Source organism: Psittacula echo (assembly GCF_963264785.1).
Source record: "Psittacula echo genome assembly, chromosome: 1".
NCBI classification, from domain to species: domain Eukaryota; kingdom Metazoa; phylum Chordata; class Aves; order Psittaciformes; family Psittacidae; genus Psittacula; species Psittacula echo.
Genome location: NC_137735.1, coordinates 83,553,928 through 83,617,502, shown reverse-complemented (window position 1 = coordinate 83,617,502; position 63,575 = coordinate 83,553,928). Strand labels below are relative to the sequence as shown.

Below are 63,575 nucleotides of genomic sequence, written 5' to 3'. Positions count from 1 at the left end.
TCCTTTTTCTCTGGACTAAACAACCTCAGTTCCCTCAGCCACTCCTGGTCAGACTTGTTCTCCAGATGCTTCACCAGCTTTGTTGCTTTGCTTTGGATGCCCTCCAGCAACTCAGTATCTCTCTTGTGAGGGGCCCAGAACTGAACATAGGATTCAAGGTGCAGCCTCACCAGTGCCGAGTACAGGGGGATGATCACTGCCCTAGCCCTGCTGGCCACACTGTTTCTGGTGCAGACCAGGATCTTATTGGCCTTGTTCGTTCTTCTCAGTAGATAGATGATCTTGGGAATATACATGTGTTTACAGTATTGTTTTCTTTTTTTCTTGGAACCACCTGGCGTACTTCTGATTTACATGTTTTCTTACGAAAAAGGGTCAATGGAACACTCAGTGCACAGATCAGTTTTGGGAATTTTTCTTGCAAGAAAACATGTTTTCCTGTTAATTCATTTCTCATGTTGCTTTACTGCAACAGTTTTGCTGTTGGGGGGCACCTACACTCAAAAGTTCTGGAGGAGAGGGTTTAAACAAACAAATGTCAGCAATGTCTTCCGGTTTCTAAGAAGGCAGCTTGGACTGTGGTTCTGAAATTCATGACATCTGCGTATCCTATGGCTGCAGAAGTACAACAGCCACTCTTGCATGAGTAATTTATTTCATAAATTTGAATAGCTCACATATGCAAACTGTGAATTTTTAAAGGTTGGAATGTTTGTCACCTTATCTTAAGCCCAGGATTGCTAGGTAACAGATTTTCTTTGGAAAGGAGACTTTGCCCTTATGTGCTTCACAGAATGCTTCTAAGGATGAAAGATTGACCTTTGATGCCAAAGGATGACCTTTGTTCATTGGCTGTGGTTGCTTGTTGTGGCTAAGATGATGTAACAGTTGAAGGATTCTGACCCTTTTTCTCCTTCCCCCAGTAGTGCATGTTTATGTCCTTGCTTCCTCTCGTCTGTCCTCACCTAACCTCATAATAAAACAGATGGTTCAGGGTGCTAGGCTGACAGGTTGAAGAGCAGCTGCATTGCACTGTCTTTTGAGATAAGCAGGATGAGGTAGACATTTCTGCTTCCCTTTACTGTGTTTGAAAATTATTGCGAGGTCAGGATGTGCTGGTTATGTGATATTGTAAAAACTGATCTCTGACCCTTACCCACATGGCTCTCTGCTTCCTATACCCTTCTGTGTGAACTGGAAGATCCAGCAAGGAAAGAGGCTTTTGGAGTAGCCACCTTGTCAGATTAGATTTTCTTCAGCTAAACTCTGTTACAGAGGACTCTTGCCAAGTTGAAATGACTCTTTATGAAACTAGGTGTCCAATAAGGGTATCTCTTTGTATCTTAAGTCTACGCGAGCATCATACAAATTGGAGGTCAGGGCAGGGTATGGGAATGGTTGAAACTGAATTGCATCTTATTTCACACACACTGCAATTGAAACAGGGCAAAAGCAGTTCTGTGCAGAAGCTTCCTAAATAAATTTCAGTCTGTGGGAGAACACTTTCTTGAAGTGTTATGTGGCAAATGTGTGCACACCACGTATGAATCATAACCATCTAACACCAGTATTATTTCTCAGCCTCCTCTAAACTGCTTATGATTTCTGAGATGCAGATAAAAATGCTAAGAAAATTTTGGTTTGTCTTTGCTGAAGGTCCTGATACCTTAATTCCGTCTTGCAAGGAGACTGGGTACCCTCGTGATAAATACCAAATAATGCCTGTGGTATTGTTTGCAAGTGCTAGCAATTTTTTATAATAAGGAATCTATTTTCTTTGTCTCTTTTTAGTCAGCTGCTTCTCTTCAAGTCAGCCACACTGAAGATGCAGAAATGAAAGACGAGCAGAATGGAGTTGAAGATAAATCAGAAGTTGACACAGAAGCATAAAAACAAACCCTTTCCATTAGTTTTGTAAATGAAAGAATTTCCAGTGAATTAGACCTTTATTTTTCTACCTGGTTGGACAGTGGCTTCAGGGGAGCAGAGGCTGAAGCCACCATGCCACAGTCAATTACAGCTTTATATGTCTGTTGAAGCTGAGTGGCATCATAAATCTGGTTTAATCCTAGGGACTTTATTTATTCAATCAGCCTGTGTTACTGTTTGGGTTCTGTCTGGATTTACTCTGCTTGGTTTATTTGCATTTTGCCATTGGTGTTTGTCTTTTTCTGGTTCCAGTTTAATTCCAGGTTCTGCTTCCTAAATTCATTTCCCAATTTCTTTCAAGTAACCAGCTTTTTCCAGGAGTCCTCATGTGAAACTGGAGAACAAATTGGCGCTCCCAGTTCTTCTGCCTTGGGATTGCCCCCTTACTTCCCTGTTCGGTATGGAGTCTCTTCCGCTAAGCGTTGTAACCTTTCTTGTATGCCTCATGTTTGCAAATTGCTGAAGGTGAAGACTGTGAAGTCACAGCTTAAGTAATAAAGCTCCAATTAAACTCAAGAAAACAGAACTTTTTGTGGGTTTTCATTGGAATTTGCGTAGAGTTAAGAGAATTTATTGTCCTTCGGTCATCTGGTGTTTTCTCATCCATACAGCTGTACAATAGCCACAGTATCACATATCTCAAGTGATCTTCTCCTCACTTCTTTCATCTTCCGGTGATGATGTGGGATTGAATGGGAAAATTCAGTCCGTAAACAATTGGCTACGAGACTGGTGCTTTAGGCAGGGCTTTGGGTTCTTTGATAACGGCTGGTTTTATAAGGCTCCAGTCTGGATGATGGCACGTGGGAAAGGTTTAACTCACAGAGGCAAAAGGATGCTGGGGCATGAATTAGCAGGGCTCATTTGGAGAGCTTTAAACTAGATTCGAAGGGGGATGGGGTTGTAACTGGGCTTGCCCCAGTGGGGCAGCACTCTAGGATTGATGAAGACCGGGAGGCCTCCTATAATGCTAGGGTGAAATTGGTGAGCTCAGCTCCCTCCTTGAAATGCCTGTACACCAATGCGTGCAGCATGGGAAATAAGCAGGAGGAGTTGGAGACCTGTGTTAAGTCAGGAAATTATGATCTGGTGGCAATTACAGAGACGTGGTGGGACAGCTCACATGACTGGAATATACTCATGGAGGGCTATGTCCTTTTCAGGAAAGACAGGCCAGCCAGGCGGGGTGGTGGGGTTGCTCTTTATGTGGGAGAGCAGCTGCAACGTACTGAGCTCTGTCCAGGAACAGGGGATGAGCCAGTTGAGAGTCTGGGTGAGAATTAAGGGGCAGGCTGGCAGGGGTGATACTGTTGTGGGTGTCTGTTACAGGCCACCAGACCAGGGTGAGGAAGTTGATGAGGCCTTCTACAGGCAGCTGAGAGCGGCCTCACAGTCACAGGACGTGGTTGTCGTGGGGGATTTTAATTTCCCTGATGTTTGCTGGAAGGACTACACAGCAACCCAGCCACAGTCCAGGAGGTTCCTCCAGTGTATGGATGATAACTTCCTCATGCAAATGGTGGATCAGCCAACCAGGAGAGGAGCGCTGCTGGATCTCATCCTCACTAACAAGGAGGGTCTGGTCGAAGCAGTAAGGGTTGAGGGCTGCCTTGGTTGCAGCGACCACGAGATGGTGGAATTCAGGATCTTGTGTGGTAGGACCAGTACAATAGCAAGTAGAATTGAAACCCTGGACTTCAGCAGGGCAAACTTTGGCCTTTTCAAGCAATTGCTAGGGGAAGTCCCATCGGCAAGGCTGCTTGAAGGTAAAGGGGCCCAAGATAGTTGGTTGGCATTCAAGAATTGCTTATTCCAAGCTCAAGAGCTGAGCATCCCAACACGTAGGAAGTCAAGGAAGAGGGCCAGGAGACCTGCGTGGCTAAATAAGGAACTGCTGGGTATGCTCAAGTGGAAGAGCAGAGTTTATAGGTCATGGAAGGAGGGGCTGGCCACTCGGGAGGAATATAAGGCTGCTGCTAGAGGATGTAGGAAGGCAGCTAGGATGGCTAAGGCCTCCTTAGAATTAAATCTGGCCAGAGGGGTCAAAGACAACAGAAAGAGCTTTTTCAAATACATAGCTGATAAAACTAACACCAGAGGCAAGGTTGGCCCACTGGTGAATGGGATGGGTGCCCTGGTGACAGAAGATACAGAGATGGCAGAGTTATTGAATGCCTTCTTTGTCTCAGTCTACTCTGCCGGAGGCAGTCCTGAAGAACCCTGTACTCCTGAGACCTCAGATGAAGTCAGGTCACTGGAGCGGTTTGCCTTAGTCCATGAGGAATGGGTTAGGGACCAGTTGAGCAATCTGGACATCCATAAATCCATGGGTCCAGATGGGATGCACCCGCGGGTGCTGAGGGAACTGGCGGAAGTCATTGCTAGACCACTCTCCATCATCTTTACCAAGTCTTGGGAAACGGGAGAGGTGCCTGAGGACTGGAGGAAAGCAAATGTCACTCCAGTCTTCAAAAAGGGCAAGAAGGAGGACCCGGGTAACTATAGACCGGTCAGCCTCACCTCCATCCCTGGGAAAGTGATGGAACACCTTATCCTTGATGCCATCTTAAGGCATGTCAAGGATAAGAGGGTTATGAGGGGCAGTCAACATGGCTTTACCAAGGGGAAGTCATGCTTGACCAACCTCCTAGCCTTTTATGAGGAAATAACATTGTGGATGGATGATGGCAGAGCGGTGGATGTGGTCTACCTTGACTTCAGCAAAGCATTTGACACAGTCTCCCACAGCATCCTCATAGCTAAACTGAGGAAGTGTGGCCTGGATGATCAGGTAGTGAGGTGGACTGCGAACTGGCTGAAGGAGAGAAGCCAGAGAGTTGTAGTCTATGGGGCGGAGTCCAGTTGGAGGCCTGTATCTAGTGGGGTGCCTCAAGGGTCAGTACTGGGACCAGTATTATTTAATATATTCATCAATGATTTAGATGAGGGAATTGAGTGTACTGTCAGCAAGTTTGCTGATGACACTAAGCTGGGAGGAGTGGCTGACACGCCAGAAGGCTGTGCTGCCATCCAGAGAGACCTGGACAGGCTGGAGAGTTGGGCAGGGAGAAACTTGATGAAATATAACAAGGGAAAGTGTAGAGTCCTGCATCTGGGCAGGAACAACCCCAGGTTCCAGTATAGGTTGGGGAACGACCTGTTAGAGAGTAGTGTAGGGGAGAGGGACCTGGGGGTCCTAGTGGACAGCAGGATGACCATGAGCCAACACTGTGCCCTTGTGGCCATGAAGGCCAATGGCATCCTGGGGTGTATTAGAAGGGAGGTGGTCAGTAGGTCGAGAGAGGTCCTCCTTCCCCTCCACTCGGCCCTGGTGAGACCGCATCTGGAATATTGTGTCCAGTTCTGGGCCCCTCAGTTCAAGAAGGACAGGGACCTGCTGGAGAGAGTCCAGCGCAGGGCAACTAAGATGATTAAGGGAGTGGAGCATCTCCCTTATGAGGAAAGGCTGAGGGAGCTGGGTCTCTATAGTTTGGAGAAGAGGAGACTGCGGGGGGACCTTATTAGTGTATATAAATATATAAAGGGGGAGTGTCATGAGGATGGAGCCAGGCTCTTCTCAATGGCAAACTATGATAAGACAAGGGGTAATGGGTATAAACTGGAACACAAGAGGTTCCACTTAAACTTGAGAAGAAACTTCTTCTCAGTGAGGGTGACAGAACACTGGAACAGGCTGCCCAGGGAGGTTGTGGAGTCTCCTTCTCTGGAGACATTCAAAACCTGCCTGGACACATTCCTATGTAACCTCATCTAGGTGTTCCTGCTCTGGCAGGGGGATTGGACTAGATGATCTTTTGAGGTCCCTTCCAATCTCTAACATACTGTGATACTGTGATACTGTGAGTATCTGAGTATTTTTCTACGTTGCTCGTTCACTGCCATAGAAAATTCCAATAATAATAACGGTATTTACCCATATATTTGCAAAAGGAAAAACCTATTGCGGAAAATTGTACAAAAAGTAAATCTGTAATCTATGCATAGATCTTATTTTCTGTTCCTATTGCTTTCTTCCTCTTTACCTTCCACATGGTAAAACTGGACCAGGGAAAAAAAACATGTCTTTATACCGACTGGCTTTGAAGAGAAAATAGGAGATAATAGTGTAACACATTACAGATACTTGTAATGAACTACAAACTTCTGAGTGATTTGAATGTCTGCTTGACCCCATCTCGCAAGAAAGCTATTACTTGATATTCTGCTTCTTTCTGTAGTACATTTTGTGTCTTGTTTGGGGGCTGGTGTGCTTTTGGATTTTGTGGGGACTTTCTGTTGAAGTTGGGTTTTCTTTCTTTGTCTGCAGGCTTGGAACATAGTACTTAAACTCACCTTCTCTGTTTATGCTGCTATGTAGTGTTAAACTTGGCATCTCCACTGTCCTGAGACCCTGTAGCAGCAGGAGCAATTTTTTTGCCTGCTCTGCAGGAGGAAGGTAGATAAATCTGTTCCTCTCAGGTACAAAAATGGGTTTGGTGGGGGTTTTTTTGGTTTTGGTGGGTTTGTTTTGTTTCTGGTTGGTTAGTTGGTTTTGGTTTGGTTTGTTTTTTAGTGAGAAAGATGTCTTTGCATGGGATGGTCTGGAATTGTGTATCACTGGGAGTATCCCTGTTTTAACATGAATGACATCTGAAATACTTAAGTTTGAAATGCTGGTCTCCTTTGCTGAGAGAAGTACTGCATAAGCACTTATTCATGGTTTTTTTATGGGCCAGGGTTTGCCTGGACCTGACCCTGCAAGAGCACCGGCTTGGGCCAGGCAGTTGTATAACTGAACTGTCACCAAACTGTTAAGGTCTCCTTGACATGCTGTCCTGCCCCATGCCCAAAAGAAGACCTTTTCACCAAATGCTGGTGGGTTTGGAGCTAGCTTAGGGAGCTGTGAACTGTGCTGCTCTCTGCAGGGTGTAGCAATGCCTGAAGCTTCAGAGCCGTGGGTGAGGGATGGAAGAGTCAGTTTATCTTGTTAGGTTATCACATTTCAGGAAATGCTGATTTGATTTGCTTAGCAAAGCCTTACTGTTGCCAGGTAGTGCAGGTGGGCTTTATGAGTTCAGGAGCAGCTGAAAGAAGGTTCCATACTGTCTTGAGGAATGGGGCCTGTTGCCAGCTGTTGATGGCACACTACTGGTTTTTAAGTGAGGTCATGCATATAAAGTTCAAATACAAACCAACTTCTGTGTCCTTATAAGAAAATGCTTAAACAATTACAGGACTTTGTTAACCACATCCATCTGTCTCTTTACAAATTCTTCACCTTGTGTAGTGTTGCTGTAATAGTTGTACAATATTATTAAGGTAACAGAAGTGTCCTGTTTCACTCTCAGCTGTGGAAGTGGGAAGACCTGATCTTTGTCCAACCTACAACAGTAGACTGTGCCCTTAGATCTGACCAGGAACTAAACACCTGCTTTGCAGAAGGCAGTAGTGACATAGTTCCACTGCTACAGGAGCTGGATCAAGCAAAAGCGCAGCTAGGTCTCCCGGCTGTGGGGCTGCTAAGCCTGCGGCCTTGTAGGCCGTCACCCTGTCCGCTGTTCCCACGTGGCAGGCGGGCACCGGGGCAAGCAGTCGGGCACTCGCTCTGCCGGAGGGCTCACAGCGCAAAGGCAAAAAGTACGCTTCCATGCTCCGGCTATGGGGCCGGGCGGGCTTTACTGCTCGTTCCGGCCTCTGCCGCTACCGACGGGCCCGGCTGCAGCCCGCCATGCCCCGCCCAGACCTCGCGTTGCGCCTGCGCGCCTTGGTTGCGTTATTGACCGCCGTTCACCACGGCACCGTTGCTCACCGCGTTCCGCAGGCAGGCCGGCGGGCGGCTCCGGCGGGATGCGTTCGGTCAGCTATGTGCAGCGTGTGGCGCTCGACTTCGGCGGCAGCCTGTTCCCGCGAGCCATCTGCCTGGGGGACGCCGACAACGACACGGTCCGCAGGCGGGAATGGAGCCGGGGGGAGCCTGGGCGGGCTCTGCGTGGCTGCGGGAGGTGGTGCTTCCGCAGGCGGTCGCTGGGAGCGGTCTGGAGGGTACCTCGCAGGGGGAGGTGCGCTTGATCGGCCTGTCGAGCACCCCGGCCTTCCACCCTGGGGAAGGGTTGGAGCTTGATGAATGTCTGAGCAATGGAGATGCAGGGTTTGCATCCAGCGGCCCCCAGAGGTCCTTTGCAAGCTGACTGTCCCAGTGATTCTGGGTTGCAGCTGGTCAGTGCTTCCATCGCCGTTAGACCTGCTGGGCACCCTCGGCGTGGGCCCTTGGTGGTGTGTGGCTGTAGAGAGTTTAAGTTTCGGTCCCAAAACCTCTCCTGTTGCAGTGGCAGGGATGTAGAGCTGTGTGGAAATGCTTTGCTGCTGCACAGTGGATCACAAAAAGGGTAGAGCTGAGTTTCAGTGTTTCTTGATCTGTGCTGGACGATCGTATATTGAGAGTGTTGCTGTCAGCCCCCCCAAATGCTTCTTTCTCATGGGTCTGATTTGTCTGTGACTAGGAAGAGTTAGCTTCACCAGGTAGATGTAAGCTGTCGTTTCTTCTCTTCAACAATCATATCTTATTACTGCCCTATTCTGTTATCCTGAAAAGTGTCATGGCTAGCAAAGCAGTAGATGATAAAACACATTTTCCCATGAGAAATAGAATTATGTGAGGTAATGCATGCAGGGAGTTATTGAAGTGCGTGCAATTTAAGTACACAGGGGCATGATGCAGAAGATGGGATGGTAAGAGTGGGCTTGTCAGCAGGGGTAGTTGGATATTTTAATTCTTTAATAATTTTTAATATCTTTATTAAATATTTAATAATTTTTAAAGTCTTCTTTAAAGAAATAATCACCATTCTGAAAGACCTTTACCCCTTTGTCAATGAAATGGAACATCTGCTGTAAATCTATTGTAAATGTTCTTGCAGCCTCTTTCTTGTTGGTCACATTTTCCTTCTTGCCGTAATCTTCCTCGGGCGATGCAAGAAAGATCAAGTCTGTCTAGACTGACAGATAGAAAATGTGATGATGATGATGATGACTAGCAGAGCAGGATGTTAAAACAGTGAAGAAACAATGGCTAGAGAAGCAGTAGATAATGGGATGTTGCTCTGAGGAGCTGCTCTCCAGCTCTTTCATCTGCAAAAGGAAAATTAATTGCTGGGTGGTTTTTTTACCCTTGACCTTTCCTATTGGCTTGAAGCTGTTTCTAAGTCTTGTTTTGCTTTGCTGCTTCTTCCTACAGAGTGATTTTTATATACAAATTCTGTAATCATTGCTGTGTGAGAATATTACTGTAATTGTGAATTTCTTTCTACTAACCCAATTCTTTTGTGCAGCTGAATGAGCTAGTGGTGGGAGACACCAACGGGAAGCTGTATGTTTACAAGAATGACGACAGCAAACCCTGGGCTGTGCGATCTTGCCAAGGAATGGTCAGTTCTATACAAAATTTTTAATGGTTGTGCCTTTTGGTGTATGTGCAGCCAGGTGTCCTTGACCATCCTCGTGGCCCTCCTCTGGACTTGCTCCAACAGTTCCATGACCTTTTTATGTTGAGGACACCAGAACTGTACGCAATACTCCAAGTGAGGTCTCATGAGAGTAGAGGGGCAGGATCACCTCTTTTGACCTGCTGGTCACACTCCTTTTGGTGTAGCCATATGCAAGACCCTGCTTTTGCCTACAGCTAGCCCCCTGGGCTAAAAGTGATGAGCAAAGAACTGAACACAGGAATTGGGCTTCTGTCCCACCTTGTCTCTGTTCCTGTGCACTATGGATTTGGTTCCGGGGCTCTGGGTGGTTGAGTGGCAGATCTGTTTCTCCCTGACTTTGCTCTTTTGTCCTTGAAAAAGGCTGTTTTGAGTTCAAGAGAGGGTTATGAGAGAGGAGGAAATAGAGCAGAAGCTTATCCCAAAGCACTGTTTGAGTTCCCTTCTCTCATGTATTGCCGCCTTTTCTCTTTCAGCTCACATGTGTTGGTGTGGGAGATATATGCAACAAAGGAAAGGTGAGAGCAGCCAAACTCTTCCCAGCTGTGTTTGTAGGGCATGTGGGAGGTGCTTAGGATTGTGTCATATCTTGAATGTGGAGAAGGACAGGTTGCAGGTGCTTTTTCTCCAGGTTTGCTCATAGTTTTAGCGCTACAGTTTTAAAACTGTCCTATTTACATATAGCCTCTATCTTTCTATGAGCCATAGGCAGGTTTTTGTGAGCAGGGAAATCCATCCTGTCTTCAGAAAGCACTATTCATTTCCACATCCCCCTGTGTGAACGCCACAAGGCTTTGGTCGTTTGAAGATTGCTCCTTTTCCGTAGTGACTTTTGCCCTGCTCTGTGCTGGTCCCTGGTGTGGGTTATGGCCCTTCTGCCACTTGGCTGTGTGCATTTAAGGTCATCTAAACAAGACTGAGCCACTGAATAGTCTAGTCTCCCAAGCAAATTCCACTGGGTCTAATATGACTCCTTTTTCTGGATTGCTGTTTCTGGGGGTTAAGCCAGGACCACTGACTCCAAAAGTCCCAGTTTAGGCACCTTGCCTAATACCTAATATACTGTAGCTATGTGTGCTCCAGTGGGGAGCAGAGCTGAAGTGAGCCTTGGGAAAGCCACACGTTTGGGGATTGCATGCATACATCAGCCTGATAATCCTGGTCTGACAAGGATGAGCAAGAAGTTTGGACCCTGCAGTATCTAAGTAGTTTGCTGACCAAAAACCTTCTCCTGTTCCCTCTGTAGCAATCACTGATCTTGATGGATCTACCCTTGTATCTTCCCTCACCCTGCTGAGAAAGATCTTCCGCAGTTTCTAAAATAGGAAAAATCAAAAGGTTTTTCTCTTCCCTCGTAGAATCTTGTGGTGGCAGTGAGTGCAGAAGGCTGGTTTCATCTTTTTGACCTGACTTCTCCAACTTCAAAACACCCAGATGCTTCAGGCCACCATGAGTTGACAGCCACAGAAGAGCAGAAGCCAGTGTTCAAGCAGCACATTCCTGCCAACACCAAGGTCATGCTGATTAATGACATTGGTGAGCCAGGAAGGTGGTGTGGGAGTGCAGGGTGAGGGAGTCTGGGGGAAGACAGAGAAAATGTGTGGGACACACAGAAGGAAATTACTGTCTTGCTGACATGAGTGCTCTAACAAGCTACAGCTGACTCATGGAGGGAAGAAGCAAAAACTTCAGGACTTTTCCTGACGTGCAAGTTCTCATTACAGGATTCAGATATTCAGAGATGCTACATGATGGAAACCAGCACAGTGGTTTATGAATGCTGGGGCTCTTGGGGCTATGAAAGCCTGAGAGACCCCATCTATCTCCTTGTATTCCCTTTCAGATGGAGATGGGAAGTGCGAGTTGGTGGTGGGCTACACTGACAGAGTGGTACGTGCCTTCCGCTGGGAGGACTTGTCAGAGAATTCAGACCATGTATCTGGGCAGCTGCTCCTGTTGAAGAAATGGCTGCTAGAAGGTCAGGTAAGGAAACGGGGTGCTCAGAGCAGAACTTGTCATATAGTCTTCAAGAGGTGGCTGTCTCAAGGGAAGAAGCACAAGATCTCAGTCCTGTGAGCAAAGCAATTGTCATGTTAATGGCTTGAAAGATTTGCTCAGTGCTTGTCCTGTACTTGGAGGGCAGCTGGTGGGTTGGTCTGGGAGAGCAGTCAGTTGGTCTCACCCAACTAGAAAGCATTAGTAGAAAATACTAGTGTTGCTCTTAAGTGGTGTATGGTAGGGAAACATAGCCTTTTACTGTAACTTTGACATTTTGATTGTAGCTGGATTTGTTCAGCTCCTGCTCAGCTCTATCAGATCTGCCATACTCAAGTTTGGGTACAAGGAGGACAGTGAACTTTTCTGAGGTGTTTGAAGTTCTCAGTTTGATGCCATCGGTTTTTTTCCTCTGCCAGTATAGGTGGACAGCCTGTCTGTGAACCCGGGCCCTGATGGCTCACCGGAGATGATGGTGTCTCAGCCAGGCTGTGGTTATGCCATTCTGCTGTGCACCTGGGACTCTGAGCAGCAGGCCACGACAGAGGGAAGAGACAACTCTGCCCCAGGCAGGTGAAGAGCATTACTGCATATGGTAGATGAGGAGATTCCACTGTAGATGCCCATTACAAGGGGGTACCACCACACCAGGGTGGTGTCATTTGTCCTGGCTTCTCTGACCTTGCTGCACTGCTGGGACTTAAGCACACCTTCTATGAACGCTCTTCATGTCTCTGTCACAAAGATGGATACTGCTGCTTTCCTTGTATCCCACTCTTCTTCTGGGTTTGGGCAAGGAGAGTGGCAAAACCATCTCACTGAGGGGTACGGTACTGGGGGCTAAGGAAGGGAAATGAGTGACCTAGATCTTCAGAGAAAAAGTAGTAGGCAATCTTGTGACCTATCTAATGGTAGGAAGGGTAGCAACTGAAAAGCTGGGCTCTGAAGCCAAGGCTGATACTTCGAGTTTATTCACTTGTTTCTTCCAGGAGAGGTAATTGGAGGTTTTCCTAATGAGACCTTTAGCAGCCAGTGCTATAAATAACAACCAGAGCAATCAGGATGAGCAGAGAGTTTATTGTCCTTGGCACTGGAGGGACCCTTGTGGGGGATTCAGGAGCTTCCATGATGTTCTGTGGGACTTTAAGGCAAACCCAGAAAATTGTAGGAGGAGGGCAGCTAGGCAAGGCTCCTGGATGTCTTGGAGACCTTACTGGAATGATGCTTCCTAGCAAGAAGCCAGGCCCAGGCATGATCTGTGATGAATCTATATAACCCCAGGTAGATGCTTCCTGAGTGAAAAGCAGCCAGGCTTACATGGCAGTAATGATAAAAATTGTCTTTTTTTTTTTATTTTGTTTTTTTTTTTCTCTTTGATTGGAATACATGTTCTACTGGCATTTTCCATGCTATTTTTTTTCCCCATGTGCTCCTCTTCTTTTTGTTTTGAACTCTTTCCAGTTTTTTGATGTATCAAATCATTCTGTTCTCATTTTTTAAACATTGGAGAGTTCCTTTCATACCTGGGGTGATATGCATTCTTTTCCTTGGTCTTTGCCATTAAAGGGCTAATCTGTGCACAAACTCTTATCAGTCTCTGAATTTATAGAGCTTTGGAGTACACATGGTCCCAAGCATGGTTCCCTGGCCTTTCTCTGATGTCTCTGTCTCTTTCCTAGCGAGGCCCCTATTCGAGATGTTATTCTGCACCAAACATCTGGACGGATTCACAACAAGAATGTTTCCACTCATCTAATTGGTAGCATTGGACGAGGTGAGAGATTAAGAGCTTGGGGTCTCTGGCCCAACAATTGATTGTTTTTCAGTGTCAGTCCAGCATTAAATCAGATTTCCTGTGGTTGAAAAATACCAGTGGGAGACAGCTGCAAGAACAGAGGGAACTCTGCTTCTGTTAGCCAGCTCCCAAAGAAAGACAGCTGGATTATTGCATTTGGCCTTCCTATAGCTTTGTTCCTTCTCTACGTATCTCCAACTGTTCAGCTATCACAGCAGTTTTTCAGCACCCTCCACTGGCCTGCGTTTAGTCATCGTGAATGTCTGCCATGCCTTGCTTCTGCAGATGTTGTCTTTGGTCTTTTGCATGGCTGCAGGTTATGGCCTTCTTACTCCCTAGATGCGTTTCTTCTTTCCACAGCCTCAGCTTTATTCTTTTGTGGTTTTTAGCATCTGATTCCCAGTACCTGGCATCTGTATCCTGCTCTTCCTTTACCTAGGCAGTCCTAGTCCCTTCAGAGCTTCCATGTCTAATTTTTATCACTGTCCTCTGTCTCTCTCCAATGTATTCCATTCAGCTGTTGTATCTAAACCCTCCACAGCTACTCATTCCTCTCAGCCCTCACATGCTGCTGCTGTGTCCAGACTTTTCTTACACACTGCCACTGCTTTCCTTGTGTAAATGGTGTGTGCTCTGATGTGTGCCTGGTGCACCTGCTGAACCCTTCTTTTGGTAGCTATGGAGAATAAGCAGCTTTCACTTCCCCTTGGAGCCTGTGAGCATAATACAAGAAAGCAGAAAATCTAGCTGCATTTGCTCTGTCTGAGTATTAGCCTCTGCAGTGCTGTCTGAAAACAGTTTAGGCTGCCCAGTGTAATTTAGAGCTGGGGGAGAAGAGCAGTCCACTAAATCCCCTTCTCTTCTGCTTTGACAACTCTTCCTCCTCAGTTCCAAAGTTGTCATGTTTTTAGCATCTCAGATACTGCTATGAGCAACATGGTCAACAGAACGTGAAATCAGTTATTTCACTGCATGATAAGCTTTTCGTCTAATGAAGGTGTCTTGTGAAAAATTAAGGCACAGAGTAAAGGATGAAGAGATGGTTGGGAGAAAAGTCCGCTAATGCTGAAGCATCGGTAATGAAACAGCCTAAGAGTGCCATGCTGACCAGTTTGTAAGGGGGACACAGCAGATCTTTTGGATCAGAGCCTATACAGATGAATGTCAGCTAGGGGAAATAGAGCACTCAAAACAGCTGGTTTGGTTTAAGCTGATCTGCAGAAACAGGGTAGTCTGTGTTTTGGGAGCGTGCAGGTTGTTATAGCTTGGAACTCTATGGGCAATGGAGGTAGGCTTGCAGTATTCTGTTTCTCTGGGGAAACTGCCTATTTGCATTCAGCTCTGCTGGCTTGTACCTGACTGCCAGGTTTCCTGGGTTCCTGTAGACCTCAGAAAACCAGTGTCTCTCCTGTGTTGTCACTGAAAGGATGAAATGCAGCTGTAGTTAAATACAGCTCCAAGTCCTGCCAAGTGTGACACTGCTTTCAAAACCTGACCTTGCATGTCTTTTCTGATTGGTAGCTAGGTGGACAGTGTACTGAAGGGCTGAACCAGCCTGCTGGTCAAGGGAGTCTCCTCTTCAGATTTATCTAGTCACATTTGTCAGTGTTGTCCTGCACACAACTGTGATATAGAGGATATTTTAGAGAGAGTACTGCTTGCAGGATTTTTACAGCTGTGTAAATATAGTCCAGGAAAACCAGGGCTGAGTGTGTAGATGAGCTACACATGTCTAATCTGCTCGTAAAGGGCTCTCTAGCCCTTGTGTTTGTCTCTAGACCAGTGTTTGGTGGGAGAGGATCACACCTTCTGTACAGTTTTGCTGTAACAAAAACAATAGAGGTGGTAACATGATCTCTACAGACTCATTCAGGACTTGCCATGAAGTGCTTTTGTGCTAATGTGACTAAAGCTTTGTCCTTCTGGTGGGACCTCTCTTTTGATACTTTAACTTGCCAGAACAAAGGCCACGTTCCTGCCCTTGAAAGAAACAGTAAGGGTAGTTTTAATCTCCTGCCTTGGATTCAGCTGTTCTTTACTTTGTCCCTTGTGATGGTCTTGCCTATGCTTGTGCATCACATAGAGAAGATGTGATGCAGTCCACTAATATTAGAACTGCCATGGGCCTGCAAGTGCATATGTGGTACAAGCAAACTTAAGAGCAACTAGCAGAGCCAGATGTGCTGGTATCAAGTGACAGAAGGTCTTGAGTTTTGAAATGCCAGTACCTTACAAATGAAAGTCATGAAGTACAACTGATTGCAAGAATCTGCAGGTATCTGCTAAGCAGAATGTAAGGGCTAAGCAAAAAGGAAGCAGGATGGATCAACTTGTTTGGGTTTTGTTGGGGATTTTTTAAGAGATGGCAGGGACAACACTTACAAAACGCATCAACTCTTGTAATTTTCTTCTGCACTTATAGGCTCCTCCAGTGAGAATAGTGGCTCAGGTCTCTTTGCCCTCTGTACTCTGGATGGTAAGTCCTACTGCTGCCCTGGAAGAAAGGCCTGTGGGGTGGCCAAGGCCTGTCACTGAGTCAAAGCAGGAAACCAGAGGCTTAGTGCCTTTTGTTTTGAAAGAAGGGGAGCTGAGCTTCAGAAACGCTTCCTGAGTCAGGCGGGAGGATTTGACTCAAAGACTTCAGCTGACATATATTCTAGGAAGGCATGAAAACTAAGACAGAAGCCAAGGTAAGAGTTGTTACTGTGATCAAGTGCCCCATAACCGAGGTGTGTGATAACATGCCTGTATCTGAGGGCCTGATGAAACGTTAAAGCTGAGCCTTTCTGTTCCTTACTGAATTGGGTCTGGTGTAGCACAGGCTTGCTCCCTCCAGGAAACCTGTTGTGTTTTCTTTCTGTTATGAATATCTGCCTTTCTCGATCCTCTGGTACAGTGTATTAATCTGTGGATTTCAAAGCATTTTACAAACATTAATTACTTGTATGGTCCCATGGCCTATGCTGGGTAGAAATATTAATACCATGCTGCAGCAGGCAGCTGGGAAAATGAAAAATCTAGGTCATTGGCCCAAAGGCACACTGAAAGCTTGAGATGGAGTGTGAGACTAGAACTTTCAGCTGCTGATTTCTAAGTTGCCTGCTTACCCATTGGTCAAACAACTGTCTGAGATGCCAATTCAAAAGTGCCATTCCTGTAGACAAGAGACTGCCACAGCAGAGAATTTGGAAGGAGTTGGATTGTTTCCAAAAGCAGTAAAGGGAATGGATGCTGGCACTTGAGTGTTGGTAGAGAGGAGCTGGCCTCCCACAGACCTGAAGCCAGGTTCTTTTGCTGTGCCCTGACTGCAAAATAGGACTGGTCTAGTGAGCTGAATGCAGGCTTTCTGTCCAAAAAGCACAATGTGGAGACAGTATGTTGTGCTTTCCCTTTGCAGATGACAGCCTGGTCTGTTTGGGCCAGATGTCCACCTTCCCAATGATGTTCTGCTGGGGGATTTCTGATTATTCTGTGGGCCTGAACTCTGAAGCTTCTGCATCTGCAAGGCTTCCTGCCTCACTCTGATTGACTCATGAGCTATAGCAAGGCTGGATGACACTGTGAAGCTAGATTCATGTTTATGTTCCACTTTCTCATGGCTGCCCTCTCTCCTCTCCCCAGTACTATCACAATATATCTGGATGATAGAAAAATGGTATGTGATGTAGGTGTCCAGTATGGTTTTAGCAGGCAAGAGGCCATGCCCGTGCTATTAGCCAGCCACTTGTCAGCTGATAACTGTCAACATGCTGTCTTGAGATGACATGATCTGCAGGACATGGTGAGAAACTTCGAGTTCACTCACTGTCTCATGTGAGATCTGTTGATGTACTGTACTTTGGGAGCTTAGTTTTGGCCGGTTTTCTTGTCATAGAGCACAGTCTATTCAGTAGGGCTGCTGCCACTTTTCCTCTCTGTTTCCAGTTACTGACGACAAGATAATAGGCTGTTGTCCTTCCCACTGTTACTTAATATCAGACACAGCCTGTACCACTGGCCCAACCTTCTGCCTGCACCAGACTCTGATTGCTGATGGAATGTGTAGGGCCCAGTGTTAGCAAACGTCTTGAAAATATTAGAAGGGAACAAAACTTATTTTAATTTCTTTTTCTTCCCTTCAGGGACATTAAAACTCATGGAAGGAGCAGACAAGCTGCTCTGGTCTGTGCAGGTTGATCACCAGCTGTTTGCTCTGGAAAAGCTGGATGTCACTGTGAGTGTCTGTGAATGGGGCTGGAAGGGAGCAAAGCAAAAACATGGTGTGGTTTTATGTGTAGGAATATAGGAAGGGCAGAAGGAATATGACTTGGCTGAAAAAGGCTGGGATTATCTCAGGATGACACAGAGTGCTCTGACTGTGCTGATGCATTCTGCACTCATGTCAGTCTGTCCACCTGCAAGAGGTTGAGCTGTGTTTGACCTAGTGAGCCCAGCATCCTGCTGTGAACTTTTTTGTCCCCCAGCTGCTCTTTTATCATATTGCAAAGTTAAATGGTTTTGCACATTGCTAATACCCTGATTGTCTATAAGATCTTATGATACATAAGGATTACAACAGAGAAGAGAGAGATGGTCTCCAAGTGCTAAAAGACTGAGCAAGGCATCCAAAAGTGACATTCAGACAATAGTGTTCATGTCTCTGAACAAGCCGGAAAGATTCTTGACTGCCCCTGGAAATAGTTGAGGTCCATGCTAATATGTGATCTTATGGTTCCTACAGGGCAATGGGCATGAGGAGGTGATTGCCTGTGCATGGGATGGTCAGACATACATCATCGATCACAATCGGACTGTTGCCAGATTTCAAGCAGATGAGAATGTCAGCGCGTTCTGTGCAGGTGGGGAGCCTGACTGCAAAGCCAGTCCTCACAGCATTTCTCCCTCAAAGCTACTACTCGCCTCAGGGAGACCTGGAGTCCTTTGTCTGTCTGCAGTGGGAAGTAATTTCCCTGTGTGTGTTACTGCAGAAGACCCAGCAAGTCTTTCCTCTGGTGGCATCTGGGAAAAGCTGGGGTGAAAGGAGGTGATGCTGAGGTTTGTCTGTGGTGGTTTGGGGTTTATTTTCTGTTCTTTTTGGGAGTGCTACAGGGGTCTCTTGTCTTCCTCACTGCTTTTTTTTATTTTACTGTTCTCAAGTGAAGATAAGGAGCTCCATGGAACCGGCCTGAGCCTTGCCTTTGCCTTTCCGCAGGCCTCTATGCATGCAAAGGAGGAAGCAACAGCCCCTGCTTGGTTTACGTCAGCTTCAATCAGAAGATTTACATCTACTGGGATGTGCAGCTGGAGAGAATGGAGTCTACCAACCTGTTGAAAATCCTGGATTGTAACCCAGAGTTTGGAAGTCTCCTGCAGCAGCTGGGTGTGGGTGAGTGCAGAAAGGGTGGATATACATAGGAAAAAAGAAAGGAAGGCCTGCTGGCATATGGAGTGCTGGGAACTAGAGTTTCACATACTTCTTGAGGAAGAGGGGCTTTCATGTACTACTTGCTGAGAATCCCTAACAACTATCTGTCTTTTCCATAGAAAGAAGTGATGTTTCTGCAGTCAAAAATCTGATTCACAAAACACTGTATTTTCCTGAGAAATGGCAGCAGAGCAGCACCACGCAGTGTCAGGACCCTGCTGGAATAGACTCCTCTGCCCACTGCAGTGTTGTCCAGGATCCCTTATAACAAGCCACATGGAGGCTGACATCTTTAATACCTGCACAAACTCTTCTGAAACTGGAATTGGTTATCTAATGAAAATGAGACTCTTCCCATCTCTGTCAAAGTTTCCAGACAGCAAAGGGCATACAGGCCACATTCTGTGGCGGGATGTGCTTTATTGTCGGCTTGAGTGAAGGTGATGGGTTTATTTGGTTTTAGCTAAGGAAGCTACTAGAACATTGCTGAGTCCAGGGTCCTGCTTATCGGCCTTCTGTTGCCAGTTCCCATGTTTTCTGCTAGCTAAGGCGCTTTACAGGTGACTGGGGAGGAGCACTGAGGACATAAATGGAGAGAATAGTTGAGTTCAGTCTCTGTTTTGGCCTGTTCTTACAACTGCTCTGGTGATTACTTCTGAGTTCTTAGGAGAATCACAGTGCAGGAACTGCAGATGGAGGAATTGAGTTAGGGAGCAGGTAAGGGCTTTCTCTCCCATCTAGAGGTGTTTTTCAAGTAGACACAGGTGCTATTTGCCTTTTCTCTGCTGCTGCTCTTCTACCAAGCGGTTTCTCACAAGCTACCTCCTGTTCTGAGGAGCTGAAGACATGTTTGAGAAGAACCACAACTTGCACTAACAATGTTGTCAAGAGGTAGCAGCTACAGCAAACTCAGCTGTGCTCAAGAGGCGTTGCTTTCTCCATCTGCTTGGGCAGGATGATCCCAGAGATGGCTGTGACTTGTCAAAGCAGCTGTGAGCTGGGCAATAAGAGGAGTCTGTCTTAAGCATGGATCTGTGGTGTTGAGAGAGCTTGGCCATTCCATAATAAGGAGTGGGAGTGCCACGCTTCCCTCTTATTGTGGAGAGTGCCACGCTATTTTGAGTCCTGCACAACTGAAAGAAGTGGACTGGAGATAGTGTTCCACTTGCTGGTATGCAGTCTGGAAAAGGCTGTTGGTCACCCAGGCTGCTTGTATGCAGAGGCCAAGGCAGGAACCTTTCCACATGCGGCTGATGTTCTGCTTTTCCCCATCTCAGCTTGCTCCTTGCTTAACTCTGCTTATTAGGATAGGAGCAGCAGGCTGACCTGGTGTTTTGCATCTGTTACCTTTTCTCACTTGTGTGGTGTTTTACTGGACATGTGTAATGGATGTACCTATTCCTTTGCTCTTACAGCAGCCCGAGAGGGTTGCATCTGAGTCTGAGCAAATGGTAACGTTTAAAGATCCTGCAGGCTATTGAAAGCCTGCTGTGCTGCACTCTGCAAAATGTCCGAGGGCAGCTCTAACTGGAAGAACTTTGTGTAGGAGAAAGGAGTGTCTTGTCTTTGACTCAAAAGGACTGTTGGAGTACCCCTATGTGGTAGAAGGGCAGGATCTTTACATTAAGCCCTGTCTTGCAATTTCCGTCTGTAGATTTATATAAGCTTTATGAAGAACAGCTTCTGTACTCTGAATTTGATAGCTGTGAAAATTGAAGCATGGAGCAGTGAACTGGTACGACCTGGTCTGTACCAGCTAGCACTCATTGCTTCTCAGATCACTCATTCTTCTGAGTCTCTAACTACAGTGGAAGTTTCTCTCCATTTTGATGACCTCAATGTGAAGCATTTTCAGATGTTCCCCTATCAGACTAAGTGTGCAACTGGACCCTTCAGGCAGGAGCTCTCATGTCATAATAGTGCTTTTGTAACAGTGGTGTTCAGAGCAGCAGGATTTGAGGTTGTCACCTGTGGAGAGCCGATATTGCAGGCAACATCTAGTGATGGGCTAAGGCAAGGACTCTTGAAGTGTGTCAGCTCTAGACTGTAACCTCAAGGAGCTGTCACCTCTTGTGATTCTGAGAGGTACAGCCACCCATCCCAAGGGCAGTCATTATTGCTTCTGGCAAATAACGTAGCGTGACCGCTTGGGCTCTCACCAGTCTCTTAGTCCTTTCCCAATGAGGATGAGTCTTGTTGGGGCTACTAACAATCACAGTAGGTTGGTTTCTTGCTACTTCCAGGTTTCTGTTTCCCAAACGCTAAAGTTGCTCTCTTTCTAATCACCTCCTCTCTGTTCAGGTGAAGTACCAGTTGCTACTCTTATTTCCTCCTGTTGGCTGGAAGCGGGTGGGGTGAACAGTTTGGTTTGACTGTATTCTGGCATACTTTCTGCCTAGCCCTTTTGCTAGGCAGAAATTTTGCCCTTCACAATTAGTGAAACTGACATGAAGAGGAACCACAGTCAAGCAGGACTCTGCAGAGCAGTTTCCAGAAGTATATAACAAATGACGTTGTAGCAATGTCCAAGACATTGCTGAATGTCTTGGCATATGCCGTTCTTCTATCCTGAACACAGACTACTTTTCATCTTAAGTTTGTGTATTTTCTTGTCCTATTTCCCCCCACACCCCTTTCCTAATTCTGTGGCTTCTGCCTTCCCCATGGGGGATAGAAACAGGGTGGTTACAAGCAAGAGAAAACAGTGATGCCTGAGTTTGCAGTCATGGCTCATGCAACCTGGGATGTGTACTGCTGTGCGGCTGATGGGCTCTTCTGCTGTGTATGCTTTTGACAAAAAACAGATTAAGTCCTACAACAACTTGTACCTTTCATGGTTCTATTCAGCATTGTTTGGCTTTGGTGGGGCAGGTGTTCACAGATGTACTCTCTCCTCATCCACTGCTGAGACCCCAGAGGTCCCTGCAGTAATTGCCTGGAGCATTTTACTTGGCTGAGAGTTGGGCCAGGCTGAGTTAATCTGATAGCTGGATTTTACAGGCTACTGCAGGCTGCTGTATTGTAAATCCCTCTTGAGGCCTAACAGGATTGTTTACAGCCATAACAGAGAACAACTCAATGTTGCCGGTTCATGCCAAATATAAACCTTTATTAGCAACACAAGTGCAAGGGGTTTTATGAATGGTTGTGTGACTGAAACTGTTTTATGAAAAACAACTTTGCCATACAGATCAAATGATTTCCAAGGAAGGAGGGTCAAATTGATCCACTGTTGGACTGTTAATTGTTAAGAAGAAACAGGAAAGGGTTAAGGAAGGAGAGATGATATTTTCCTAAGAACCATGTTTAAAAGAAAATGGGGCAAACCCAGTGCAAATGATGGACAGGGCAACCTGTGCAACCCAGCCCTCTTTACTTGTTGGCCCAAGGATAACATTGCTGTGTGCTGTGCAAGCCCAGGCATGCTGCATTGTGGAAAGCAGAGGTGGGAAAATACGGATGCTACAGATCATCTGTTGCCCAAAACTCTTCTGCAGTTAAAACCATTTGAGAGGAAAAATGCTGATGTTCAAGGGTTTCCCTGTCAGTTTTACATTGCTTACATAATAATAATTTACAGCACATAATAACTTGCAGATGCATTTTGGTGCTCTGTTCCTTGTACACAGAAATGAAAACTGTCTATAGAAGAATTAATTGGAACTTCTGTGCTGTTCCTTGGTGAAAAGATTACTTTCCTTTTTTTTTTTAATTCGTTTTTTTCAAGTACTGGACTCCAAGTAATAAACTAGCTACAGTGAGTACTTCCCAGGTCAATGCTGCAGGCTACTTCAACTGGCAACTAGTCTACTCAGAGAAGGAGCAATGGAGGCTCTGTCTCTGGACTGTTATATTATACTTTCATTGTAACTCGTTGCCTGTTTGTCCTTGCCAGACAACACAAGCCACACACAGTTGTTCCTTCCCACACAGCAGAAAATATTGTCTGCTGCATTTTACCCAGTAGCAGATAGGCATACCCGCTGGTGCCAGGAAGCTTTATGACAGGGCAGGATTTGTAAGACACAATTGTGTGTCCCAGTGCCAGCACACAGCAAGTGAGGAGGTCAACAGCATTCTTGGTCAGCGGGGGCATTTGCAGATAAATGATTCATGGCTTTGGTTATGATACTGAATTTACTAGCAAGAAAATAGAGGGTGTTGCTTTATTTTCCTGAGACATAATAAACCCACTGGCCATCCCTGCACTTGTTTTTGTGATTTCTCTGCTGAATGCAGTTATTTCCATAACTCTTCAGGTATATCCTGGCATTTGCCAGTGGAGTCTCTTGAAAGGAGGACTTGTCTGCAAGCGTGTAGGTGGTTCAGCAGTCTTAAGTTCTGTAACTTGCACACCAGCAGTGAAAGAAGGAGCAGGCCTCTGGGCGTATGGATGGCTGGAGCTCCCATTCAAACCCAAGAGATCCCAAGCTGCTGGAAATGATCCTGATTATGGCTTTGGCAGAGTGCATGTTGGCTTTGGAAGGGGCTTCAGAAGTCCATCTCCCCATCCTCAGGCAGGTTCAGCCATATGTATCTCACATCTGCCATGTCACACTTGCTTCTCTATTCCAAAGGCTTTCTGTGACAGACACTTCCCTTCAGCCTGTTTTGCAACTGTTGTGTCCATTCTACTGGAAAGTAGCCCCACTAGGAGCTGAGCACCAAGGCGATTCAGAGAGATTATCCCTAGTATTTCAGTGTCTGTATTGAAGGGATTGATCTCATCATGAGGAAGCCAGTGCTGGACACATTCAGGATATGCCTATGTCCTGCTCTGAAATGGCAGTTTGTACTGAATTTCTACTTTCCATACGAAAGTATTACCATTTTTTGATCTCTAGTGGAAAAGACTTTTAGCTATCTCCTTCCTTCCCCGATCCCCCAGAAGCAATAGAAATGACTGGAATTGGAGGTAGGGAAGTGTATCTGTATAATAGGCTCTTCCAGAAGAAGCTACAACTGGGACAGTCTTCAGCCTTGCCAGCCTACTTAAAAATTACTTACTGAGTTCCCTAACATAGGAAGACTTACCATGTTTGCAGATGGGGTTGAGTTTGCATCATCAAGATAGTGTAAATCCTGTTTTATAATCACATCTTTTAAAGCCAGGATCCTGTCTTTCACAATGACAGCTGGGATTCCCATGTAATGACACAAAAATGCTGGTCTTCAGAGAAACGTCATTTAATGCCAAGGAACTCTGGGAGGTGAAAATCCACCAGGAGTTCTGCTTGACAATGAGGAAACCAGGTACTGACACTGTAGGATTAGACACTGATTTAGGGAATGAGTTGAAGTGAGGTGTCAGCCATGATGTTATGACCCGCAGTACTCATCCAGTCATATAAATTTGTCTTTTTTTCTGTAAGCTCTGCCTGCAACAAAATTTGATGGGTTGGTTCCAAGATAACTTGGCAACAAATTACTCAGTGTTTGTCTGAGATCTGTACTGCACGTTTACTACACGTTCCACTAACAGGGACTGGAGTTAGACAAAAAGCACATCTTCTGCTCTGGAGATGATTTCACAGCTGAAAACAAGAGCTTTCACATGCTAGTTTAGCTCTTGCTTGGAAACATCCTCTGTGACTGATAAGTGGCAATCTACATTTATGCATACATATTGTTAACAGCAAAGAGGAGAGGCTGGCAAGACAGTGGCACAACTTGAGAGAGATTAGTAACAAGGATACAGGAAAGAATTCATAGGATTATCTAAAAAGGAAATAATTCCTTTTGGAAGAAGCAAATTTGTTACCGCTGTGGAAGAATGAATTTTTTGCCCGGGGGAAGGTAAAGAGGATGCAAAGATGGATTCATTATGTAGAGGAGGGACAGATAGAGCTGGTGATTTTCACCTACTGTAGCACATTAATTCTCAGAGGAACCTGAACTATTAGTGACTTGAGAAAAGGCATATGAATCACAGAAAGGCTTCAGAAGGGCTGGAGGATGTTCCGAAGGTAAGCAAAAGGAGAGTTATCCCAAGACTGACATATAGGAACATCACCTGGTGAATTCCAACAGTAGCTAGCATGCAAATATCTGCAGTGCTGTAAGTGACAGGTACTAGTCAGAACTGGCCAACTCAAAGCTGTGCCAATTTTCTCTAGAATCCCATCCAGCACTCTTTAAATCATTGGGAAGGTTCCTGTTGGCTTCAGTCTGAGTTCATGAAGATTCCTATTCGCCCCAGCCAGAGTCCCACTCCAAAGTGGATGCTCACCAGGCACGGCTTTCACACAGAAGTGGCAGGGACTGAAAGCTGTTGGTTGCCCACCACTTCCCTTGGCAGTCACTTCACAACTCCATCAGCACTGGGGCTCTGTGCTTGCTCTAGCACCTAACCCTCACCTAAAGGCTCCAAAATGCACACCCACCACTTGGGGCCCTCACACAGAAGTGGCCAGAGCTGAAGCTGGTAGTGGCCCTCACTTTCCTTTGGCAGCCACTTGTGGGCATTTGCAAAGCCCAGCAAAAGCTATTAGGGAATCTGGAAGGCAGCAGAGACTTGCCTGGGTGTCAACAAAGCCTGGCAAAGTCCCTGTGTTGCTCTGGAAGGCAGCAGGGCCCCTTGTAGGCCAAAGCAGAACCTAGCAAAAGCCTTAGGATGCTCTAGAGGGAAGCAGGGTCCCTTCTGGGCACTTGCAAAAGCCATCAGATATGGTTAGGGTTAGGTGGTTGGGGTTACAGTTAGGTTTAGGGTTAGTGTGAGGTGTAGGATTAGGGATATAATGGTTAGCGTTATGGATAGGGTTAGGATAAGGTTATGGGTTTGGGTTAGAGTTTAGTGTTAAGAGTTAGAGTTAACATTTGGTTTAGGATTAGTGTTAGGGTTAGGGAATTGGGTTTAGGGCATTAGAATAACTGAGTTAGAGTTATGTGGTTCGATTTAGGGAGTTAGGGTTAGGCCAAGGTTATGACTAGTGGGTATGATCAGGTTTTCGGCTAGTGTTAGGGTTACTTTCTGTGGTTAGGTTTTATGTTAGGGGTTATATTAAAAGTTACATTTAGAGATAAGGTTAGCTTTAGTGTTTAGGATGAGAAGTTAGAGTTATGTTTAGGATTTGGGATTAGAGTTACAGTTACGAGGTTAGAGTTTTGGGGTTAGAGTGTCAGATTTAGGTGGTTAGCTTCATGGCTGCCATTCAGGATTAGGGGCTAGGGATTAGGACTAGGGGTTAGGATTTGTGTTAAGCTTTAGGGCTAGGGTCGTGTTTAGTGGTTAGATTCAGGGTTAGTGTGGTTAGAGACAGAGCTAGGGTTAGAGATAGTGGTTAGAGGCTTGGTTGGGGATTAGTGTTAGGTTTGTGGTTAGTGTTTATAGCTAGCATTGTGTTTAGAATTAGGTTTACCTTTTGGGGTTTATTTTAGATGGTTAGAGCTAGGGGTTAGGGGGTTAGATCTAGAAGGTTATGTTTAGGGTTAGGATTTATGGTTAGGTGCTAGTGTTTAGGAGTAGAGGTTAGTTTTAGCATTAAGGTTTAGGGTTAGGTTTAGCGGTTAGGTTTGGTTTTAGAGTTAGGTTTAGCTTTAGGGGATAGATTTAGGGCCAAGGTTAGGTTTAGGGTTTGTATCAGAGCTAGAGTGAGCTTTAATGATTAGGGTTTAGGGGTTTTCTGATTTTTTAATCATAAAAGTTAATTAATAATAAGAGCTGTAATGGATGTGGTATCTGTCAGCTTTAGCATATTACTTGCTATTGTTCCATATGCCATTTTTAATTGTAAATAGATTACAGCTGACACACAGTTTTAGTACAAGTTTGAACTGTCAAGAAAGACCCCTAGGTTTGACAAGCCAGTCAGACATGCAAGTGATACAAATTGAGGAGGAATTACTGGTACTTTGGAAGACAGGCTCATGGAGTAGATGTGTCCTGACATAAATAGGAGATGTTGGTGTCATTCAGGAGATTCATGGAAAGCAGTTCATGCAGCCAGAAATAATCAGATGCATAAGTAGAAGAATGGCAAAGAAGCCAAGGAACAGATCAGAAGCTGCAAGATATGATGACTAATGATAAAAATCACTAGCCTGATGCTGTTTGTAGGTGGAGCAGAAGCGAGTCACACCATCTAACACTGGCAAGTGCATCCCAAATCATATCAGCCAGGCTGTACTCTGCTGTCCTTAGCATGTGTTAAACTACAGCATACAGCATCAGATTTAGGAAAGAAAGAATAGAAATGCATACACAAGTCCTTTGAGAAGTGCAACAGAAACAATGAGTGGTTGAATAAAAAACAAAGAGAGCCAGAAGTGTTTAATCCAGGAAGACAGGCAAAATGGGGTGTCATGATATTCTGAGGATGGACAAAGGGACGTTGTGCAGAGTTTGGATAGTAAATCAGTAGTCATGAAGCATGGAACAAGCCCTGATCTGCTGCATCTTTCTTAGAGCTAGTAAAGACTAAACTATGTATTTATCATACAGCTGTGCTCTAGGATGCAAATAAATAGAAAAATAATTAAACAATTAAGTGACTTAATAACCACCATAGTCATCCTGGATGAGTTCATAGTTCTCTGACCTGCAAGGAAGTCTAGTTCTTGTTTCATGCAGGAGTAGCAAACTCGATGGGCAGTGAGATGCCAGGACTTGAGGCTGATTATATCTTACATATATTATATATATCTGTGTTCAGTCACTGGATTTCAAGTTGAAAGAAAGGATCTGAGAGAACAGAAGACTTTGGGTGCTGTAATTCAATATAGCGTTTAAACTGAATGGCAGGATCTCTGACGATACAGCAGAGGTGATAGGAATGTAGATCTAGCAGCTGGAATGCAGAGAGAAGAGGCCTGGTCAGAAGATCAGGATGTGCAAATCTGGTTACTACATATAAGACCAAAAGATGATAAGTATTGCCATTCATTTAAGTATAGCTTGGCCAAGGATGCAGTGGCAAAGTCCCAGCCTGTGCGTGTCCACTGTACTCTAGGCATCTATGCTCAGCATTGCTGCAAAGGTTTCTTAGAATTAAGAACTCTAAAATTGTTCTTGCTGCAAGGCTTTTCTGAGAAAATACTTCTTCTTTTGCTCTGAGCAAGCAAAAAGTAAAAAAATCCAGCTTCCCTAGAGCACAGGTGAGGGGACTAGCCACAGAGCCCTTCCCACAAAGAAATGGGAGTGGACTCTGCTCACACTGAGGCAAAGAGAAGGGAAACATTCATGGCAATCTTTGGAGCATTTTGGACAAATTGCTTGTCCTGTCCACAGAGCAATTGAAGATTGTTCATGGAGACTCTTGAATTGAGGGTATTGTAAAAATAAGTCATTAAAAGGGTAGGATGAATTTAGTACAGAAGCAGAAACTGGAGTGAACAGGGACAGGTAGTAAAACAAGAACAAAATGGCCACTCAGCACATGGGGACAAACAAGAGGGTCCACTGAAAGGAGTGATATCTCTCAAGATGAGGCACTCCCAACAACAAGAGTTTCCAGCACCCATTTGCCTTTGTCTTTCTCCCCAGTGAATGCCTCAGCCTAGAACTCAGCAAGGTCAGGGGCATATGAGCCTCACCCTCATCTCTCTTTGAGGGCAGCAAGTCTCCTCAGCCCCGTACATGGAGAATGCAGCCAGTCACTGACCAGGCTCTTCAGAAGCATGTAGAAAAGGCAGCTCTTGACTCAGTGCTTTAAATCTCAGGACTCCTTCCTCCAAGTCGATGCAACACTAAAGAAGGGGAGAGCCAGTTACTTGCTGGACATTTCAGATAGCAAATCTCATTATGTCTTATGACTGGCAAAAATCTGTATAACTGCCAAACAACCCCACTTTGGGCTTTTAGAAACCTTACAGTTCCTCACCCTGTCCCCCATGCTGTGTCTTTGCTCCTATTCCATTCAATGGATTCCTCTCCAAGCCCTTCACAGGGCCATTCCCCTCACTCGTTCCTATGACTGCCTTTGAGGTGATGTCTTCACATCACTTAGCTATTCAGCCCAATGCTTTTCCTGCTTTATGAGTCTGACACATGACTACAAATACTTGACAGGCAAGAGCAATCTTGCAGCAACCATATTCTGTGCCTCCCAAGAGTCAGGCTCAGCAGAGCACTAACCCTGAACTGAGCTGACAAAAGATGACTCTTTCTACTCATGCCCAGCTAGTGTTGGACCTGAATGTGATCATAATAGCTTTATTTGGCTCAAAGCAAGGACAGAGTTTGTTGACATCTGCCTTCAAAAGGCAATGCAGCTTTAAGTGTGCCTTGCCTTTTCTTGTCTCCTCTTCAATTTCCTCTTCCTGTTTGCAACTTGTATGGTCAGGAATACAAAGAATGGGAGATGTGATAGTACCCTATTGGATGATTCCTTTCTTAAAACCTTTAAGAAGTACTGGAAAGGAATCAGTGGCTCAGAGCATCCTGCAACCAGGCAGCTGTGCAACAAGCATTGCAAGTGGCAACTTGGCAGACCTGGTCATAAGTATTTCTGATGCTTACAGCAACAAAATCTTGTAGAACTTCTTGAGAGGAGCCCTACAGTAAGAAAATATTCCTTACCTTGAGAGACAACAGAGTCTGGAGACCAATGCAAAACTCCAGCATTTCATCATCTGAGAAGAGAGAAGAGACTGATCAGGCTTAAGGCTATATATGCTGCCTCTCTAAAAGGAAGTGTGTCTCCTGTAAGGTGGTGTGGAATATGAGAGCACCTGGTTCATAAAGTTATATTGTTATGGTCTATTCTGTCTAAAGTAAATAAATAACAAGGAAACTGATGAATTAAACATACAAACATTAATAAGCAGATGGTAACAGTGACAATTACAAAGACCAGCGCTCTTCTGTCACTGAGTGGTGAGCCGCTAAAGGAGCTACTTAGGCACAGCCCTGAAAAGGGTCAAAATGAACTCTGTAGCTGATACAAGAAGGGAACCATGATTGTCATGAGTACTATGAGATATTTGAGGGAGCCTGTGGGGTCATGTAAAACTTACTATGGGCTGTATAAGGGAAGGGTCAAAGGCAGGAGAAGGCAAGCAGCAGGATGGATCAGGGAAGAACAAGCGTGGAAAAATGGAGAGAAGAGGGGATAATGGGGCCAGTCACATGCAAGCAGGCTGTTGGTCAATTCCCTTGTCCGACCAAACCCTGTGCCTGATGACCGCAGTCTATCTGATCTTCTTATTAACTAATTTTATTAAGTGATTTTTTCTCCATAACCTCTCTATGCTATATGTGACTGCTGCAAGTCTTAAGTGTCAGCCAGTGTAGAAGATGCCACAGGTTAAAGGGCAAATAGCTGTAGATGTCAGGAACCAGAGGGACTGTTGTGCAAGAGAGGTGCCAGTAACTGAAGGGACCACAGGCCATAGGGCTCATAGGGGTGTGTCAGGAACTGGAGAAGAGGGTGGACTCCACAGGTGCCAGCAGTTAGAGAGACCAGTGTATGAGAGAAGCCTGGGTGCCGGTAACTGGGGAAGGAAGCACAGGCCATAGGGCTTATACACCTGGACCCCAGCAACTGGAAAGCCTGCACTTGTGTGTTGCAAAGTCGAAGTTCCAGAAACTGGAGAAAGACTATGGGTCACAGAGCTTTAGGTCTAGGTGCCAGCAACTGGAGAGATCAAGCATGCAAGAGAGATCTGGGCACCAGCTCTGACCAGGGTCACAGTGGCCTTAGGTTTATAGCCAGGACCTGAAGAGAACAGGACACATGTTCCAGAGATCTAAATGCCACAAACTAGAAAGACTTGGGTGTGTTTGTATTTCCCAAGTGAATTTAATCCTATATGCTTGTGGTTTTGTATACATAATTAGCTAGCAATCTTCAGTCTGGTCTAGCCAGTGAGTAGGAGGAATACTGCATCTGGAAAGACTTAAGGTGTGGGTTAGTGGCTAGCTAAGGGGCTAGTGTCCTGACATGAGTATAAGACAGACATAGAAGCTGTACTGTTATTTGAAGACTCTGTAAATATGAGTGTGCTTGTGAATCTAAAGACTGAGGATGTGTGAGCTTCTGCTAGTGAACTTCAGTCCTGGTCATCTAGAGAGGAGTACCAGGACTGGGCTATTGTGCTGGTGTTTATGTGAGTACTGATAAAGGCACTGCTCTTTGTGTGGTAATCTCTATGGCTGGCCTTGTCTGTGTTCTCTCAGTATGTGCCTCTCTGGCATATAGGTTCAGCCTTCCTGTTGTCTGAACCTAGCACTAAGAGCATATATTGGACTGTTGATTGGTGAGAGTGGCCTCCTAGGTCTTAAAGCCGTCCATCTGGACTTCAGTGGCAGGGAAGGAGGAATCCCCAGGTCCTGGAGTCTGCAGCATTCAGCAGCCACCAGTAACATCATTAATACTTCCCTTGTCTCCAGGATGCCTGCTTGCCCTATAACCAGTGGCTGTATTTTCTAATTTATTTATAACCGCATATGCAAGAGCACAGTGTGCGCAGGGAGATGCAAGGCACAGATACAGCAATTCTGTTCCTTCCAGGCAGCCATTTCCACATCCCAGAAAAATGGATAGGGGCTACAAGGCTGTGCTGGTACAACTACAAGAACAAGTAGAGGGGAAACCAGGGAAGAAGAGTGAGCTGGAGTGTGGAAGAGGAGGAAGCTCTTTCTAGATGACTAGGAAAGTGGGAAGAATGGACATGAAAAGAGGACAGGGAGCAAGGGAGGCCTTGGAAGATGACCAGTACTCATCAAAGATGAGTAGACAGGTAAAGGCAAGAGGGTGAAGCTGGAAGACTAATAGGGAGAAAGAACAGGGAAAAAAAGATGACGAAGTTGTTTTCAGCATATGCATAGCATGATGTAAATGCAGAACATGCAGCATTTTTGCTGTTTTCTGGGCATGCTCCAGTGGCTGTGACTTGATCTTGTCTCCTACGGCTCCTTCCTTCAAATGGTCCTGCCTTAGAACACCAAGGGAAACTCAGCGCTCTGGGGCTACCAGGTTCTTTCAGGGTGCTCCCTGCAGCAGAGGCAGATGAGTACACAGACAAAAACTCTGGGGAATTAGCTGTACCCTCTGTCAGTTTCTCTGATGACTCCCATCCAGCCAAAGACACAAGTGTCTATTCAGCAGGAGAACATAGGGCACCAGAGGACTAATCAAGCAGTCTGGATAATTTTAAGAAAGGTCCATTTCAGAAGGAAATGAGAATTTTCCACATTACACACGTGTTAAGACCAAAAACCACCTCATTTCTCTCCACTTTCAACATCTTCTGTCTTCTCTGTGCTGTTCCTATGCCCTTTGCTTTTGTTATATTGAGGGTATTCACAGTGCTTAATGATCTTGGCCAGCAGTGGAGATGACTGCATCACCAGCCTCCCACTGCATTATGTTTTTCCCAGAGATCCTTTAAAATGGCTTTGGCAGGTCAAGAGGGACACAGGAAAACTGGGGAAGAGGAGGGGCTGACACTCTCACCTACAACCAGTGCTGAACACAGCACTGTCTCCTGGCCAAATTGCAACTCCATATGTTCTACTCGGCCAACAACGCTGGGGATGGGTAGAGAGAGGTCTCCACAGTCCATGGCAGACACTTCTTCCAGCCTGTGAGACACAAGAGGTGTTATTTCCTCAAGTGGAGGAAAAGGAGGAAAAGCAGGACTCCTCACTGATGGTCTTAATGGGAACAGGCCCGTAAGAGGAGGAATCTTTTTCATACAGCATGGCTGGAGGCAGATTCCACAAGCAAAACCATAAGGCGCTGTCCATTTGTGTTCCTCATCACTGAGGCTAGCCATTAGCTGCGCAGCTTTGCCCTGCAGTACACACACACAGAATGACACAGCTCTGAGGTCTGTACACAACTTTGCCAGTGCTCCTGATACCTTGCTCTGTAGCCCACCCTCTGCATCTTCTCCTACAACAGCCATGTGCACATGCAAAGCTGCTAGTAATTATCACTGGAGCTGGGAATCAAGAGTGCCTTGGTTTTTGCCACAGATTTTCTTTAGCTACCCCTCCTTTTCTACTGCACAAAGACTTACCCCAGCTGGTTTAAGCAGCTCTTGGAGATGAAATTTGGTAGACACCCAGTGTTAACAGTTGCTTTCAATACCTGACCTTGGCACTAGAAGAAACAATAACAGATAATTACTGTGGGCTCAAAACTGTCATACCCACTCCTCCAAAGGTGTGACAATCCCTTAGACCTTCCTTAGCAACATAGCCAAATATGTAGTGTTTTAGGCAGTGGTCAGGAGACTCATCCAAGGCAATGGTGGTCTCCCAAGTGCTCTGCAACCTCTGCCAAAGGCTTCTTTTTGAATTTGTCTTTTTTAATTTCTGTTTGATTGCCCAGACACTTACCTGTTATTAGAAACTTTAACCTAGCAGTTTTTCAGTCAAGAGAATTGGAACTAAATAATCTTAAGATCCTTTCCAACCCTAACCATTCTATGATTCTATGTCTCGTGCTGTCTGGTTCTCACTGCCACATCAGCCCTGCCTCGAAGGATTGTGGCAAGACTAAGCAGAGAGACATGATAAAGCACAAAGTGCAGATACATGCTAAGTATCAGTATCTTCATCCTCTGTACTGTGCTTCCCTGTGCCTTCTAGCTATCTAAGCAGGTATACTAGCCTTGAGTGTCAGGTCAGGTATGCTATCACATCTGCCCAGACTGCAACCTGCAGACAGTGTCCAGGTAAATCAGCTCTTCCTCATTAACAGACATGAATTCTACCAGGAAAGAGTTAACACCCCTGTGGCTCACAGAAGCCAGCTGTTCATTGCTCAGCTACAGAAAAGGCATTGTATCAGCTCTTCAGAAACAGAAGACCTGGAGTATGGATAGCAATTGCTAAAGAATCACTTTGGGAGCAGGCAGACCTGAGATGCATTGTCGTGATAATAAACTGAAACTATCACTAGGCAGATGCTTGAGGTTTGATTCAGAGCAGGCTGGGAAAATTGCAAGTTAGACATTTGCTAGGATATAACAGGACAGTGATTATTCTGTAGAAAACAGAATCTCATGCAGTGGTAAACAGGCCTGCACAGTTACCAGCTCCAACAGCCTCATAAAAGCTATCTACTTTTCAATTATACCACTAACCATTTGTCCAGACAACCCCCCAGGAGCCTTAGAGGAGTCGTTGGTCCAGTGTAACACAAATACAATGCCGATTAGGTAAGGAGTGCACAGGCAGCTGATGAGCAAGCCTTAGTGGACTAAGGACTTTTCGTCACATTACACACTCTCATCTCTGCCCCAAGATTTTCAGTCTATTACTATCAGTCACCAATAATCTTTATCTAAGGATCAATTATAGGGATTTACGAAAAAAAAAGGGGGGAAAGGAATCAGTAAGAATTATAAAGAGCTTTGTTTTCTGAAATAATGTCAGTTCCAAAGTCAAGAAGCTGCTTTAACCAACCAAGGTTGATTGCAGATTGCTTTGTCACAGAGGAAAAGCACCCTTGGACAGCAGTGAAATCTTTCAGCATCTATTTCCAAGTCAACAAGAGACACCACAAGAAAAATAACAGCCTGATTTTATGATGCAGATGCCATTCATGACAAGCTTTCCAAAGTGCTTTGCAAAAACTGCAACAAAAAGAGGCAAATTTGCTGAAGTCAGATTGGCTAATTAATCTGCTAATTAAATAGGAGGGTGAGAGACTGTATTACACCACTTATAGACTGGGTTTGTCTGTGATGTCTGAAACTTAAAAAGACCTTAGGCACAGGGCTACTGTAACCTCTTAGAGTGAAAACACTTATTGCCTGAATTTCCATGTATCACTGAAGTCTACATACCTTCAGCTTTATTACCCAGTCAAGTTCAGTTAGTAGTCAGGTGATGCATTTGTTACCACTTTGAAATTTTCAGGATACTTGCCTGAGTGTAAATGGAAGCTCTATGCTGGTAGATGTTCTTTTCTCAGGATATGCTGTCAGAGACAAGAGATTTCACTGGGGTTGTGTTCCATTTCTAATAAAAACTACACCATAGTGAAGCAGTTCTCCAACAGCTGCCACCTCACCTTTCTGGTTAAAATGAACTGGCAGCCTGAGTCCTATTTCCTGCCGTAGATCTGTTGCTTCTTTTTGGACTCCATGAATGTGAACATGAAAAGCAGCAAGACTAAAAAGAAGGGGAAGAGAGTTTCCCTTCCTTCAATGTAAGAAAATTAACTGGGGCAAACAGTGATTGGCTCTTAGAAGGACAGAAAAAGAGAGAAATGCCTGTGCAGAAGATACTAAGATCAGAGAGAGTGAAGTGCAGTGTTAGACCTGTTTCCTTGACTGTGATGTTCATTAACCTTCCTCCTCGAAGGATGGTTAATGTGTATGACAGCGGGAGTACAGTCCGTTAGAAACACAAAAGGAGAATGGGTGGCGGACTCTGACACTAACTTAGCTGGGATATGATACCTATGCATGCCTGTCCTTGTTCAATGTGCACGCTTGTCCTTGTTCAATGTACATGCCTGGCAAAATAGCATCCTGTATCAGTGAATTTCCTCTCACAGAACAACACAGAGTGGTGATTAAAGAAAAAGAAACACCTTCATTTGCTAAAAAAAATACTTAAGGTATTTGAAGAAATCACACTGAAAGCCATTCTTCCTACTAGTCTGTATTCTCAAGAATGGTTATATTAACCTAGCTACACAAGAGTCTAAAACCCAGAGTACGCAATGCCTAACTGCAACAGTAAAAGCTGGAAAATAAAGCAGACAATGGCTTTGCATGGTACTGAGACACCTGAACATTTCAGAAACTTTCTACCAGGTTGTGTTCATATGATAATTTATAGTGACAACTGAATTTTCAAAGGTATATGTGTTTTTCTAACATGTGAGATGTTCTTTAGGAAAGGTAACTGAAATAAACACAGCTTTAAAATGGATTTTGCATACCTGGTCTGTATCTTGATGAGTCTCTTATCTGCATATTGCTGAACAACTCTAACCATGGAGCCCTCTTTCATGGGGCACAGCTTTTGGATGTGCTTTCTTAACTACAAGGGCCAGGGAGTAGTGTGTTCTGCTGTATAGGAGGATACAAGAAGACAAGTGATCTAAAAATACTGCTTCCATAAAGAAATGCCATAGTGCTAATTCAGAGCACATTTACCTACTTTCTTAGGAGGTCCTTTGACACCTAAGAGAATCAGACCAGATTGTATCCAGTAAATGTAAATCAACTAGGCGCATCTGTCTCAAAGTGATAAGGAGACTTTTGTTGCTTTTGTATGCAGTTATGAAATACGTCATGGGAAAGCTGTCCTCCAAAGGAAGGAGGTGTGATTAAGGTAATTTATCTTCAAATATGGACAACTAGAATGCATGTGGCAGAAAGGCTTTCCTCTGTCTGCTGGAAGAACTGAATCCAGGCTCTAGGAAACACTGTGCAGGAAATATTATCTCTCTGGCTGCAGCTGGCTTTGCATTTAATAACATAGCATGGCCCCTGGGAGTGGGGCAGCTGAAATTCATAGAACATTTGCCATAACTGTGGAATCAGCAGCACCAAGTTATTGCCTTACCTGGCACTGTATTAGCAGCGATGAAGTCTCTTTTCTCTTATCCTCTCTCTTTTCCATCTTTTCTTCGTGGTCTTTTGCCAGTGGAGATTGAACCCATGCAGACTGAACCCTAGTCTCACCCCGCAGCTTGTTCAGATTGCCTTCCAGGAGCCGCCGCTGGACCACACTATGTGGCTGCTGTCTCCATCACAAAGAAAGAGAAATTCCAGCTAAGTATGGCTCTAAGGACAAGGACGTTTGCTAGGACAGGGAAGAAGATTGCAAATGTTTGACCTTTTTTGATGAAAGACAGGCTTATCCCAAAAAAGATTTCTTTAAATCCCAAGATTGTTTCTGTAACTGCTAAGGTGATGTTAAAAGTGTTGGGATGCTTGTGACAGGCAGATCTCTGGGATGCAATTACTGGAGGAGAAGAACATGCCTGATGGATGCTCTCCCCACACATATCTGTTCCTTCAGCTAAACATGCACATAGCAGTCTCATACGTGTTCAGGTACTGCAATACACTACCTGATGTGTGTGTGCTGACATCCAACCAGGCACACTCACATCTTCTAATAGGGAAGGGACAGGGGACACAGCATGTGTATGATGTACACGTGGGTAAGAAGGCAGGATTCCAGAAATTTTAGGTGCACAAGCAATTATTGGTAGTAAAGCAGGAAGCTTCCACTGCATAGGAACTTAAAACTAGCTTCTAATGTTATTTGGCATCTGTTTTTGTTCCCCTCCATCAGAAGTGGTACTATTTTGGCTTCCTAGTTGGGGGAGCATCTATGAAGCCTTATGTTGTTCACAGCTAGAAGGGAACACCATCAGCAAGATCAGTGATTGAAGGAACTTCATTTACATCTCATGTATCTCAGTCATATCTCATGTATCTTGTATTCCTCATTCGTGTCTCCTTTTTTCTGGGCAGAATAAGGGAGGTGCACCAAAAGGGAAGAAAAATTGTGAAAGTGTTCATGTCCCGATATTGCATACATACAGAGGAAAGTGTGGCTTTGGAACAAAAGCTCCCTTTGTTATCAGCTTGATGCCCTATTTCTTGCCCAGTATTGACATTGCAGAGCCTGTCCTTGCACAGCCAACAATAAGCATCATCAACAAAGTAGTCCTGTTGGAGGTAGCTTTACAAAAATCAACTTTCAGATGGTCCATCAGTTTGATGTATGACCTTAGCAATGTGCAGGCCAAGCATCTGAATTAGAGCAGACCTGCCAATAAACTGGACTGTATTAACCCTACAGTGTGTGTGTGTGCTTCAGTGTAGCTTTATGCTAGGTCAGAGAGCTGAGGCCAGGGAATTGTGTAAATCGCAACTCAAAGCACACTAACTTGTCAGTTTTGCCCAATGGTTGGAGCAGGAGAGCTGTTACTGGCTCTTTGATTGCACTCAGCATTGCTCTTTGCAGAGTGCCAAGTCCCTCATGCCTCTGTTTCCCTGTCACTCAAGGGGCAAATGACATACTGCATGAAAAACACTGCAGTAGTTGAAAAAGTGAGGTAAAAATATCTCTCTGTTCCTGGTCTTTTCCTAGCCAGCTGTGCAAGCCCACAGCATAGTTCACTCCCTAAATACTCTGAGCACAGTACCAGTTTGGCTGCCAGCTAACATCTGGGCCATGGGAAAGGGCAGGAAATTGACAGCAGGTCTCCAAATTCCCATCCTCCCTCCTGTCTCCTCTCACTATACAACATGCAAAGGACCTTTCCTTCTCCCTGCAGTCTTTCCCACAGAAAGAGCAGGCCCTTTGCATCTGCCACGTCTATCCCCTTCTTGTCACTCAGGCTGGGAAGAGGCAAGCACTGATGAGGAGTAGCTGAGTTTTGGGACTGTGGGTGCATCTGATTCAAGAACAGACTCCTGGGGCCCTTCCTGTCTTCTGTCTCACTGGTGGGACAGAAAAGTGGAGACCATTGTCTCTCTTAGGCTGGTAAGAAACAGCGAGATGAAGAGGAAGGAGAAGACCTGAAGGGGATTGTGGCCAAAATCTGGAAGGCAGGCCCTCTCAGGACTCTTAGAAGGGTCAGAGCAGATTCTCAAGTGCAACTCATCACATTGAGGCTCTTCAATATGAAATCTCAAGGCTTTGCTATGACTAGTGAAGTGGCATGAGCTGGGGATCTTGCCTTTGGGAAAGGGAGAAGTCAAGTCTTCAGACTTTCAGAATATTTTAGCTCATGCAGCTACTTGGTTTTTTACATTAAAAAAAAAAAAAAGTGTCACGCATGTAGTTGTTATGAAACTGGAAATGTGAGGTTTCCACTGAAATGTATAGTTACTCATTATTGGAGATTGGGTGGGCCTATCAAATCCCAGACGCTGTTGGGTGCATTGCATAAGCGGAATGAATACCCAGAATTACACAGCACAGAGAAGAGTGGCAAAAAGTAACAGCCTGACTTTGGCTGTATAAGAAAACATGTAGCTTTTAAATGACATGGGACCTTGCTCTAAAATTAGGACACATGGGTCTACCAGAGCTGTAGTCTCTGCATTGTCAATGGAGACCTGTTTTGGTGAATTAATTAAACTCTCCTCCCAGTGTAAGTGCTATAGGAGTCTGGGATGTTTTATGTTTTGCACTCTCTCCAAGATCAACCTCTCCAGCTGTTTTGTTTTCAGCCCTGCATTCCTGTCCTCCAGGACAGAGTTAGATCAATTTAGGGCATATAGATGGAGTTTAACTTGGGGCTGGAGGAGTGCCCAAAAGCGTATCTGGGACTCTAATTTGTAGCCCCCAAAACATCACAGTGACCATCGAGTTTCAGGGACTGCTAAAACGGTCTTGGAAATCAAAGGCCTGGTTCTTCTCTTGCCCCAAAGGAAACCAGAAACAGAGGTACCACAGTTACCTCGTTGACCCCAAACATTGCATGGCGTGTGCATACTTTGCACGGGTACCACACTTTGTTTGCTGCCTTCTAACACCAGCACAAAAGTGCCATGGCTGAAAGGACATTATGCTTTATTCACTGCTCCTTAGCTCCATGCTAAAAACGTTTCAGCCATTCTGTTATGGACCAGACATGAACTATGCAGAGTTTTTCAGCAACAGAAAGCTGTCTGTGCGTGCAAGGAAATCTCCTGGCTAGAATGCTTAATTTGACCAGGAGGTCAAATGGCAATTGCAGCTCATGGCAAGTGACTTGGACAAGGCCTATCTTGCTAGAGCAAGCATTTAGGGGTTCAGAGTGCCAGCCTCTGGAGGCCAAGACTGCCACCCATACTGTGCAGGATTCTCACAGTCTTTGGCTGGCACCACAGCTGTCATTTTGGGGCATGGTGTGAGTCAGTTCCAAAGCAAAACATGTAGACATGTCTTTCTGCCTTTGTGGGTGGGCTCAGCAAACACTCAAAGACTCAGAAGTGTCTCCTCCCCATCCCCTGACGAAAGCTGTACAAGGAAGACCCAGGGGTATGCCTGGCTATCCCCTCCTGAGGAGATGTTTCTGCTGCAATGCAGTAGGACGTGTAAGGCCAGTGCTAGCCTGCCCATGCTGCCAGCCTGACCGAGGCCCTCAGGCTCTGGTGAGGCCATACCACCTTCCTCGTGGAAGGTCCTGTTCCCAGCTAACATGACACTTATGTGACTCCCCTCTTGTACTTCAGACAGTACAAGACACAGGCTTAGTTGTGTTCAGGGCCAGAGGGATGTTCAAGACTACTCGCTGCTGACTGCCATGTGCAGCTGCTGAGGGCTGGCAGAGATGAGGCAGCAACTCAGGGTGACTCAGAGGAGCCACCCTTGACCCTGCAAGTTGTGGGACTTGCAGGTGGCTGCGGGGAGGGCGGTGGGAGCAGGTAGGTGTGCCAGCACGGGAACATGGCACTGACCCCTTGTCTGTGCACAGCAGAGTCGCTGCACCCAAAGGTTTCAGCAAGGAGGATAGCTTCCATCCAGGCCCAGCACCTGGGACCCTGCCTATCCCACACGTGTGCTCCCTTGAACAGCAACACCTCGCTGCCGGCAGCCATGTGGCCTGCCGCTGCGGTCTGAAAACAACCAGTGGGGGTACACACAGATGAGCAACCATGGCAGTTGCTGCAATGGTCTGAGGATATGGGGGAAGCATGGGCTGCAGAAGGGGACAAGTTCTTTTATGATACACACTGGCACAGTTGGGTTTATGCCCTCATCACTGGCCAGACCTAGGCCCTAGTTTGGGAAAATGGTTTAGACCTCCACATCCTTGAGCAGTTAAACTCCACAAGGGATAGAAGTTAGATAGCAAAACTGCCACTGCAAGGGGGAGATGCGTGCAGTTAACCCAGCAAAAGTGCAGTTAAGCTGGCAAAAGATATTGTGGAAACTGCTCCCAGCCCTTGGGGAAGTGCCACCGCACCATGGAGTGCCCCAGCTCCTGGAACAAATCCCCCTCCCCGATGCCTCCTGCTCCACAGGCCTCACGCCCGTGCCTCCTCCCCACAGCAGTTCCCAGCTGGGATGAAGGCTATTAGGACAATGCCTTTCACGTGGAGTCTCACTGGACTTACCAGATCCTTGGAGGTGCCAAGCCTTGTCAAGCCATCCAGGGGCAGCAGGTCAGCAGAGTCCTTGTGCATGAACTGGGTAGCTTGTTTAAGGCGCCTCTTCTGCTGCAGAATAGCTTTGTTCCTCAGCTCCACCTCACACTCCTGTCGCTCCAGGTCAGAAGTACCCTCACTCTGCTTTTCCTCCTGGTCTCCTTGTCCCAGTGGCAGAGGGCAGCCCTTCCTTGTGCTCATGGTGAAGATTCAGACAGAACAGGTCCTTTTTGGTATTTGCTGAACTTGTCGTCTGGTGTTTGCCTTCCTAAGGCTGACCCTTCCCTGTAGCTCTCCTTCTCCCCCTTTCTCTGCCTTTCTTCTGGCTCTCTTAATTATAACTCACACATCTCTGAAGTGTCTCTGTACCTTTTTATCCTTCTGTCCTCTCCACTCCCCCGGTGTCCCTCTGCCCCCCTGCCTCTTTTTCTCCTTCCCTTTTCCTGCCCTGACTGCAGCTCTTCCTCTTCCAGTCGGTGGGTCCCTGTCGTAACAGAAAAAGCCCCACGTCAGAAACCAATTTCCATAAATTACAGCAGAGCCGGCAAGATGCTCCAGCTGGAAAAATCCAGCAGCAGAAGGATGGTCCCGCTGCTGGGGGCTGGACTTACCTCCCTTGGGCTGTGCATGCGCACACACGCGCGTCTGTGTGAGTTTGTGTGTGTGTAGACTGCCTATTCCCCCCCTCCATACACTGAAGAGGCAGTAAATCAGGTTATGCATTTCAGTGTCTCTGCTGTGGGGGCTTTGGCGCATTTTAGCGAATCTGTATATACCAGCAATGACATGATTCAGCCAAGATGATGCAGTGCTGTGGTAAACGGGAGAGAGCGTCTGCCTCAAGGCTCCTGGCAGGCATGCCCAGTGTAATTTCTGCAGCATGTTATGTATTTACAATAGGCTGCACTGAAGGATTTTACTATGTAGTTATATTGGAATGCTGAAGGCCTGGTTTCAGACAGGGCTAATTGGACCAGAATCTGCCCTCATTTTCACCCCTCTCCACCTAGAGAAATTCCCCCATAGTTGCAGAAGCCTAAAATCACTGGCTTGTTGATGCCAGTGGACTTGATCCCCTGTTTACACTAAGAGTATGCTTGCAGGGCTGCACTGTGGGATATCTGAACCAGAGCGGACATCCCTCCTCTCAGGTGAGAGAGGACATGGCTGAACTCACCTTTTCAACTTTCTGCCTCCATGTTATCCTGCTTGAAACTAGAAGTTCAACTTGCACTGATACTGCTTTATTTTGATCTCTTTTCACTGGTGAATGCACTGCCTCAGTAAGCATTAGTTCTGATATCAGGTACAGTGGAGGAGACTGAGTTTTGTTCAGGTGTGAAGCTGAGGACAGCATGACCTTTCCATGAATGTCAAATGGGAATGAAACAGCTTTCATATGCAACACAGAAGGAAGAGCAGCAACAGACTATGAAAACTGCAGCAAAAGGAGGCTTTCTGCTTTTCCCTTTCTTATTTTCCAGCTTAGCAGTATGTAACATTCCAACATTACTGATGCCAATTATTTCTGTTCTAGATTGCATATGACAGGAGTTTGCAATGTTAGGAAGTAAATCTAGTGTAAGTGCAGTCAGTCATCGTGAAACCTCAGTGTGGTCACAGAAACTACATAAAAGTTGGCCTTAATGCAAAACAAACCCTGGTGTTTACCTTTTACTGCTTGCTACTCATCACAGCGTTTGCATTTTTCTTGGGATCTGTTGTTTTCAAATGTTAGAAGGGAGGCTGGTCATTTTTAGAGTCATTGTGAAATTTGAAGAGGTTAACCTTTTTGTTCCCAGTATGCTAATTCTTTTACACAAAGTATCACGGTTCCAACAGCACCAGCCTGCAGAACCAGATTTAGCAGAAATGGGAGTAGAAATATATTCTAACTTCTTTACACTATAAGGCCAAACTCCAACATCATAGAATCATAGCATAGTTAGGGTTGGAAAGGACCTTAACATCATCAAGTTCCAACCTCCCTGCCATGGGCAGGGACATCTTGCACTAAACCATGTCACCCAAGGCTCTGTCCAACCTGGCCTTGAGCACCGCCAGGGATGGAGCATTCACAACTTCCTTGGGCAACCCATTCCAGTGCCTCACAACCCTTACAGTAAAGAACTTCTTCCTTATCTAACCTTATCTAACCTGATCAAACCTGAACTTCCCCTGTTTAAGTTTGAACCCGTTACCCATTGTCCTATCACTACAGTCCCTAATGAAGAGTCCCTCCTCAGCATCCTTATAGGCCCCCTTCAGATACTGGAAGGCTGCTATGAGGTCTCCACGCAGCCTTCTCTTCTCCAGGCTGAACAGCCCCAACTTTCTCAGCCTGTCTTCATACAGGAGGAGCTCCAGCCCCTGATCATCTCCTTGGCCTCTTCTGGACTTGTTCCAACGGCTCCATGTCCTTTTTATGTTGAGGAAACCAGAACCGTACACAATACTCCAAGTGAGGTCTCACGAGAGAATAACACAGGCAGAATCTCCTGAAAAGCTCAGCAGAGCTGTTTTCTACTGTCTTCATCTCTCTGCAAGCCAAATTAAGAAGAGAGTCTAAATGATGGATATTCCTACAGAAGCTATGTTCCTAAGGTCTTGATTTTTTGCTTCTAGGTTGTGGTGATTCCTGATTTGCACACACTTTCGACCTCTTGTGGCCTCACTGAGCATCCTTCGAGTCTTGTTATTAAGTTCTTTAACCACCCCCATAAAGCAATACTGAATCATGCACTTCTACTCTTACACAGGGCCAAGAGGTGTTTCCCCTCCTGCTGATTGTGAACACCTCAGCAGGCCAGCCTGGACAAGGCAGCTCTGTGTCTGCTGGAGCAATGGCAGTGCCAATTTTCATAAAGACTCAGAATGGATCCTAACATTATAAAGTAGAACAGAACATCTTGGGATCAGATCCCGAGCAGCCCCTGCCTTAAGTCTGTAGGCAGAATTACACAATTTCTGATGAGACCGTCTCCCACCCTGAATGTGCATGTGAACATGGAGAAAGTGCTCACAGTTGCCATTCCCAGTTGCTCCTTGCAGCTAGCTACCCTTTATTCTTGCACAACTCTTTGGCAAAGCCTAAGCAAAGTTGGTTTGCCTTGCAGCCGTGCTGGAGACACCTGATTTAGGTTCTGACCAGCTAATTCTAGCCTAACTTACAAAATATTTCTCTCCTAGTGACTCAAAGGGAAGAATTCTTCAAATCTTGTTTAAAGCATCTTCATCTTCTTCATCCCTTCTGGAACAAAGACCAGGTCACTTAAATCTTTATATCCTGTGGTGTGTTAGTTCCCAGATCTGGCAAAAATCCCTACCATTTTGGTGGAGAATGGAGTCAGCTATTATTTTCTCCCTTCAGAGGCATGCTGGGTTCTAGGTCACTGTTGGTCTTTTTTCTATTCAACTATTACTTTTTCCATCCTGTTCTTCTTAAACAGAGCATATTTACTAAGTAGGTTAGGTGCTTTCAGAGTTTTTTTCAGAATGGACACTCTTAAAGGTTTTCTAATGGGAAGCCAGGCAATGCAACAGATTTTAAGTCTTTTCTCAGTATCTATGCCTTTTCCTGTCAAATAGTATATGCTATACCTGGAAAATAGTATATGACTCACTAACAGCTTGTGTTAGAAAAATAAAATGGATAAAGAGAATTCAAAATTAGTGCCCATATTTTTGACGAAAGGCACTGAAAGCAGCATTTCCAAGTATCCGACCCAAAGAAACAGGAGAGGGCCAATATTCTAGACAGATATCCCTTTGTTGAAGAAATTCTTGAACCTGGAGTTGTATAGGGGAGAAATGGACTCCTTTGCTGAAAGAAGCAACTTACAGATTAAAGAATATGAGACAGAGTGAAAGTTTTATCTCCCTCTGCCAGGAGCACGAGGGAGTATCTCAGCTGTTCGAGGAGCTGCTCTCTTAAAGGCTTTCACTGGTTTGACCATAAATTTCAAGAGCTGAGGTTCTTTCACCACAGATTTTCCTTGTTTCTCACTTCTGGAAAGCTTTACCTAACCAAATCATTCCTCTTTAAAATATTGTCCTACTACTTTTGCAACTCTAATACTTATTGCCTTAGAGAATTCTCTTCAGATTTGAATTCTTCTCTCTTTCAACAATTTGGAAACTTATTTCATCCTCTTGTAGTGCCAACATAGTGCAGGTGCGAGGGTGGATTGTAGATAAAGAGCTTTACATTGCTTTTGTGTCAAGCTGGGCTGTTACAGAGCTCAACAGTAGCCCCTACATTATGTAAGCAGCTCACAGGCTGTTTCTACATTACACCAGTTCTCAAGGTACTGTCTCAGTTTGGTAGAGTAAGCTTCAAGTGCCTGTAAAAGTGACCTAAAAGCAACCATGGCAAGGCCAGGAGATTCTTTGTGATGACCCAGTGCAGGATAACTATAGGATGAATTTCTGTTCATTCTCTGGAATTCTCACAGCCTGTGCACAGTCTGTGGATGCACAGATGGTGCAGAGGAGGGATGAGAGGACAAACCTTACTCAGGCAAACTATGCTTGCTTCTCTCTCCTCTTCTATCTCTGGAAAAAAATTCTTTATTAAAAAAAAAAAAAGCTTCCTCTGCTTTGAATTCCCTCCAGTTTGTCTATTTGGATAATAAAATAGCTTCCTATTCTTCAAATAGTAAGTAGCAGGTCACAGAATTTCTATCTGTGAATATGTCTGTCAAGTTTCTTTGAGATAAATGTCGTCCCAGATGTACATAATGTTTTAAGCTGAGCTGCTGGACAGCAAAGTGTGTTCTGCCAGTAAGGTCAATCAGAAAGTAGAATAGGTTGCTTAATTTGATCATTTAGGGTGAAGTCTCTGTAGTCATTTGCCACAGCAGCTAGATTTATGAAAACACTGTGGCAAACTTGGAACAATATTGTCCAATATGAATTCTCCATGCTGTGTAAATGTTGCCTGCAATGGTTTTTGTTCTGTCTGTTTTGGTTTCACTGCTTGAGCTAAGCTGCATACAAAGGAGCCTTTTCTGTTTGGTAAAAATAGTTAGGATTGTCACAGAACAGTTGCTGATCATGCAACAGGCAATACAAAATTCCCTCTTCCATTACATTGTTGCATGAATTGCACTAGACTTTGTTTTCACAAGGGGAAAGAATATCCACTTTTAGTACAGAGTGGTAATGCACATAGCAACAGTAACTACCTCACACATGCTAGAGGTTATCTGTGCTCATGAAGATGTTTAAAGTAGAGAATAATTTCTGGTAGGGATGTGCTTATCAATAAAAGTATTCAAGGGTCTGAGATGAAGGATAGTTGTGTATTTAAGGCCAATAGCACGGTACTTGGAAATGTGCAGTCTCAAAGACCATGTGTGTCTCTGGCTAGTTGTTTTCATTTCCCTGTCCCTTCGCTTCCTGTCTTTAGGGAGAACAGTATTTCCATTATCTACTTAGCCTAAGGCAAAGAATGCATTTGCCTCTGACACAAACAGATTTTTTTTTTAAGTCTCTATATTCTGCCGTAATAATGATGAAAATTTTACACCTTTAAGGCTCCTTTCAGAGGATGTCCTCAAAGCTGTGTACTCAAACAGTAAACCCCTGCATTGCTAGAGTTGCCTTGAAATGCTTGATTTGGTATGTATATGTGTGGGCTTCTTACTAAAAGCACTTACAGAGTCTTGGCAAGGTCCTTTGAGTGGCTGTCTATAAGCTTCTGTCAAAGCTTTTATTTTTCCATACAAAGCAACAACAAAAGCAAAGAAATAAGACAATCATCTATACACTTTTTGCCTGTGTCTAGCTAGCTGTAGAATGAGAGCAGATCTTGCCTTGATCAAAATTAAGCCCAAATATAGTCCTAGGAAGGTAAAGAATCTCTCCATTGAGTGTCCTTGCCTCTTATCTCCTTTGGGGATAGGTTTTACTTCTAGAGTCCTCCAACAAATGATGCAGAAAACTTTCCTCCGAGTACTTTCAAGGTATACTGCAATGTTTCCTGTCATGTTTGTAAATAGCTTGCTTTGTATATTACATCAGCTGACAACAGTCAGCAGTATTACTTGCAGAAATTAACTATAATCCCTTTAGCCACTTATATTTGTCAGTATACACAGTTTAAGCCATGTATATTTGTGCCTATAGCATGGTTCTGTTTGTTGCAATATGATGCTCCGTGAGCACCTTGACTGGAGGAGTTCTATGGAAGCAGGGCTACTTGGATGCTCACACTCAATTCTGGGGGGAGTCAGACACTCTAAATGGTGTTGTGGTCTACCTCTGCTCTCTTGTTCAAGCAAGCTTTTATTTAGAAACACAGCAATTCAAGCATCAGTGCTCACTGGCTAAATCTTTAAAGACATGCTGTTGTGGATGGTTCTTCAGGAATAACTCCTCAGTTCTGCTTAGTGAATTAGCACCTTCTCCACATTGTGTTTTTTCCTTATTGGTAGGTGCAAGACACTGGTCTCACCCCTAGTAAAACAGTCAAACCCAAACCCTGAAAACAGTGTTTCACATTTCTCATGCTTTTTTGTGGTATCAAATCATTTTGCCCCACCCTTAAACGTAAAGGACTGTTGAATGTGTGACTATGATGGTCCTTATACAAACTTGTCCTGTTTTTCACCCTCTCAAACAGCCTCAAGTTGCACCAGGTGAAGTTTAAATTGGATGTTAGGAAAAATTTCTTCCCTGAAAGGTTTGTCAAGCCATTGGAACAGGCTGTCCAAGGAAGTGGTTGAGTCACCATCCCTGGAGGTATTTAAAAGATGTGTAGATGTGGCACTTCGTGACATTGTTTAGTGGTGGAGTCGGCAGTGTTAGGTTTACAATTGGACTTGGTGATCTTAAAGGTCTTTTCCAACCTAAATGATTCCATGATTCTATGTCTTCTGACCCATGTCTCCATTTGGCTCTTTGGGTAACCTTCTCATCAAGGTCTGCCTTCTTATCATCCACTCCCTGAAGCCCAGCAGAAGTCACACAAGATTGCTCATGTTCACATGCTCAGCTGCTGGCAGTCATGAAGAGCAAGTTCAGAAAGAAATCCTTATATACTCAGCAAGTCTGTGCTGGAGCACACTTTATACTGAACTAATATCTTCTCAGGTTTTAGTTGCCAACTATGATTCTGCTAAGGATGTGAAATAGATTTTCCTAAAGAATATTTATAACAGCCAAAAATTGAAAAATTTTCATTCAGCTCACAAAAAGGGATACATCAAAGCCAAGAAGGACACCCTGAAAAACTCCCTCCACAGCAGGGAGGCCCTAGGTCTCTTGAAAAATGTTTGCTCTTAATTTTATTATTTTTTTTTAAAACTTGAGCAAAATATTCTTTCCTGTCACATATAGAAGAAATCAAACTGTTTGAACCAAATGCCTGGTGTTCCCTGCCCCCTCCTTCCCCACTAGAACAAGGATAACTCTACCAGAGAGTGATAGTATGAATATTTTCTGCTCAAAAAATCAGGATTTAATGATGGAAGCACCAGCACAATAGTACTGTTCATACATAAGCATTTTTGTGTATACAATGTATATAAAGTGACAGATAGACAGAGGATTTGATGGATAACAATGATAGTTCAACAACGTAATTTATTTTAAATTATAAATACTGGGTTCCTTTGGTTCTTTAGCCTTTAGGCTGCATTCATACATCATATCACCCAGCTGGTCTCTGCGTTCTTGATGGCTAGGCCTTGGCATGATTTGAATGACAACTGAGATGATTATCTCATGATCTCCTGACTCCAGCAATCAAGATTTTAATAAAAATAGCAAACAAATCAAAACCGAGATTCAGCTATGGGAAACAGCAAACCAGCTCTTATCATTGTATTATGCCAGTTCCATGAGCCTGCAAGAGGAATGCAGGCTGTCAAGCAATAATTAGCTACAGGGTAGAGCTCCTGAGATTAGACCATTTTGTGGCATTGATATAATCATTTGCAAATACTTGGAAAAGGATATTGATACTGTGGTGCTGAAAACATCTTCAGTGATTCTATGAGCTGCAAGTGATGCACTTTGTGGTGTTAGTTCTGTTGCATTCCTGACATTTCTCACCCTCCTATCATGGGATGCTAAATACATCAAACACTGTTAATTATCCAAAGTTTTAAGGCTACATTGTGATTTGAATTTATAAAGGGATGACAGGGGTTCCAAGTAGCCTTTGAGGCAGAGAATCATTAAGACGTATTGAAAATGAGAAGAGGGGCTGAGAAGGAGGGGGTGAAGGTCTACAGAGAGCACGTGTATGTGCCCCAGAATTATCTAGCCAGCAGGGTGGGGGTTTGGAGGATGGGGATCATCCTGATCTGCATGTAAACTCTTGGGGTGATAAAAGGAAACATAGAGACATAGTCTCCTGGGAGACTACTTCTGACAGAAACTGCAAACCTGAAAGCCCTGTTTAAAGGTCTGGCAGGACTACGGATGGCCTGACACATGGAGCACCATGGTTTTTCCCAGCATCTGAGCCTAACCTGTAACATGCCCTCTGTCAAGAGAGGGGGAACAGACACTGCATATGGAGCAAAGATGAAGTAGGATGTGGTCATGAAGAACATGACAGAACTGAGAGATTCTAAATGGAGAAACAGCAGTAGCACAGATTACATATGGGCACTTCCAGCCTACATGAAGTAGCCCTACGAAGGTGACAAAGTTCTTGACAATCAATATATTTATTAAAGTTTCATGTACTGTTGACTGACAAATGCCCAAAGCAATTCCTCTCCTAGTTACCTCTCTATGTGTAATAACAGCTAAGCAGGCAAAATTTTAACTGCCCCAAACAAAAGCTTTTCTGAAGTGAAGCTTGAATTGAAAAACGCCCACTGATAATTCAGGACAGATTATACCGCAACAATGACATAACCACCCCTAAGTCTAGTGTTTCAAGGCTTAAAAATATACATGCATTATTCAGAATAGAAATTGAAGTTGGAATTTCATACCGTTCCACAATCCAAAATAACTTTGTGCATAGACAAACATGTAATCTCAGAATTCAGATTTAAGAAATATATAAGTAACCTAAATGTTTCACTCCATGAAAAGAAGCATAGAGTTGTGATGGGATGCTCTGCCCTGTTGTGTAATGATATTATCCAAAACTTTACTTTTATTAAAACTTACACAAAAATACATAAAATGTGAAAGAATACAGTACACCAATAAAAGATACCATATTGGGAATGAAAAAAAAAATCATTCTATGGAAAATATCAGCAATATTAAGAGTTTCCTCTGAAGATGAGGGGTTTTTTGTCCTACTGGAAAATTGGTCTATCCATTTTTCAAACAGTCCCGACGTTAATGAGCCAGAATCTAGTTTGTAACCACAAAATTTTCGTTCTACAAATTACATTACTAAATAAACAAAGGCTCTTTTGGAAGGAACCTCCTATATGTCCATTAAAAAGTAACAGAGACCCAAAGCAGGGGACATAAACCATACATGGCTGATTGTAGTTTAATAATAATTTCTACTGACTGTTTTGCTTGACTTTCTGAAATAATGTAATTAAATTGTTTCTGGTATAAAATAGGATACATCAAAAACAAAACAAAGGAAGCAGACATGGAGGGTATATAATTCTGATGGTTTATCTTTCATGCAAACAGTTTACCAATGTGATCTATGTAATACTTCCCATAGATTTTGAGGTGTGGAATAGAATCTGCTTTCCATAATCTTTTGCCTCTACTGGTAAACTGTGTGTCAGGGTATTTTATCATCTTTATTTTTCCAAGAAAAGTTATAACTGAAACTCAAGGACAACTGTATCATCTGAACTGCATCAGTAAATCACATTCATGGCCTTTACATTCTAGAACTCTGCTTGTATCAAAGCAAGAAATCAGTATGAGATGACTAGTGGAAGCAGGACACTTTCTTCTTAGTCTCAGGCAGCTAATACTTTGTTATACCCTGAATATCTTTTTATCCAGTTGTAGCTCACCTCTGCTTGAAAAACAGGAGTGGGGAGAGAAGCTGGTTTTGTTCAGGAACAAGCTCACATTTGTGACAGGACAAACCTGTCATTATGCTCTCTGAATCCATACAGTGTTTTAATGAGAAAGTCAAGTATTTTACTAAAAAAGATATTTCCACCTTTGTTTCGAGCTACAATGCCCTCTGGTAGAAATACAGGCCTGGCACCCTCCCATTAGGATCACTGGCTTGTAAAGGCAGCTTTCTTTCTTCCAAATGGGGAAGGGCTTGAGTTCTTCCTCCACCAGACAAGTTGCAAAAGAAAAAAGGTGGTAATGATCTTCACTCGCCTCATGTCAGGAGGTATCTGGTCCTTTTCTGCTGACAAAATGGAGTAGGAGGAGCCCCTCTCAACCAGTGAAGGGGAATTACTTTCCCATTTGCATCTATCACGTTCCTTGCTAGGTATAGAGCAGAATTTTCAGAGGAGGGGAGCATCTGCAGCACCTGCTGGCTTGCTGTGGATGTGTGTTTAGATTCCTTGAAAATTATATCTTAAATTAATGTTTTCTGTCACTGGCTAGAAGGTCTTAAAGAGCCTGCTCTGTTACCAGAGCTCAAGGACAGTCTTGGGATGCTCCTGCACATTATTCAAAGACCTCGGGAGAGCTACACAAAGGTGTGAAGAGCTATACCTACCTGCTCTTCAGCTACAACAGGTTCATATACAAGAAGTATAGCTCTGCTTTTACTGAAGGCTGGGAACAGGCATGCACTATCTTACAAGATCACATTTCTACACTATAATCCAAATACTGAGCCTGCAGAGGGACAAGTGATACCTGCCTTCTGGCCTCTTACCTCTCTCTGTATACATCTCTATTCTGAGCCTGCTTCATTGCTCTGCACTTAACCATACAATTCTTTGCCTGGTTACAACCTCCTATACTACACAGACCTCCTGTTTCCTGTGAGTTTTCAACATGACATTGCCCTGACACCCCTATCGCAAATGCCAGAAGTAAGATTTTTATTCACAAAGCCTTAACCATGTTTCCCATTCTTCCTTACAAAACACTTCATTTCCCTCTTGCTATTACTGTCGTGTGACAGTCAAGCCTTTTACTGGTTACAACCATAGATCACTTTTGAGAGACACTTTTCTTGACAGCACTGTCAAACTGCTTTATTGCTGTCACTTGCTGAGCAAGTGTGACTTGGTATGTTTTGTGTTATTCCTAAACCAGGCTAAAGCTTTAAGTAAGCACCCCATATCAGCAGTAAGGAAGGAAGTATGTGATGGAGCTACTGCAGGGAGGACATTGGGATTCTTCTGGTCAGGCTGTTGTAAGCCCTTCACCTCTCCCTGTTCAAAAGCAGAAAGAGGTGGTATATGTACAATTTTCAGATAACCTCCAACTTCAAAAGGTACAGTTACTCACTGAAAAGGGTTGCAGAGGGAGACACTGGCAAAAAGCATGCCAGAGCAACAAAGTCTGCCAACTTCATCCAACATCCTCCAAATTGTTGCTTTGCTGAGCAATAAGAAGCACAGCTCTCTGATTCTCTGTCTCATGCCATGCTTATTTGCCTTCCAACACCAGAGCACATTTAATCTTGCAGATTTTCTGTGGGCTAAGTCTGGGATATTAAGAGCAAGTGTCCTTCTTCCTTTGTGACAACAGAGATGTGAAACAACTTACTGCTAAAGACGCAAATATCTGATTTCTACATTTGAACAACTTTTCTTTATAGTAGTTTACATGCTGCAACAACTCATTCACATAGTGAAGACAAGATGCGCTGTGTAGCTTTGATCAGTTTTCATAGCAGCCTGTTATGATTCCCTGGTCAGAGAATGACTTAAATCCTGTCTGGAAGACATTAACTCCTTCATGGAGGATGTTAGCAGAGAAGGAATCAAGACCTCCTGCCCACACAGGCAGTATTGGCAAATCAAGCCTAAACAAAATGCATACCACCACCACCACAGCAGTTCTTAGTCCTAAGCTTTCAGAAATCTTTTTTTATTTCATGTTTAGTGGTAAGGAAACCCCAAGACTCAATCAGAAGTGATGGAACTTCAACTTGTAATCACTGACAAAAATCTTCTGGTCTGAAATTCACATGGCAGCCTAGTAAAGCATTTTTTACTGTTGGCCTCAAGCTGAGCAGCCACTTGTGTTAGGCAGACAGAAATGCAGATCTGGGAGTCCAGTATTGCTCCCCAGAAAAACTGAAATAATAATCACCAACACAAAGTGCTTGAAGCACCTTCTAAGGGCAAATAGCCTTTAACGTACACACAAGAGAACAGCAGTTCTGAAAACCACACACATCTAAATCTGATTTTTTTTTTCAAGGCCAGGTTGGATGAGGCCTTGGGTGGCATGGTTTTGTGTGGGGTGTCCCTGCCCATGGCAGGGGGGCTGGAACTAGATGATCTTAAGGTCTTTTCCAACCCTAACAATTCTATGATTCTATGACTCTATGATTTTGTGCATATTGGGAAAGGTGGAAATAAAAGATTTTTGTACGAGACTTGTTTTGCATTTATAAAATACAGAAACTAGACTGCTGGAGCTGTTCTGATGTTTTAGACTAAGGCTGCTTTTTTCTGACTTGTAAAGTCAGGATTTACCCATGAACAGCAGGAAAAAGTATATTAGATGAAGGAAGGTGTTGAGTAATCAAACTTAATGCAAAATGGCCAACATGGCTGAGGAATACTGAAAACTTCCTAATGATCACTTACTTAGCACAGAAAACACACACAATAGACAAACAAAAACTGTTTTTTCATGCTATGGCCCAGCCTGAGCATGCTGATGAGAGTGAAAGCAGTAAAGAATACTTGGCTGTGTTCCCACAGAAGCTTTATTGAGTATGTAGATACATGAGCCATCATTTGCCTAAAAGCAGAAGGTTCAGGTCTTTTTATGGCAATTTCCTTTTTTGACATGAGTTCTAGGGAACTGGGATGAGTTGTCCTATTGCACTAAGAGAAGCATACCTTGCGTTTCCAGAGGTTGCTTTTCAGTGGAAATACCAGCATTCACTTTATAGGATTCTTTAACATTTTTAACTTATGATTGTAATAACGGCAACTTTAACCAGTCAATAGAAGTCCATCTTAATGCAACAGTGACTCTATCTAATCGTTTAGGTACCTAATAGCAGGAGTCTGGAACCAGAAGAGCTATTGAGTTTGATCCAAGCTCTTTTCCATTCCAGCCTCAGAAAAGGAAGCCAAAACAAAATTTTACGCTTCAATCCAGATAACAAACTATTTCACTTTGACTTGAATCATATAAAGGTATTTTTTCAGATTTTTTGCCCCAGGAACATTCAGAACAGCCTAAACCAATGTGTTTCTGCAGTCAAAGAAGAAAAAAAGTATTTTTAGCTGTCACCTAGTGTAGAATACAGGAGATGTGGAACATACAGACAACACTCTAAGACAAACCCTTTACCAGCCCAAATATTCACATAACCCTACAAGAATAAAATTATATTATTATAATTAAAAGCTAATTTAAGGAATGTACAGTATTTACAGCCATGAAAATTACACAGAAGATACTAAGTAATAGGAGAACAAAGTGAAGGGAAGTAAGGACAGAGCTAGGAGGAGGTTCCCAGGCTCTTTCCTATCGTACATAACTGAGGAGTGTATCCATTTCCTCTGATACTTTGAGTAGCAAATGCCATTCAGGGTCTACATAGATGTTCCCTTGATAATCTCTCTCTAGGAACCATTCTCTAGCACAGGGTTAGAGATCTTCTATCTTATTCCACATAAAATCTATTGCAACATATAAAGGGAGCTCATAGCAGCCAATGGGCCTCTCTCCCAGCTTAGCAGGAGTCAATAATGCCCTGTGTTACCATGCATTTGGTATTTAGTCAAAAGCAGACAGTCTTCCTAGACTACATGAACAGATCTCAGAAGAGTAGAGTGCTTTCTGTAATATCAGAACAAGCCAAGTTCAGTCCTCAGGCCAGTTTACTTCAGTTCAGGTATAAGATGAGACCAACTAATGTCTGTTCCTAAGTTTTCATCCTCAAGACCAGGAAAGCTGATATCTAGGAGAATTTTGCTCAGGCTGTCATTCATGGTATCAAGGATGAGGCCTTCCATGAGCGAACGGTTTTCAGTAAAGCCAGAAGCTGGCAGTTCAACAGATAATTGCTTAGTAGACTCATGAGTAAAAGCTGGAGAGCTCGTGAGGGGGATGTGCACCATATCACTGGATTCTGTATTGAGCAGTTCCCGAGGGGACTCAAAGAGGGGATTTTTAAGAGGTGTGGTGTTAAAACCCAGCAAGTCCTGGTTCTCCCGGAGGGGGGTGAATGGCAATTGAAGGGTTCTCACTGGACTGAAGTCCAGCTCATGACTTTCCTTGGTTAAGGATGCTGGCTTCCAGGGGTCAAGGCCCCCTAGTGGGGGGGTAGTAGCTGCTGAAACTTTGCTGGGAGTAGAAGAAACAGGCAATTTGCTGAACATCTCCTTGACTGGTGTTTTAAAAGGCCCCTCTTCCCCCTGTGAGCAGCTGAGCTGTGATGCATTCTCAGGAGGTTGGCTTTCCTGCAGGAAGGGGTAGTCTGCCCCTAACCGGAAAGGGTCAAAGCCATTGCTTTCTGGCAAAACAAGGACAGGCTCTTCCGAGCAAGGCAATGCTAGGCGTTGTTTCCTTCTGGATCTGCTCATTTCCCGCCTTTCCCGTCTCTTTATAACTAGAGTGTCAGAAACAGTCTTAGATGGTGACTTCAGTAGGGTGAATTGTTTCTTCTCCTTTGTGGATGAGACTGGGAGGAACAAGCCTGGGTCTTCCTTTACTGTTAGGGTTGAAGCAAATGGGGACAGCCAGTCATCCAGTTGAGAGCCTTCTTCCTCGTTAATACAGATGCTTTCAGGGAAAGAAGCTGATCCCTCACCCGGCTGGGAGCTGCTCTCCTTTAGGCAATGGGTTGGGGAAAATAAACCTTCATTGCATTGACTCTCCTCCTTGACAGCAGCCATGGTTAGAGAGGATGACTCTTCTGTAGAGAGTGACATCTACAAAGAAACACAAGTGATATGGAGTCAGTAACCAAGGATCTAATCCCCCCAAAATCCAAATGATAGTGAGAAGAGACTACATGAAAATAAATGCTCTTTCAGAAGAAGTTCCCTATGTTACATGTCTCTTCAGAGCTATCAAAAATATGAATGTTTTAGGGGCAAAACAAGCCATTTCTTCCATTCTTATTTTTTCCACATCCAAGTAGTAGAAAAAAATTGTCTTAACCAATTCATAGAGCCTTTGGCCCATAGAAAGCCAGAGCTATAGTAAAGAAAAATAAACAAGCCCCCTCCCACCCGATGCCCCCTCCTCCAAAGGAACCAAACCAAAACATCCTTAGAAAACAAGAAACCAACCTTTGGAGCGATGCGCACACGCTTATTGCTTCGGAAAGTCTCTGTGCTGTTGATGGATGTTCCCTGTGCCATGGATACAGACGGCTGCAAGACAAGAGGCTGACTCAAAGGAAACTGGATCGGAACCAGGTAGGAGTTGATACGAGGAAGCAAAGGCTTCATCTTTCGGCCTGGAAGGGAAAGCAGACTTGCTAGCCTCTTGCCCTCTCTTTACTACCTCTTGAAACCCAGGCATCTAATAGAAAGTCTTTCTAAATGCCCCAAAATAAATATCCAGAGGTAGGCTCACCTGCCTTCTCTGCTAAGTTTGAGGATACAAATTCCAAGCTGGAAGGCCTGATGAACAAGAAAGTAGTCCTTCATACAGATCATAGCCCTCAAGTTGGGGCAAGCTCTGCTTTCACTCCATTTGAGTACCCAATTCCCTTTATGTCTCCATCACATCCTCTCTCAAATACAGCAATACTGCCTTCAGCTCCAAACCTGAGAGTAGGAAGACTAAAAGCTGGTGAACCTGAATAACAATTTCCACTGTTATTCCTAAGGGAATCTGGGAGAGCACCCCAGATTTCTGAGACTAATTCTTTTTGGCCAAGGATGATACAGACACTCACGTGCATTCGGGGGTTCAGTTTTGCTACTGCTGTTGCTTCCCATATTCTTCTGGGGATCTGGAAGATGTCTTTTTTGCTGCTGCAGTCATTGTGAAATAAAGAGGAGAAGGAGAAAAGAAAGAGATTTAAAGAGAAAAATCCAACTTTATTCTGCTGCCTTACGCAGAACTGAGAATCCAGAAGCCTATGCTTCGCTAATACAGAGAGAGCAGCCGTTAGCAACCAGCATTCATGCCAGCTCTAGCTCTGTGCCACTTGCTGTTTTGCAGCCGTGCCATCTCAAAGCCAGCTGCCAACCAAAAGCTGTGTAGAAAAAAAGATGGCATGACAGAGTTGCTCCAGCTGCAGACTCTACTGCAGAAGTGACCTAGTTTCAATGTCCTCAGTGCCCAAGGAAAGGCAAATAGGGTAGCTTTATTGTATATTTGATTTCTATACAAACCACAGACCAGATAGATGTTCAAATGAAATAGCAGAGGCAACAGAGGAATGAGAAGTCTAAGCAGACAGAAAGAAGGCCAGGGCTGTAGCCATGTCAGAAAAGTGTTTGGCAGCTTGCAAACCTGCCATTGTTAAAACTGATGAATGCAAAAGAAAGTGCAAACAGATTCCTTCTGAGAGTCACAATGCACCTGGGTTACAAAATTAAAAAGGAGCACGAAGATATCCTATTCTTTCTGGATCTGAACCCCAAAGCAGATTGGGACTGCTGCTGTGGAGATGAGGGTTTTACCAGAAATCTCTGTTTGGGCTTGTTCTCTGAAGCCTGTTGGTACCCAAGCTGCACAGCTCTACCAGCTGTAGAGACAGCATATAATCTGAAGGCAATTAACCTTTGGCTCAACTCCATTCCCCAAAAAGGGTGTGCATGGAGCTGTATGATTAGGTGCAGCAGTGACCTAGTCCCCCTCCCAAAACCTCTTGTTCTTTCCTTCAGTGATTGGCAAGAGCAGAATGGAAGCCCCAGGCCAGAGGGTAAGTCTTACTGATTCAGAATGCTCAGGCGATGTTGGTGACCGCAAGTCCAGCGGCTGGTGGCAGCAAGGCATTGAGGGGGAAAAAATAAGATGAAGTTATCAACCAAAGGGGGAACAAATGGGACTTTTTAAACTTGTATTATCTGAGCAAACAGGAATCAATCTATCTGCCCACCCACTGCAGAAAACACAGAAGCATTTAAACCTATACCGCACTCAGAAACTCAGTTTCTCCCACAAAACAGTACTTCTTCAAATACCTATCTGGGATAGGGCAATTCTACTCTATTACTCTCTAATCAAACAGCATAGGAACCCCTACTTGATTTCAGTGGAAAGCTTCTCACTAAGAATTTAAATCATTACATTTGGCACATCACCTGAAGAATAAATACATCCCACAGAAGTTCCAGATCACATGCACAGACAAATGCACCTTTTCTTTCAATACAGAGCTTTTGTCTATTTATCAAGAGAAATGACTGAATCCAGCTTCTACAAAAAAAACTGAAGTCGAAACAGTTTAACCTTCCTGTAAAAATAAGGTGTATCTGGATACCGTGGCATTTAGGAACTAAACTTTGCATGAGGCACTCACCTTAAATACCTGGTCCAATGTTAGGCAACGGTTTGCATCAGGATGAATAGTCCAGAATGAAATTTTACCATTAGCAGATGTTTCACGGACAAACATATCATGAAGGGACAGGTTGTGCCGAATGGAGTTCTGGGGGGGAAAGAAGCATGGGGGAGGTTGAAAAGTGGTAATTCCATTATTAGCACAGCAAGGCCTACCTCAGCCCTGGCAGAGGGATTAGATTCCAAAGTGCAGGCAACATGTACATTCATATTTACTGCATACCCAGCCAACCCTGTCATCAATCTCTTATTCTACTTGCTCTTGAGATCCCTATTGTTTCTCCAGTGATCAAACATCACATCATCTTGCCTAAGTGGAATGAAAAAAGGGATACAAAAGTGGAACAGGGAACATCTGGAATGAGAGGGTACATGGAGTGAGGTGTTTAATTTCCACTTCGCTCTGCAGGCTGGCTAACTCTTCATTTTCACTCAGAAAGCCTATAGAACACCACCATGTGGCCCTCAGCAACTTGAAAGCCTGCTTGTTACCTTCCAACCTGGCTTAGCCACATGTTTAAAATATGGGAAATGATCCTCAATCCAGGTATAGATATCCTTTAGAGTCATACGCTTCTTCTCAGTGCTGTTGATGGCAAACTGGATCATGGCCATGTAAGAGTAAGGAGGTCGTTCTGATAGTGAATCCTGCCATGAGGCAGCAGCAGCGGCAGTAGGAATATCAGCAGCAGCAGAATCTTCTTCAGTCTGAGAGATGAAAGGAATGATACATTAGTGCTCAGAAAGTTGACAAAGAAGGGCTGTGGAATATCCCTGGATCTTACAGGTTCTGTTATTCAAATCAGAAAATGACAAATTCAGGTTACTTAGAGATGGTGATACCTAGTTTTTGCAAGTCTTCTGATGCACATGGATTACTTCCCTACCAAAAGTTTTAGCACATGCTCTGTTGTCTTTGCCTACTTACCTTGATTGTTTCCTGCAGAGGCATCTGGTTCTCTTTCCCTGTGTCTTGCTTCACAGAACAGGGACTTAGCCCATCAGATCTCATCTTCCCCAGCCACTGGATGTTAGTGAGACTATTGTCCAACACAGAGCTCGTTGTCTTGCCACTGCCTGTGGGGGTAACAAGCCCATATCTCTGCTTACTCATAAAGTAACCCTCTTTCCCCTTCATCTCAAGTGCCAAAAGGAAGGAAGTAGTCACACTTCTAGAAGATGTATGCACATCTCAAGATAGTGACAAGATGGTATTGCAATTCTAATGTTTCTTGTGGAAGGAATTCAACCACCATTTTGTCTCTGTCTTGCCCAGAGAAGCTGTGGCTGCCTCATCCCTGGCAGTGTTCAAGGCCAGGTTGGATGGGGCTTGGAGCAACCTGGTCTAGTGGAAGGTGTCCCTACCGTGGCAGGGGGTTGGAACTGGATGAGCTTTAAGGTCCCTTCCAAGCCAAACTATTCTATGATCTAGTAGTACATGCTCCATCCTTGGCAGTGTTCAAGGCCAGGTTGGACAGAGCCTTTGGCCACATGTCACGCAGGGCTCTGTCCAACCTGGCCTTGAACACTGCCAGGGATGGAGCATTCACAACTTCCTTGGGCAACATGGTCTAGTGTGAGGTGTTCCTGCCCATGGCAGGAAGTTTGAAACTAGGTGATCTTAAGGTCCTTTCCAACCCTGGCTATTCTATGATTCTATGACCTGCCCAATATCCGCAGCCTTAAAAACAAACATTCAAACCTGTCTATTGCTCTCAACAAAACCAGGACAATATTGATCCAGTACATCAAGAATTCAAATATGTTTAGTTAGTGGATGAATATAGCAAGCAGAGGCCAAGGAAAGTAGTGACAAACTCCAACTGAAAGCCCTAGCTCACAAGACCCAAGCCAGAACTTTTGATGTCTCCAGGTTTTTGAAATGCATCAGTGAAAACTAGCAGTTTTGTTATTTCTGGTGAGGTTGGTTGTAGCACTGCAGCTATTGCAGACATCTATGGGTTTCTATCAGACAGTACTATGCTGTGGGATAAGGTTTACTACAGCCCAAAAGCTACACAGCTATTTGAAGTTGCAAATCCAAATCTGATCTGAGCAGTGTTTCAAAGTAAAATCCAACCCACTTCTAACATTTACTCATCAGCTTCATGAGACAGCCCAGGGGGAAACAAACTTGACACTTAGTTATTAAAGGATGGAAATAATCTCTTTTTCACAGCTCTAGGCCTGTATGTTTTGTCACTGACTAGGGTGCCCTATGTTAGTATTGAATACAGCTATAACCCTTTTACTAGAAGAAACTTAGTCTTTTTTTTTCTAGACTTCACTTCCTTAAGCCATTTTTTTCTGCCAACACTAAAATTTTGCTTTGCTATACACCTTTATTTACCATCTCTTCCATCAAAAATATATCCACTAGGATCCTTCAGATTTCACTGCATATGCATAGCTATGTAGATTATTAGAATCAAATCCATGCTATTTGGTAATTAGCAAAATAGTTCTTGTTATTGCATACTGAGATCCAAGCACTACACTCATCGGCCCACTTCACATCTCTTCATCTATCTGTCAGGACTAAAAAAAGGGTTAAGATTACATACTGTTGCTCTCTTGTTCCTGTCCAGCCATGGAATCAATTCTTGAATGCCAGAGCATTGTCCCTCCTGCAAGACCAGTTGTTTGTGTAACATTCCTCTCTCTTTCTTGACCACCTGCTGCCTTAGTTATTGTACTGGGTTTCTTCTCTGATGAGAGATGCTGTGATGGTGTTGGACCTGCTGAACGGGATGTGCCCCCACTGCTAATGAGAATGAATTTGTTGGGCCCATTGTTGCCACATTCTTTTCCTTTTGCTGTCAGTGCCTCTATGATGCTCTGGATATCTGCATCTGTAGGGATGGCCACCACTTGTGTGTTGGGCATGGTAGGATGGTCAATTATCTTTATTCCTGTTGGGAATTTCTGCAGGCCACAGTCCATTTTGTCTCTGGGTTGGCTGTTGTGCTGGTCCTGCTGGCTGACCTCCTGCTTAGGAGTGTTTTCATCCTGGCCACTGTTCTCATCTCTTGCTGAGGTACTGGGCACATCATTCTGTGGAAGGGTCAGTTTCCGTCTTTTGAGAATTAAGGGCCTGCGAGGGCTGGTCCTCATCATTGACCTCTACAGTCACTCTCCATTGAAAAGGATAAGAAGAAATCCTGCAAAGCAAAAGATACCACATATGAGTGCAGGGGGCAGGAACAATTAGGAGAGGTGCAGCAAATCATGCAGAGCTCCTCACATCGAGCACGTTTTCAGCAATTGCTACAAAGCTAGCAACAAGGGAGGATAATAATAATAATAATAAAAAAACATTTAATAAGACTGAAGAGGCTCCTGGAAAACAGCACTGTACCTCCTTTGTCCACACTTTGTGGTGATCTCAGGAGAAATATTTGCAGAGTAGATAATCTGCATCACAAGTTGGGAGCCACAGAGTACATTGTAATGAGGGAAACATACATACGTACTTTACAGAAAGGGAGACTAAGACTTAGGAAGGTGTAACATAGAAATAGTAATCCAAATTCTTATATTTCATTGCTGTAACCAGATTACATGACTTTAACGAAAAGGGAATTTAACAGATAATTTAAGATCTGGGAAGCAACGACTGTCCCAAATACTACAAAAGCACACAGTAAATGCAGCAGAAGTTAGGTGCTTTAAAGTAAATGTAAAGCAAATGCTTTAGTTATTCTTTCTGTAGATTTGTCAAGAACCACATAATTTTTTCACTGGGCATCATACAATTTAGATGTCAAACTTTTAGACAGCAGATGGTTTAGGTTATAAACCTGAGAAGATAAAATTTAGAGATACTGCATCCAGGGTAAGATGCAGCATGTCCCTTCTAAGAACACCACTTATAAATATCATGCAATTCAAGAAATACATGGAGGCTGACTCCTGCAGCAAGATATACCAGAATAAGAATACACAAATAATATTTTTATATGGCAGGCAGAATAAAAACAAAAAAGATATTTCGTATTAGTAGATTTGACTGTGCCATCAAACAAACATGAAAATTCTTAGTATAGATAACCTACATACACACAAACGAGAAAGTTCGACAGATGGACGCTGAGTTGTTGATGCCCTATGTGCAGGGGGCAGGCAGCCCTGCCATCAGGGTCTGCCCAGCAGTCAGAGGTCGCAAATAGAGACAGTCAGGCACGTACATGGCCCTCGGCGGTCTGCTTCACTCCCTCACAAGAGAGGTTCCCGTAAGACAACGGCAAAAGAATAACCTTTAGGTTGCATTCTCTACGGGAGCGAGCCATTTCTCAGTAAGGCCTCGAGCTGCTACCACCGGTATAGGCCCAGGAGCAACCCCCTGTACACACAGCCCCGAAAGTGGTAAGGGAGTGAGTGCTAAAGGCCGCCCAGCTTCTCCTTCATCCACCCCAGCCCTGCCGCGCTCGCTGGTAAGTCCGTCTGCCCCACACCAGGGCCCCTTCGCCCCGGCCGTGGCCTAAGCCTTTCCACCTCCCAGCTGCCCTGCGCTGTTAGTTCGGCTCTCGTGGGGTTGCCGGCTCTGCGCCCAGCCCCCGCGGAGAGGCAGCGGGAAGAGGAAGGTAAGGAGGCGGCAGGAGGTGCTCAGCACAAGTCGCCACTCACCACCTCCCCGGCCAGGCAGCGGCGCTTCCGGGCTCTGCCACTCTCACAGCAGAGATCAGTTTGAATTTGGCGCCCAACAACTCGTTGGCATCACGTGCCGGCGTGGACCAATGAGACGTGGCAGGGGCGGGGCGGATCGGGCCAATCGGCGGCGGCGGCGGGGGATACGGGTGCGCTGGAAGGCCAACTCGCTGTTCCTTAGGGGGTCCGCTCAGCTGGCGCTGCGGGCTCTGTGCCGGCAGAGCTACCCCAGCGGGGGTGGCCCTGGGAGCCGCACTGCCTCGGGCCGGGAGCCCTGCCTGCTGAGTGCCTGGCACCAGCCCCTGGGCAAGCGAGTGGGCAGCTAGCCGTGGCGCTGGTGGTGGGCCTTCTGAAGGGGCACGGAGTTTCACCGTTTAACGGGTGTTACGGCAGTGTCTGGCTAAGGCGGCTCGCAGGACTCCCCGAGGAGGCTGTATTTTTGGTAAGCAGTCAGGCTGCTGCGGTCTTGTGTATTTGGTAAGAGAATGCATTTCTCAGAACATGTTCTCTTTAAAATTCCTTGTATTTACTAATCTGTTTTTGAATGGAAAATTAAATTTGCAATTCAGACTTAATCACCAGGTTAAAAATAACGCAAGATACAGTAACACAGGAGGGAAACATCAAATGCATAGGCATAGGTAGCTAGCAGCTAGAAACTGAAAGACTTCTGGTTATTTTGCCCCTACAGTATATTTTGGCATTACAAACCAGTTTGATGGATTAAATTGGG

The 63,575-nt window shown here is 44.6% G+C and overlaps 4 protein-coding genes across 5 annotated transcripts in view; 2 read left to right on the top strand and 2 right to left on the bottom strand.

Annotated features, from left to right (window-relative positions):
- FKBP4 (FKBP prolyl isomerase 4) overlaps window positions 1-2,589 on the top strand; it is a 17,471-nt gene extending 14,882 nt beyond the window's left edge. The window contains exon 10 of the mRNA XM_080630347.1: window positions 1,792-2,589. Coding sequence (XP_080486473.1) covers window positions 1,792-1,890 — 99 coding nt within the window. The 3' untranslated portion in view covers window positions 1,891-2,589. The remainder of the gene's footprint in view (window positions 1-1,791) is intronic.
- A 5,170-nt stretch (window positions 2,590-7,759) lies between these two features.
- Window positions 7,760-25,349, top strand: ITFG2 (integrin alpha FG-GAP repeat containing 2). 2 transcript variants are annotated; one of them, XM_080616025.1, is made up of 12 exons: window positions 7,760-7,872; window positions 9,258-9,353; window positions 9,887-9,928; window positions 10,769-10,946; window positions 11,254-11,393; window positions 11,830-11,978; window positions 13,085-13,179; window positions 15,623-15,676; window positions 17,322-17,413; window positions 17,921-18,038; window positions 18,392-18,565; window positions 18,724-25,349. In XM_080616025.1, exons 1-12 carry the CDS (start codon window positions 7,777-7,779, stop codon window positions 18,870-18,872), a joined length of 1,383 nt encoding a protein of 460 aa, XP_080472151.1. In that variant the 5' UTR covers window positions 7,760-7,776; the 3' UTR covers window positions 18,873-25,349. The 2 variants fall into 2 exon arrangements, with proteins under 2 accessions (XP_080472151.1, XP_080472152.1); XM_080616026.1 differs by lacking the exon at window positions 15,623-15,676.
- A 727-nt stretch (window positions 25,350-26,076) lies between these two features.
- NRIP2 (nuclear receptor interacting protein 2) lies at window positions 26,077-40,810 on the bottom strand (the record flags this gene model as incomplete). Its single annotated transcript, XM_080616237.1, has 6 exons — window positions 26,077-28,288; window positions 29,121-29,173; window positions 31,999-32,126; window positions 32,567-32,649; window positions 36,078-36,254; window positions 40,580-40,810. The coding sequence occupies 6 exons, from the start codon at window positions 40,808-40,810 to the stop codon at window positions 28,196-28,198; spliced, it is 765 nt and encodes a 254-aa protein (XP_080472363.1). The 3' UTR covers window positions 26,077-28,195.
- Window positions 40,811-54,549: 13,739 nt separating this feature from the next.
- Window positions 54,550-61,312, bottom strand: FOXM1 (forkhead box M1; the record flags this gene model as incomplete). Its single annotated transcript, XM_080635446.1, has 8 exons — window positions 54,550-55,602; window positions 55,966-56,135; window positions 56,580-56,658; window positions 57,566-57,610; window positions 58,155-58,283; window positions 58,688-58,903; window positions 59,124-59,272; window positions 60,760-61,312. 8 exons carry the CDS (start codon window positions 61,310-61,312, stop codon window positions 54,550-54,552), a joined length of 2,394 nt encoding a protein of 797 aa, XP_080491572.1.
- Window positions 61,313-63,575: the final 2,263 nt, after the last annotated feature.

Bases quoted from the DNA above. Each gene is read 5' to 3' on its own strand.
- ITFG2 (XM_080616025.1), top strand. From the start codon at position 7,777: ATGCGTTCGGTCAGCTATGTGCAGCGTGTGGCGCTCGACTTCGGCGGC. The intron at 9,354-9,886 runs GTCAGTTCTATA...TTTCTCTTTCAG, and splicing joins TGCGATCTTGCCAAGGAATG to CTCACATGTGTTGGTGTGGG. The intron at 15,677-17,321 runs GTAAGTCCTACT...TCTTCCCTTCAG, and splicing joins TGCCCTCTGTACTCTGGATG to GGACATTAAAACTCATGGAA.